Consider the following 72,089-nt stretch of genomic DNA (forward strand, 5'->3'; position numbering starts at 1 on the left):
CTTGCACTTGCTGATAGAGGATTGGTCGGGCAATTCATGGGGCGTTGGCCCTCTACAAAAACCACGGACGATTGGATTCAACGCAACTGGAGGCCCCAGCTGAAGAACAGTGTGATCTGTTATCCGGTAGGGAGAGGTTTCTTCATTTTCGAGTTCACCACCAAAGAAGACCGGGATCTGGTTTTCAGGAATGGACCGTATTTCATGGGAAATCAGGGTCTGTACCTCAATAAATGGACCCCGGACTTCGATCCCTCAGTAGATGTTTCGAAGGAAGTTCCAGTCTGGGTTAGACTCCCCAACCTTCCGATCCACTGCTGGAGCTATCAGTCATTGCAAAAGATTGGGAACGGTCTGGGCAGATTCATTGACAAAGCAGACAATAAAGGCCAATACACTTGTGCAAGAATCTGCGTGGAAGTTGACTTAGAGGCTGGTCTTCCCTAAGCGATTAAAATCACAGTGGGAGAATGGCATCACTATCAAAAGCTGGACTACGAACAACTACCGTTCAAATGCAGAACATGTCATGAACACGGACACTTCCAACGGAATTGCCCCAAATCCCAAGCCGGGACTAAGGAAGACGAGGAAGGATGGAAAGAAATCAAAAGAGGCAAGGCTATCCCAAGACCAACAGAGAAGAAAAATTCTGGTTCAGGGGAGAAGCCGCAGTCCATTCTGAAGAACAATGAAGATCCAAAAGTTGGAACCTCCTCCGGAGGGAACACAGAAACCATCGAGACTCAAGAAGCACCTGAAAACTCAATGAAGGAAGCAAAAGAAATGGGTACTGAAATACTCACCCCCCCAGCCTCAGGAGGCATTGAAGGAAATAAAGATAATGAAGAACACATAAGCCTGGCCTCCGAATCGGATGAAGACTCAGAAGGAAAAACCGATGAGTCAGACAGCTCTCAAGTCACTCCTATCAAGTCAGCCAGGGGTCGAAAATCCAAGAAGAAACTAAGAGAGGAGAAAACCTATAGGGATGTTCTCCAAGGATCCCAAAAAACTCTCAAGGGAATGATGAATACAAGGTCTGGGCGCAAGAAGGGCTCGGCTCCAAAAGGAGCCACACTCCCCCAAGCCAATAAATAATGAAGTACGTCTCCTGGAATTGTAGAGGACTAGGCAGCAAGCTAAAAGAAGATGCCCTCAAAGATATAGTCAGAATGTACTCGCCTGAAATCCTTCTAATCCAGGAGACAAAGTTGGAGGAAAATCTCCTCCTTAATGCTAGCAAATCCTTCTGGCGAAAAGGTATTGGATGTGCTGTCAGTGCAAGAGGAGCCTCCGGTGGAATCGCTACCTTCTGGGACAGCACTATCTATGACCTGATTCAAAAAGATAACTCCTCCCACTGGATATTCACGAAGCTCCTCCATAAAGACTCCGGCCATCAAGTAAGTTTGTTTAACATTTATGCTCTTGTTCTTCCTTCTGAGAAAAAATCCTGCTGGGATTCAATTTCGTCCTATCTCTCGCTGAACAACCCTGAAAACATTATTATAGCTGGTGACATGAATGTTACTCTTGCTGCAAATGAGAAAAGGGGAGGATCCTCGGTCAGGGACCCAGCAAGAGAATGGGTTGAAGATCTCATATTGGGATGGGAACTAGAGGTATCAAGCCCTCATATGGGAAGTTCACATGGTCCAACAAAAGGGTGGGCCCAAATCATATCGCAGCTCGGTTAGACCGATTTCTGGTTCAATCCTCTTTCCTGACTTGTGGTCTCATGGCTTCGTCCAAAATTCTGCCAAACAACACCTCGGATCACAAACCCATTCTTCTTGAGCTTTCCACTGAGGAAAATCTTGGGCCCATTCCCTTCAGGTTCAGCTCATTATGGCTTCAGCATGAGGGGTTCCAAGAGATGGTTTCAGAAGCCTGGAACAGACCGGTTCAAGGTTCCCCCTTCTATGTGTGGGAAGAAAAGCTGAGGGGGCTTAAAAGAAGACTCAAGGAGTGGGCAAAAACGCTGAAATCTCCCTCCTCCAACAGAAAGACGGCCCTGGACAATCTTGCTACCCATCAAATGTCTTTGGAAAATATTGTAGTCACCCAAGACCTTCTTCAAAGAGAAATTGACCTGCAAAAAGAATTTCACAAAGCAAGCAGGGAAGAAGAAGAACTCTGGAGGCAGAAATCCAGAGCTCTCTGGTTACAAGCTGGGGACAAAAATACCAGCTTCTTCCACAAGCAAGCTGAAGCCCGCAAGCAATTCAAATCCGTTAAAGAAATTCACCACCAAAATGTAGTGGTTAAAGACTTCGAAGAAATCAAGCGGGCAGCTCACATTCATTTCAAAGATCTTTACTCAGCCCCGGATGAACCACCATTGGATCCTCAGGTCTATCCGATGAATTTGATCCCTCATTGTGTCCAAGATCCTACCAACGTTATGCTGACGGCTCTGATCAGCGTGAATGAGCTCAGAAATGCCTTGGACAGTATGGAACCGGACAAAGCTCCGGGTCCGGATGGGTTCCCTGTTAGATTCTATCTTTCCTGTTGGGACATAATCAAATCTGACCTTCTGAGAATGGTTAAGAAATCCCAATCTTGTGCAAAGATCGGAGGCGACATCAATTCAGCGTTTCTGGCCTTGATTCCAAAAGAGAAAGGAGCAGCTAATTTCAGCAGATTCCGGCCAATCTCGTTGTGTAACTCCAGTTACAAGCTTATAACCAAAATTATAGCCAACCACCTCAAAAAAATCTTACCTGCCATTATTCCTGAAAATCAAGGTGGTTTCATCAAAGGGAGAAAAATTCTTGACAATATAGTGCTGGTGCAAGAAGCGTTTCATTCAAGCTACCATCGTAAGGAGAAAGGTATGGTGATTAAGCTAGACTTGGCAAATGCGTTTGACAGGTTAAAGCATGAATTCCTGTTTATGGTTATGAAGAAAATGGGCTTTTCTCCAGCTATCATTAACTGGATAAAAGCCTACATTGCCTCTCCTTGGATTGCGCCTTTAGTAAATGGGCGACCTTCAGACTTCTTCCAAGCCTCTAGGGGCCTCAGACAAGGTTGCCCTTTGTCCCCGCTTCTTTACGCGATTCAAGCCTCAGTTCTTAGCTTTCAACTGGACCATAACCTCCAGACTCAAATCCTTCCTGGACTCTGCATGGTTCACCAGGTCAAAGACATAAATCATGCCCAATTTGCTGATGATACGCTATTATTGGGTGGGGCAAGCATAAACTCTGCAAAATCCTTCAAGAAGGAGCTGGACAGCTACAAAGAAGTCTCGGGCAGCAAGATCAACCTTACAAAAAGCATAGTCTATAGCTGGAATTGCTCGGTCAAGGAATTATCTGATATTGCTAGGATTCTCCATATGGAAGGGTCTTGGGCCTGGGACTCCTTCAAATACCTGGGGATCCCTATCTTCAGGACCATTCCCAAAGTTGCCCATTGGATGCCCTTGCTGGACAAGATCAAAAACAGAATTCATGCCTGGGGAGCTTCATGGCTAAATAATGCGGGGAAGATCATTTTGATGAAAGCGGTCCTCTCAAGTCTACCGTTATATCAGCACTCTATCCTCTTGGCCCCTAAAACCTTCATCAACAAGATGGAAGTTCTTCTCAGGCGCTTCCTGTGGGAAGGGGGAAAAACAACGAAAGAAGGCTGCACCTTGTTAAATGGGATACTATTAAAAAGCCTTTTATGGAAGGAGGATTACAAATCCGCGATATGGCTGCTCAAAATCTGGCCTTGGGAACCAAGCTGCTCTGGGACATTGTCTCTGGAAAAATTAGTTGGAGCAAGAAGGTCCCGTGGAGAAAATATTTCCATGGGAAGCGCCTCAGATGCCTGGATCATCCTCCTCGTTCCCCCAAAGGTTCTCCTGTTCTTAATCTCTGCATCAAAGCTTTGGAACATTTTAGTCATAAACTGTATTGGATTCCAGGTAATGGGCGAAAAATAAGAATTTGGGATGATCCTATACTAGGTGACCAACCGTTGAAACAGGTGGAAGAAATCTCCAATATCAGAGCCTGGCTTCAAGATCGCAATCTGAACACTCTCTGGGATATCTCCTCTTGGTCGGAGGATGGTCTCTGGGAAAGCTGGCAATTGGGGGAGGTCCCTCAGTGGCTGGAGGGTGAAGCCTCTGTTCTTTTGGATAAGCTTCAAGGGAAAGCTCCAGTAAAAGCCTCAGCAAAAGACAAACGAGGGTGGGGTTCTGTCTCTGGTTCGTATTCTGCTGCTGAAGGATACAAAAGTATTATGGCCATCCCGAATGTTCCCCCAAATCCGGCTCAATGGCATTTTATTTGGGATTCCCCCTCTCTTCCCAAAATTGATTTCTTCTGCTGGACATTAGCCCACAATAGTATTCTCACTCGAGATAATCTCCGTAGGCGCAGAATGGAAGGACCATCTTGGTGTATTCTTTGCAAGTCAGAGGAAGAAACAGCTGATCACCTGTTCTTAACCTGCCCTTTTGCATCAGAAGTCTGGAAGGGGGTTCTCATGCTAAATTCTGATAATTTCGAGCTCCCCAGGAACATCCAACACCTTTTCCAGTCTTGGAGCAAATTATCTCCGTATGGTCTTTCCAAAAATATCCTCCTCAAAAATTGCTGGCTCTGGATCCCCAAGTTCGTTTGTTGGAAGCTGTGGCTGGAAAGGAATAACAGACTTTTCAGAAACGAAAGCTGCAACCCGATCAAAGTCATCACCAAAGTTAAAGCTCTTTTAGGAGAAACTCTGGAAGCCAGCTCTGCCAAAAACTCTGGGAAAGCCCTGAACAGAGAAGAGGAACTCTGGCTGAATGGTTTGGTCCCAAACCATAAAGATTGTGCTACCATCGCTACCAACGTTCCCTCCAATTGGGAAATCAGGCTGGAGGAGCAAGAGTTCATTAAATGGAGGTCGGCTCTGAATGAGCATTGCCTGTTTTTTGATGGGGCCTCCAAAGGCAACCCCGGTTTCACAGGAGGCGGCGGAGTTCTTTTGTGTCTGGATGGCTCTGAGGTGTTAAGGTTTGCTTGGGGTTTAGGCAAGGAATCCAACAACAGAGCGGAGGCTCTGGCTTTGTGGCAGGGGCTCTCTCAAGCAATCAAAGGCAACGTCCGTTCCATTTCAGTCTTCGGGGACTTCAGGATTATTATCCAGGCTCTGCAATCCAAAAAGAATCCTTCTCAGCTTCACTTATCAACCATCCTCTGGAGAATCAGACTTTTATTGCCCAAATTCCACAAGATCTCCTTCTATCACATCCTCAGGAATTTAAACTCCCAAGCAGATATGGAAGCCAACCAAGGCGTTCTGCGAAGCAAAAGTTCGCTGTCAGTTAACCAGGTCGATTGCTTCTGCAATATCCCCTAAGAGGTGCTCCCTGGATCCTTTGCTGCTGACTTATCGCCCTGAGTTTTTTCTCTGCTGTAAGTGCAACCAAAAGATTAATAAGAAGAGCGCATATCGTGGTGTTCTGGGACTGATGAATCCATCTGCTGCTCTGGAGAGATCCTTTGCCTCTGGGCCCATTTAGCATCTAGCGAACTGCTACAGATCTGAAGGTAAAGCGCTGATGTCTCCGTTGATTTCTGCCGATAGTCTCCAGCAGTGGGATGTTTTCTATCTCCGATTAGCAATGTTTTGTAATAGTTGGAAAAACAGGCCCTCGGTTAGTTTCCAGAAAAGCGTTGTATTCACTCTTTGCCTTAACGCTGGCGCCTTTTAATAAAATTAACCGTTTTTGTCTAAAAAAAAAACATATGGCTTGGATGCTAGCTCCAAACATCTCTTTTCTTTTGCCCTCTTTGTATAGATGGAACTCTCTTTTCAGAAGGTGACAACACATTTCATTCAATTTTAATGAACATTTTTTGTTTATTTTGGTCACTTTCCTCTTTTTTCCTATGGCTAATTGTACTAACCAAGTTTTTCTTTATTTTTCCTTTCTAAAGTTTACACTTTCAATTGTAACAGGGGAAATGTAAATTAAGGTAGATATAGGGTCTATTAATACTGAAACATTTTGTTCAAACATCTTACCTTGGACTTTCGCCATTGTGTACTGGTGGTCTGGATGTATCCCATCCAATGCTCCACTGATTCTTGGAACATTGCAAGGAATATAATAATTGTTGAAGCTTCCTGCAAATTATTTACTATTCCTCTTTTATTTACTGGATTATGCACACAATCTCTCCACAAATTATTTTCACTGCAACCCCAATGTTTAATTAGTGGTCTAGTTGCTTCTGCAAAAAAATTATTTCTAGCTCCAACCCCTTGTCCTTTTTTTGTCTTAAATCTCTTGGCTGGTTCACATTTCTACTATAATTCTCTCCTTGGTTACTTTTAAAAGTGTTTGAAAAAGCTGGTTTCTTGAACCCTTTTTTCTTAGTGTTATAATTCTCATGTTTTCTGGCCATCCAAATTTTTGATTTGTCACCTTTCTTCTGGTTTTGATCAAAACACGGTTTTGTCTTCCTTATAGTCTCATCCATGGTTTTTGGGTTATCAAATTCAATCATTTTCCTATATGAAAAAGGAAAACAACTGATGAACCTTTTTATTTTGGCCTTTCCCTCCTTCAAATAAGATACATATTTCAGTAAACACCTAAACTTATTAACAAACTTATTCATGGTAGCCTGTCCAAATCTTAACTCATTAAACTCTCTAGCTTTTTTATTTGTTCCAATCATAACTCGTGAATCTCTCTAGCATTTTCATCAAAATACCTTTCAGTTAGATATTTGTTTTTGAATTCTTTTGTAAAGAGTTTCCAAGGTAAAAATTTACTTCATGTTCTTATTATATATTTGTTCTCTTCCCACCATAAGGTTGCTTTATCGGTCAATTGGTAAGTTTCCAATCTTACCTTCATATTACTTGGATAATTGTAAACCTCAAATATGTAGACATATTAAGAAGCAACGCCTCTGCTCCTTCCTCAGATTCACCATGAAAATTTGGTGGCCCAATGTTTTTAAACTCTCCTTGTAGTAGAGAAGTAGTCCTCTTCTTCCTAGAAACTGAAGTACTACTTTAGATCTTTTTCCTTCTTCCTCATCAAAGTGATGAGACTTACTTCCACTGGAAGTCATAGAATCACTTATGTTTGTTTATTCACCCCTATTTCTCTTCTTATGAGTTTTTGTTTTTTTCTTGTTAAGTCTTTCTTCTTATATTTTTCTCAACAGATAACCATTAATCTTCACCTATTCTTCTTTAGCTTTGGACAACCTTTCTTGATGGTCTCTTATGCTATCTAAGTCTATTCAAACTACACACTACTTGCAATAACTTATATTCTTGGTTTTCTGCATTACTAGTCCCTCCACCCATCATACCAATCTCAGTATCAGGTTCCCCACCACCTCTAGGTCATCCAATGGAAGCTTATCCATTGTGTTCTTCAACTATACTTCAAACTTCTCTAACAGTTCTTTCATAATCTGATCATGACATACATATAATAACTGTTTTAGTTTAGGACCCATAAAAACCCAATTTTGTAACCTACAACTCTGATACCACTTGTAATATACCTCATTTAATATATATTTTTAATATAATTTAATGTTAATCTCTGTTAATTGATTTATACCCTTTATACTTTTTTTAATTTAATTTCAATCTTTGTTACTTCATTTATACCCTTAAGAACAAGCTATAAAGGTATAAATATTGTACTCAATGGAATGGGTTCTCACATCCTTGAATGCATTGATAAACATATCTCAAATGTATGTCTTTCCATAAATCACACCATCATAGATCATATCACATCCTTGAATGCATTGATAAACATATCTCAAATGTATGTCTTTCCATAAATCACACCATCATAGATCATATTGGTTCATTCTTTAGTTTAAAAAGGATGTGACCACTATACATTTGTTTTAACGTTTATATACGTATGGTTTCGACAACTCGAAATTTCTCTACACAACCTTTGTTTTAAGGTTAATATATGTATGGTTTTGACAACTCGAAATTTCTCTACACAACCTTACTACTTTATAATGGATATCACTTGTTGCATAGCTAAACTTATACCATGCCTTGAAAATGTTTCGCATGTGTTTAACTATTCTATACCTTGCAACAATACATATGTATATATGTACAACCAAACTTTGTTAATCGTTTATGCAATATGTCATTTTATTAATCTTTGTAACCATGATTTCTACTATCAATGTGGTATAAACAATTTGATATCCCTTCGAGAAACTTTATAAACATGATAGTTGATCACTATTACACTTGTTACTTCGAAGTGAGGTCGTCCCTAGCATCAATGACAAATATCTACTCATATAATATCAACGGCTCTAAGGTAATTAAGGTTTTGTGTATACTTAATGACTACCTTTCATCCATCATTTTCATTAGTTATTGTTTTATTTTGGCTTGGCGCTGCCAGGGTTTAGTAAGATTTTCAACTCATTTCTGCTCAGGATTATTAGTTAGTCTTCGTGTGTTTTTAATGTTCAAATATGCTACCAACCATTCTTTCTCTCTGGTTTATCAACCTTTGATTCATATACACCAAATACGTTCTTTTCAACATTTCAACGTTCAATTTTTACTAAGGGATTCTTCATTACTACCGGATTTGAAATCTAAAACAATATTTTCATTTCTTTTTCTATTTTTTTTACTAGTTATTTGAAATCACTGCTACAATATTTCAGTAGTTAACTCTCTTTGTATCTTTCTAGGTTTACATAAGAGTTAATCTGACACCCATTTGATATATGGTGATAGTTTGGTTCGATTAATTGAGCAAAAATCACATGTCGGTGAAGCAGAATAACTGAGGGAACTAAACTACTAAGGTACTGGTAAATATTAAATACTTTTGAGTTAATTTCTCCTCTTCACTTCAAATAGTTACAATTACATAATTTACTAGGGTTTCATAATTTACAGTTCGACTTACATTTCTATATACACGTCCAGATTTGATTATTTTACTTCCAATATTTTTTTTTGTATAATTGTAATTATAGTTTTTTCATTCATAGTTTACTTTTCAACCATAAAACCCTACCCTTCAGGAAATTATTCATGGGAGTTTAAAGGGTTTCTAGTATAAACCCTTTATGGCCATTATTTGTTAGGGATTATTCCTACAAACATACATAGGCCTTGGCCTTGTCCTTTTATAACTAAATGTAAATTTGTTTATATATATATATATATATATATATATATATATATTATTTCAAGTTTATATAATAAACTCTTTTTGGTTTAATGGCTCGACCATACTTCTTACATACCATGTCATGTGTGGAAATTTGTCTTCGTGTAACATTTTTTTGTTTGGTCCTCATACCTGGGTCTTTCTTTCTACAATGCAATCTTTATTTAAACTATTGTCATTTGTATATGCCTTTATTACCTCTCTTTTTCTTTCTCGTAGAAAAATCGTAACTTTTTATTGAAGATGTAAAATGTTAGATTTGTACATGCCTGTAGCATTCCACCTATTAGTCCAAGAAAGGAAAAAATAATATATTGGGTTGATGAGAAAAATATGCAACCCTGTGATAAAAAAAATAAAACATCCTCCCGACGATGTTTTATTTTATTTTAAAAAGAAACAAAACCATTAAGGGTAGATTGTCCACGATTTTAAACATAATAAGAGTGTGTGGCAGTTTAAATAACTACTGCCATATAAGTATCCATGAAGCATACATATGAGATACACCCAAAATAAAACCAGAAAGTCACAATTATGTGAAAGGAAGGTGATGATATGTCTGGACAACCTCATCTAGGAACTCGCTCTGCCATACTCCATAATCCTATCATACACCTTCTTTAGAAGATATGCCTCACTTATTTTAATTGCTAGTCCATTTGTTCTTTTAAAAATATTAGGTTGTTTCATATTCTTTCCTTGTAAGGTATTTACTCTCTTTTCATTCTATTTATATTACTAAAGGATGAATCATCTCTTTGTACTTCATTACTTCTTTTTGTGTTCATAAAAACTTTGAAGACTTGTTATAGATGATATATTTACAGAAGACTATCTTTGTGTATAAATATATGTATATGCATTATTTGCTTCCTATTGGACTTTAACCAAATTTCTTATATTTATATTAATAATTTTTTCTTCCTATGTAGTGGACTTGGAATATTTATAGGGTTTAATTTCTTCAAAAATAATTATGTAAAATTCCTTCCTTGTCTTCTCCTTTGTCTTTTAAACATTTCCGTGTATTATATACTAATTTCACTTTTTTGTTTTCTACATGTAACCTTTCAACACTCCAAGAAGGAGTTGTGTGTCTTCCTTCGATGTTTCTAAACTCTTTGGGTTACTTTTGTAGTTTCATTGAATGTTCAACTACACTTTCTCAGGTTGGAGGTTACAAACCCTTGGTCTCTCATTCTACCTAGTCTTGGTTGCAATGCTTGAAGAAAAATCACCAAAAATTGAATTATGAAATGCTTCTTATATATATGTGTGTGTGTGTGTGTGTGTGTGTATTTCCTTTCTGAACAGAAGTGCTTTTTTAAGGCTATAAGCCTCCCTTATAATTATAACTTTTCATCCCTCCTAGATAGGATACACAACTTCTATATGTTTTATTTAATTTTAACATTTTCTTCTAGGATACACAACTTCTATACGTTTTATTTAATTTTAACATTTTCTTCGAGGTCACATGTGCCTCTCAATTTTTTCTATTCAAAATACAATTTTATAAAAACAATAGTAATCTCTTTTAGACATTGGTCTCTGGTCTATGTTTGTAATTTGAAAAAGAATATCATATATATATATATATATATATATATATATATATAATATTGCTTCCATTATTCATTTATTCTCATAGATTTTTCTATGATTTTTTCATATTTCCATTTATGTTCAATGGACACACACACACATATCTATATATATATATATATAGTTGCCTTGTATGCATACTTTTATCCAGAATCCAAGTAATCTCTTTCTAGAAGCAATGGTATTGTTTGTTCTAGAATTTACCATACAATTGTCTATATCTTTTCCATTGAAATGTTAAACATATACATGTATAATTTATTTACTTCTATTTGAATATACATATATTTATGTTCATAGATACTACCTAAGTTAAATACTAGTTTGAATTTAACTTCTTCAAAATATATATATATATATATATACACACACACACACACACACATATAACATTTATACCCTTGGTTATATGTCTAATCCCAAATTCCAACCTTTGTACAATCATGACTTAAATAACAACACAATAACACATAATTATTTTCTCTATATACCACTGCAAAGGCTTGTAAATATCCTCGGTGCATAAACAAATAATGCTAGAAAAACTAACAACATTTAGTTTTCCTTTTCTTTCAATTCACATTAAAATCATACACAGTTGAACGTTCAGAATACTGACTTGAGAAATATATCTGGAAAATTAACTATTGAGTACTTGACTCCTCCTAACATTTATATTTCCTCCTGAAAATATTCTCTCAAGCTCATGTCTACAGATTTTTGTCTTCTTCTCTCTTCTCTTCAATCTCTCCTTTTTCCACAGTATGAGACAAAAGGAAGGAAAGAAAAATAATATATATATATATATATATGGATTACCCATCTACCACTCTTTTGGTAGTTGGTAACTACCTCCACCTCACCAACAGGTGGCAGGTAGTTACTAGCTCATTAATGAGATTTTGTTTCCCACTCCCAAAGACAACACCCTGTCTTTTAGGGTAACAATTAATTAGCCAATTCCATAATTTCACAATAAATATAATCATCCAGATTAGACACCTAGGAATTATTATTGGGAAATTAATAAACAACAATAAATTTGAAGCCTCATCTCTTTCAACCACATGTACTCCAAAATTATTTTTCCATACCTCCTTATTTATAAAACAAAAACATCATAATTACACAAAACATTCAAGTCAGGGGATGTCACAACTAGCTTGGCTCTGAGACCGAAATTCATTTACATCGGATTCTAATGCCTAGTCTGTGTGATACCTTCATTGTGCATATCGTCTTCCATTTCATTGAGTGAAATATTTTGGAGTTGTAATTTCCTCTTTTCGAGATGAATTTAAATATCTCTTGAGTCATTCTATCTCAGACTCCTACATGTACTAAGAGAAAAAAAAAAAATGAAAAAGAGGGAGGGCTAAGAGGATTGACTGAACCAATATAAGCCTGTGTGCCAGATTAAGCCCTTGAACTTTGACTTGAATTTATTAAGGATAGGGAGTGATGAAGGGTCTAAGGAAGGCTTGAAATATGTTTGAATTCCAAGATATTTAAAATTTGTGCATGATTCTTTCCCAACAATTCCCAATGCTCTTAGAAGTATGATCTTGTAAGTTTTTCCTATGTTCCAGGTGTATAAGTGGCTCTTTCCTTCACTTAACAATCCCCTTGAAACTTTTAGAAAGCTATCCATGAATTTCTTGAATATGATAGCCATGATAATTCAAGATACTCCCAATAAGATAGTATCTTTTGCGAACTTGGCATGGTTGATGCTCTTAAATCCCCTCACAAATCAAATTCTTAGGAGTTTATATGTTATTCATTCATAGTTTAATTTTATGCTCATAGCTTCAACCATAATAATGTAGAGAATTAGGGAGAGAAGACAACCCTGCCACAAACCTCTTGAGGCCTTGAAGATTCCCAAGGGTCTACCATTGACAAGGGGAAGATCCATAGATCCTTAATTCATGCGGCCACCCAAGAGATGAATTTGGAGCACAATCACATTTTTCCCAATATCACAAGGAGGAACAAGTGTCAGACCCTATTAAAAATGCTGGCCATGTCTAGCTTAATGGTCATTCCCTTGTCACCACAGGTCTTGTTTTAATGGAAAACCTCTTGGACCAAAATAGCATTATCCACTATCTACCTATTGACAACAAACCCACGTTTATTGTTTGAGATAATGGTTGGCAGATGTGGCATGATTCTAGAGGTTGTGACTTTGGCAATAATTTTATAGAATATGTTACATGAAGAGACCGGTCTAAAGTGGGAGGAGGAAGAAGGGATTACCTCTTTAGGAATGAGTGTCAATAAGGAGGTATTTACATTCCCGCCCATGTTTCCAAAGTTCTTGACATAATCAACCATTCTACAAAGGTCATATTTGATGACATGGCAACATATTTGATAAAATTTCCCAGTGAAGCCATCTAATCTAGGAGCCTTGTCTAGTTCAAAGGACTGCACTATCTTTTTGACTTTTCCCTCGAAGACAAGCCCCATTAAGGCTGCATTTTTCTGTTCCTTGATTCTATTAGGAATAAGCCTTGTGAATTCCTCAAATCTCTCTTTCTTTAATCCTTTTGATTACTTGTAAAGATCCTCAAAATGAGTCAAAGTAAATGTTTTATTTCCTCTAAGGATGTGATATATGATCCCTCAACATTTATTGAGGTCACTTTCTTCATCTAGTCTCTACTTTTGGCTCACCGTTGATTTTTTTTTGTTCTTGTCCCATGCCTCTAACCAAATACTTTTGGATTTACGCCTCCACATTTTATCCTCCTCCCTACGAGATTTGTGAAGACTTATAAATGCCTCTTTCTTCTTTTCCAGAAGATCTACTGAAACCTCTTCCCTTTCCATATTTTGGTAGATCTCTTCCAGATTTATCGTATGCAAATCCACCATCTACCTCTTTTACTCGTGGCCTTTTTTAGCCCATTATTTTAAATTTGTCTTGAGCGATTTGATCTTTCTTTCCCATATGAAATTTTGGGAGCCCTCAATCCATGTGGACTAAAGCCTAGACACATGCTCGATGAATTCCATATATGATGTCCACAATGGAGTAAATCTAAAGGGGAGGGGGACCAAGTCTTAGGAGGGAATGATATGAATCTTAATGGGTCTATGATACAATCTACTCCATGCCGAATGCGAGGAAGAGATGGTGATTCAGTTCTCCAATAGATCATTGCTTACTAAGAAATTGTCTAATATGTTGTTATGTGTCCTGGCCCCATTCTTTTATTGTTCCAAGTGTACTTTGAGTTGGATGGATTAATATCAATGAGATCCTAGTTCGAAATGAAATCCTCCATGTGTTCTTGAAATTGATCCTTAACAAAAGATCCTCCCTTATTTTCCCATGGGTGCATTGTGGTGTTGAAGTCACCACCAATGATGCATCTTGTGCTTGGAAGGATTTATTTTAAATTCAACCGGGAATCCAACATCAATCGTTATCTAAATAGGCTATTAGCTTGTAGACAGATGGCATTTCATACTTTTTTTATATGGAAGATAGATAAGGCTCATCGCTAGCCAATGGTTTTACTTTTCCTCCTTTATTAGATTGAAGATTGTTGACTGCCATAAAATACATAATCCTTTAAATTCTCCCTTTGATCCAATTGCAAAGGCACTTTTACCTATCCACAATATTCTAATTTTGTTGAGGGCTTATTGTTCCCCCTAAATTGAGTAAACTTCTGATTTCAAACTCCATTTTGTCACTTCACCATCCCTTGCAATTCCAGGAGATGTAAATCATCATTTACTAGCAACTTTTTAGTCCCCACCTAGCTAAGGGCATGCAAATCCTTGTTTCCTTAGGCCTCTTTTATTTGTTGAAGTTGGGGCTTTGATGACTGTTAAGGTTCCTCTTTCTTTATCCCTTTCTGCAATCTCTATCCTTACTTTGTGATTAGTCCTTCTTCCTACTATCCTATTGTTTCGAGGATGTTGAACTTCTTTTTCCATTTCATTTTCAGATCAATCATGAGCCAAAGAAAAATTTCCAAGATTGGCTTTGCTTGTGGTGGGAGATAAGAAATATTCCTCTTTTATGATTATTTCCCTTCACCTTGATCTGCTTGAACTGGAATATATTATAGCTCTAGAATTTCTTCATCAACTTTTCTAGGCGATTCTTTCTCTTCAACATGCATCTCATGCTCCCGATCTCCTCATCTTCCCATTATTTGGATGAGCCTTCATTATCAAGGGGAGTGAATTGGTTATGGGATTAGGGGTGATTTTCACCTGCATGTAGCCCCTAGGTCATGGACTTGGCTTCAAGAGGATAGTGAGAGGGCAAGGGCCATCATCTTTCTTGAGCAACTTGCATGTGTTACTATCCATGTTTGTTTGGTCCTATTCTTCTTTTGAGGGCTTTCCATTGCCCTCCCTCTTCATGGCATTTTTCTCGATCCGCTCCTTATGGGTAGTTCTTCACAAAATGGCCATAATCATGGAATTCTTGCATTTGAAAGGCAGTTCGTCATATTCCACCTACTAGATAAAGGTCTAGTTGTCGAGGGTTAATTTTATTGCTTCAAATAAACCCTTCTCCAATTCAACTTCCATGCAGATTCAAGTGCATGCATACATGGATCCCTTTGGTTCAACTATCTCTACGTATTTTCCAAGTGTGTTCTCAATGTTTCTAGAGGTTTTTTCATTCCAATAATAGATGGGAAGGTGAAATCACTTCATCTAGAATGGAATAATTGTTGGGACACCAATTTATGGATTAAAATTGGGATTCCATCTGTCTAAATACAACCCTTGGGAACCCATGGAGTATGGGACACTTCTAAATATTAAATCTTGGTCTTAATTCCTTTCAAACAAGAATGAGAAGAATCCTCTTTCACAGAAAGAGGTCCTTTTCTCTACCCACCAGTTCAACACTCATGGGGAAGTCGAGATGCACATGAATTGACCAATGATCCCATTTTTAGCCAAACATAATGCCATACTTCAAGATCGATTTAATCAAACTTGGATATTTCAAATAGAGTCAAACTTCTTCACAAAATGAAATGGCTTTTGACAATGGACTTTTGGGGTTGCGTCAACCAAAGCCTAGAAGGCTAGATTGGGTGACAACGAAGGAGGCAAAGGGAAGGGGGGTGGAAGGCCCCCCTATGGACGCGGCCCATGGCTTCTAATTGACCTACACACTCTTTACTCAGACTCAACTCTCATATTGACACAGAACTCATGAATTCACTCTATTTAACCTTCATCTATATCTCAAATTCCAATATTTTTCAACCATGTTGTTGAATACCAAATATCATGAGTACGAAAAACATTAAAATTCTAACATTTTTCAACCATGGAATTAAAACCAAATATCAAAAATAAAAAATAAAAAACGTAAAAAATTCAAAATATTTCAACCATATCATTAAAGACGAAATATGATGACTATGAAAAACACTAAAAATCAATACCTAAATAAAAGAGTGGTTCTATGAAGAGCGTTTTTTCTTTTCTTTTAAGGTTCAAATTATAGCTCACTTGAAATTTGAGCATATGCCAACTTGATCCCTTTCAATGAGGTACTAAAATTGCAATATTGTTTTAATTATGACCTCCAAAATCCTCATTGGTGTAAACAAAATCATGAAAATCACCCTTAAAAAAGAAAAGAAAAACGATGTAACACAAATGTTTAATTTTTATTATTATTAAAAACATGATATTTTTTAACAAATTAAATAATTTAAAATAATATTTTCAATTTATTTTTTAAGTCAATAAAAATTTATTAAAAACAAAAACTTTAAAGAAAAAAAACTAAAACACACTGAATTTTAAAAAAAATATTAAAAAAAGAAGAAGAAAAAAGCAATTTAGAAAACCTATGGAAAAAGTAATGATGATGATGATGGATAACATCCACTAAGACCACTATGGTCTATCGGACCTTAAGGAAGATATTAATTGAAAGTCTTTAAAATTTTATTTCTATGATTGAAAATAAGGGAGAGAAGTGTTTCGAGATCACTATAGTTTTGTTGACTTAACAAGTCAAGAAAGTTGGTAGTGTGACAAAGGTTTTGGAAATGAGAATGGATGTGAGAAAGAGCCAGGAATTCCAAGAGAAAGTTTTTATCTTCAACCCTCTTATTATTGCAAAGGTGTCAGACTCTTTTGTACCAAGGCGTTTTGAAAAGAAAACCAACAATTTTGGAAAGAAAAAACCCATAACTCCAAAAAATAAATATAATAAAAAGAAAATGTAGGAATTTACAGGGTAAGTTCCTCAGACAGAACACCAAAGGACACCGCTCACAACCAGATTGCAGATCAATACACCAGTATTTTTGACGTGGTTAAAACCCTCAAAGAGGGAAACAGTCCACGACTTGAGCCAACGCGGCCACTTCAGGCAATTTATAAACAAAAGAATGAAAATTTACATATGCTTCTCTCATAGATGAATTACCCTATAAATGACCCTCCATGCGCTTTAAACAGAAATCATGGACCAATCGGGTGTCAAGCCACGGATCAAGTGTCGGTAATACCGAGGAGAGAATGAACCGTCGCATCACTACATATCGTGACCGTAAGATTGTAAGTTACAAAATGTACAAGGTAAAGAAACACACTTTACCTAACTCTATACCTAACTCTATACTAGAGCAAGTTGTACTTAACTATTTCCTATGTGTCGGAATATCCTAACATCCCCCCTTAAGAACAACTTGGGATTGGATTGAAGGATTTACAAATATGACACAATAGGAGAAGGAAGGAGGCACTAGAGCCTATCCCCCCTTAGTGACAACTTCCTGAACTCCAACCATAAATCGAAGTTTAGTGAACTTCACCTCTGTGAGAGCCTTTGTGAAGATGTCTGCAACTTGATCATCTGTTGAACAATATTGCACTTCAAGAACATGGTCGTGAATGAGCTTTCTGATGAAGTGCATGTGCAGTTCAATGTGTTTGCTGCGCTGATGTTGGACTGGATCTTTGCATAGTTGAATGGCACTTTGATTATCACACCAAAGTATAGTCGGATGCTGCTGCTGAAAGCCAAACTCTGACAGGATCTGACAAAGCCACAAGGATTCCTTACTAGCTCCTACGGCACCACGATACTCTGCTTCTGCTGATGAAAGAGAAATGGCACCTTGTTTCTTGCAAGACCATGTAATAGGTCCTGAACCAAGAGTGAACACATAACCGGCAGTAGACTTCCGATCATCATGGTCACCAGCCCAATCGGAATCAGTGAAAACAACCAATAGAGGAGATGCTTCGGCACTGTAATGAATCCCAAACTGAACTGTACCTCGAACATAACGAAGTATTCTTTTAGCTGCTTTCCAATGACTTTCACGTGGGTTTTTCATAAACCGAGCAACAAGGCCAACGGCAAAGGAAAGGTCAAGTCGATTATGGGTTAGATACAGAAGTTTTCCTACTAGTTGACGGTATAAGGTAGCATCAACTTCAGGAGAAGTACAAGTGACTGAAAGTTTGACTCCAGACTAGAAGGGAGAAGGGGCTGGCTTACAGTCTTCCATGTGAAAATGGCGTAGAATATCACAGGCATACTTGGACTGGGAAAGGGAAATACCCTCCTTGGATTGCAAGACTTGAAGACTGAGAAAATAATGTAAGTGTCCTAAGTCTGTCATTTCAAATTTCTTTTTAAGGCTGAACTTCACATGGTTTATAAGGTTGGGATCACTACCGGTAAGGATAAGATCATCAACATAAAGAACAAGAATGATAAGAGACTTGCCCACTTTCTTGGTGTAGACAGTATTGTCAGAATGACACCTAGAAAAGCCAGATTCTAAAAGAAAGCTATCCATTTTGGCATACCAAGCTCGAGGAGCTTGCTTGAGACCATAAAGGGATTTCTTAAGCCAACATACAAGGCTGGAATCTGTTTTTATGAAGCCAATGCGTTGTTCCATGTAGATTTCTTCATGCAATTCCCAATGCAAGAAGGCAGATTTAACATCCATCTGATGGACTTCCCATTTGAACAAGGCAGCAAGGGAAAGAACAAGGCGGATAGAGTTCATTTTGGCAACAGGGGAGAAGGTTTCAGTGTATTCAATGCCTTCAACCTGTGAAAAACCTTTAGCAATAAGACGAGCTTTATGTTTATCAACTTTCCCATCTGGTCCATACTTGGTTCTGTAAACCCATTTGCATCTAACAAGTTTTCGTCCCTTTGGTAGAGGAACAAGATCCCATTTATCATTTGCCAATAATGAATGATATTCTTCATTCATAGTTGCTTCCCAATCTGGATGGCCTGAAGTTTCTGCAAAGGTGTCAGGATCATAATTTACTAGAGATTGAGCCAGTAAAGAAGAGGCTCTGTCAAACTGAGAACGTGTGCGTCGCTGATCTGTAGGATTACCGGCAAGATCACCTGCTGCATCTCGAGTAGCACGAACCCATTTTGGAAGTTGAGGAGTTGAAGGAGGATCCTGAGATGGTGGGGGAGGATTGTCATCCTCACTTTCATCATCTGAAGAAGAAATGTTTTCAAAAGTAGAAGAGATAGGGAGAGGTGGCACATCCACCAGACTAGGCTCGCAGGCCGATATATTTTCATCAAATTTTACATCTCTTCTAATGATAACATTTTTAGACTTAAATGGAATAAGTCTATAGCCTTTGACATCTTCAGAATATCCAAAAAAAGTACATTTTTCACTCTTAGGTTCTAAAGCTTTATGCTTTTCATCTGGAATGGGCCCATGCTTCACTTCCAAAAACACGAAGTGACTTACATCTGGTTTGATTGAGCTCCATGCTTCTTCTGGAGTGATATTCTTTAAAGCCTTAGTAGGAGTGCGATTTATTATGTAATTTGCACAGTTAATTGCTTCTGCCCAAAAACTAAGACCAAGTCCTTTAGATTGTAGCATACAATTAGCCATTTCCTTTAAGGTGCGATTCTTCCTTTCAGCTACACCATTTTGTTGTGGAGTATATGGAACAGTATGTTGCATTTGAATTCCATTCTCAGTGCAAAATTTGATGAATGTGTTTTTAACATATTCTCCGCCATTATCAGATCTTAGCTTAAGAATTTGATGTCCAGATTGTTTTTCAACAAAGGCCTTGAAGGCCAAAAATGTGTTAAATACTTCATTCTTGAGTTTTAAGAAGTATACCCAAGTGCGTCTGGAGAAATCATCGATGAAAGTTAAGAAATACTTGTAGCCAGAGAATGAAACAACTGGAAGTGGACCACATAAATCACTATGCACAAGTTGTAAAGGGGCTGAGGCGTGCCAAGAGGCACGTTTTTCAAAACTGTCCCGATGATGTTTTCCATGTACACATCCGGAACAAACACCATCTCTGCAAGATACCATAGGAAGACCTGTCACCATATTTTCTTTAAATAGATGTTGAAGGGAGCGATAGTTTAAGTGACCAAATCGCTCATGCAAAAGTTTTCTCACTTCATCGTTATGAGCAACAAATACTGAGGGAAGATTTGATGACCCAAAGTTGTGAAACTTATACAACCTTCTAGAATCATCAGCAATGCCAGTAGTTAAAATCTGTTTAGGATCTCTTAGGTCCTTGATTACAACATCATGAGGTGAAAATTCAACGATTTTACCTTCACCTGAATGAGTTATCTGATATATAGATAGAAGGTTGCAGGATAAAGTTCGAACACATAATACATCATTAAACTGACCATTGTCTAGATGAATAGTTCTAGTCCCTACAACACTAAGAGATCTATCATCACCAACATATATATTTTTGGTGTTACAATCATTTAAAGAAGAAAACATGGCTTTGTTTTTGGCCATGTGATAAGAAGCTCCAGAATCAATGAGCCACTCATGAGAATGAGAAGAAGAAGATACATTTAATGCATAACCAGACCGAGATGATTGACAACCACATGTAGAAAGTGCCATTCCTGAAGATGAAGTTGAAGTTGAAGAATGCTCCAAATGGATGTTATGTTTCTTCATCGTTGTTTCCAAGGCTTCCATCTTCTTAAAGCATTTGCATTCTAAGTGGCCATCTCGATTACAAAAGTTGCAATGTCTATCAGTCTTCTTCCATTTGTTTTTATTTGTCTTATCATTTTGTTGAAATGATTTTTCATTTTGAGGCTGAGATTGCTTAGGACCCTTGTTTGGTTTAGGACCATTCTTTTTAGGATATGACTTCTTAGGATTCTTTGAATTTGGTTGCTGCTGGGCGGCTAACGCTTTCTTGGAAGAGTTTCCAAGATTAAGAAGACCAAGGTGTAAGAGTTTTTCTTGTTCTCTTATTAAAGAATCACAAAAAGAGTCAAAGGAAGGGGACTTGTTGTCTGTTCCTTGAGAAATGAAGGCTTTTCTTGTAGAATGGAAGGTGGAAACAAACACAGAGTAGGCTGGTCCCAACTTAGTAAGAATGGAATAGATAAGGTTACTATCTTCTTTCTTAACCTTAACACCTTCCAAGAGATATCTAAGGGTCTTGAACTTGGACAAGAAATCTTCAATGCAAGAAAAATTATTAGGGTCCAATGTAAGCAACTCATTTTCAAGTTGATGGGCTCTAAGTTCATTTTTAATCCCAAAAACTTTATTGATTTGTTTCATTGCTTCATCAGGAGTATCAATTTCTGCAATATGGAATCTAAGATCTGGAGAAATAGACATCCCTATCAATCCACGTGCTTGATCTTGCCTATTTTCCCATTTAGCAGCCTTATCTTCATCCTTCGGTTTCTTTTCTTGGCCTGAGGCTATTCTGTAGAGACCTTTACTTCTAAGTAAATCCTCAATGTAGGACAACCATTGGAAGTAGTTGGTGCTGTCAAGGGTAACTTGGCATTGACTTTCCATTTCAACGGAAACTGAAGCTAAAGATGTTGAAACTAAGTGTTCCAATGGATAGATCTCGAAAAATTAGGCTGGTTTAGGTTGGTTTAAAACTAAGTGTTCCAATGGATAGAGAGAGAGAGAGAGAGATAGAGAGGGGTTGATGCTTTGGGTTGCGTGCTTGCTTTGAGAAGGCTCTTTTTCCCTACAAAACAAAAAACACAAAACCCAACACGAACATGCAAAGAAAACGAACCTTACGGCTCGAAGTTAGCTTTAGCCGAAAAACTAAATATTTTGAAAAATGAACCTTGCGGCTCAAAGTTGGCTTTAGCCGGAAACTAAATATTTTCCTCAATGTTTCTGATTTTCCGAGATCACCCTAAGGCGCAGGGAAAAGAGCATACGCATGAGAAAAATCCTTCCTTTCTGTTTCTGATTTGCCCAGATCGCACAGAGTCGCAGGGCAAAGAGCATACGCAGAAATGAAAGGTATAGATCCGGTAATAAAAAAAGCTAAATAAACCAAAACCGAAATAAACAGAGAGAAAATAACTGTGAACTGCAAATAAGCACTGTATACCTCCAGACCTTAAAAATGACGCAGCTAGGGTTACCAGAAACCTTTTCGCGTGAAACGAAAGGGGTTCCTCACTGGAACAGATGCTCCCAATACAACAGAGCAGTCCTCTCGGTCCGAAAGCAGTCAAAAACAGTAGATATAGGAAACGACAGTCGGATGCAGTTCTACCTGCTTCAGATTTGGATCACCAACGGACGCGGCCCTCAAATAGATCTGATACCATGTAGGAATTTACAGGGTAAGTTCCTCAGACAGAACACCAAAGGACACCGCTCACAACTAGATCGCAGATCAATACACCAGTATTTTTGACGTGGTTAAAACCCTCAAAGAGGGAAACAGTCCACTGCCTGAGCCAACGTGGCCACTTCAGGCAATTTATTAATAAAAGAATGCAAATTTACATATGCTTCTCTCATAGATGGATTACCCTACAAATGACCTTCCATGCGCTTTAAATAGAAATCATGGACCAATCGGGTGTCAAGCCACGGATCAAGTGTCTGTAATACCGAGGAGAGAATGAACCGTCGGATCACTACATATCGTGACGGTCGGATTGTAAGTTACAAAATGTACAAGGTAAAGAAACACACTTTACCTAACTCTATACTAGACCAAGTTGTACTTAACTATTTCCTATGTGTCGGAATATCCTAACATAAAAAACATTTTATATATATATATATATATATATAACAAAAAAATGACTATCTATGTTTCCACAACTATTCATCATATTGGTTGTCAGTTTTCTAGAATTTAACCGTGGCCAATATAAAATCTATACACAGTTAAATCCAAAAAAATTGACAAGAAATATAACAAAAAATTAAACAAACACATAAACAAAAACAAAAAACAAAAACAAAACAAAACAAAACATATTTAAATAAAAAAAATTACAATATAGAAAATAACTTTAAAGAATAAAAAAAATTATTAAAAAAATAATCCTTGATGGGGCAATGAAAAGTGAGATAATGGAAGTTGTGGGAAGCCCACCACCTCGTCACCTCTCCCAGCATTAAAGAGGGGGATTGGCATGGTCATTTCCCCACAATGCACTTGCACATGCCACCAACCTAAACATTCAAGCACATTAAGATGACATACTTCGCATACATTGCACGTTCTTACCTACCCCACTACCATTCTGACCTTTGTTGTTATAAAAATGGTTATTCCTTGCCAAATGTGGGAGATTTCCATTATCGTACTGGATTTTCTAGCTACTTTGTGAGTGAAAGCCCAGCCCCCTAGCCTAGACCCTTACAGCATCTACCCTTTGGCAAATCTTAGAACCTAGTTTACGGGAGCAGTTAAGGGGAAGACATTTTCGAAATTCATGGCATCCAAAGGAGTGGAGAGTTACAATCAAAACAACTTAGAGCCTTGTGGGCCACTAATAACGTGGTAAATTCTCTTATGTCCACTCTCTACAAATTTTTCAGTTTGTTTCTATCTTCATGGTGGAATTCTATGTTTGGTGTAGAGGGTGTCCCGGTGGTGCTGAGAATTCTTGGGGTGTGTTGGCTTATTTTGGTTCAAAATCCTATCCATAGTTCCCCCCTGGAGTTATTCTCTTAGTTGTTGTTATATCATCCTACCCCTTGGTTAGTCTGGTCATAGTTTCTAATTTTATTCATAGCCTTGTGCTAGTTTGGTGTTACTCGGTTCACTAGTCCTCACTTACCTTAGGGGTTTACCAACTCTATTTCATGTCTCCTCCCAAACTCCATGCCACGATAAAGGATGCATTCTAGCCAGGAGTCTGGGGGTTGTGGCCCTTTGGGAAAGCCCCCAGCCCTGAATCAAGCCTAGTATGCTGCTACTATTTTCCATTTTCTATCTCGCTTGAGATTCTAGCAGAAATTGGATAATTAGAAGCTTTAACCACCAGTGACTATAAGCCTATTTATACTCTAAAATCCAAACATAAGTTGCTAGTTAGGTCCCTGACTTTGGTCACACCAGGGGATGATGTAGTCCATACCTTAATTTCATCATCCTTCATTGACAAATCAAGACATTCCTAGGGTAGGTGCTCAAATAAAATATGAGGACCTCAATGAGATAATTGCATCCCTTAATGGAATCGAAAGAGTGTAACTTCACCAGTGATCTTGTTTGGTTAGACTCAATGCTCACTTGGCACATATGAAAGGTCACCTTCAGTGGTCAAAAAAATCCAACAGAATTGTGTGCACATGACCTAGCCCTAGTAATGTCCTCTGATAAATGATGCTTGCCAATGTCTCTTGGCTTATGTTTTGGCTTCATAAACTTTCTTTTATTTTCATAATTAGATGGAAGGCCAACTACGCCTGGTAGATGATAAGTAGTAATTTTCATAATCCTTCTATATATTTGTCTAAATGTAGTATAACTATCACTAAACTTATGTTTTTGAGTATTTATATGGATAGAAAACTATGCAGTCACCTTCATTGTTGCTGGTCTGGTTTCCCTTATGGCAGACCATGACGATCAGTAGGAAAAGCATTGAACTTTATATGCCATTGTTTATGATTCAATAGAATATCTTAATTAACAAAAAAAATTATAAAAGAAAGAAAGAAGAAAAAACAAACATAAACGGAAATGGCATGGGGCAGTCATTGCCTTCCCAAGCCGTTTTAATTTTTTTGTTCTTTTTTTCTAATTTTTCTAATTTCCTTTTTTTGTATTTGAGTTTTTTAAGTGTTTCTCTCTCTCTCTTAAAGTTTTTTTGGGGTATATTTTAGATTTTTGAAAGTAAATTTTTTTAGATTGATTTTCCCTTAAAAAAAATTAAAAAGGCGTTTTTTTTAATTTTTAGAGTAAAAAGATATTTTTTTTTAATTGATTTTTTCTTCTTCAAGAAATATTTACAATTTTGCTCTCAATATTTTTTAATATAAATTATTAAAAAAATAACAAATTACAAATTAAACAAAATTTAGGTAATGCCACTTTTAGATTTATAACTTCCTTTCTATTTTTATTTGTATTTTCAATGGTACTAATGGTTAAGGATGTAATGTCAATTAATTGGTTATTTTAACCCAAAAATTAAATAAAATAAAAATTAGGCAAATTTGAAAAATACTTAAAAACAAACATTTGAAAAAGAAAAAAGAATAGACATGTAGACAAACTTTAGATGCCGATTTTTAGGGTTTTTCATAGTCATGATTTTTGGTCTTTAAAGGCATGTTGAAAAAATGTTTGAATTTTAACCCTAAAAGAGACGGTGATATTTCAACACCACTTTTGCATTTCAACATGTTTCTTCATGTCTTTTGTAGTCATGATATTTGGTCTTTAATGCCATGATTGAAAAATGTTTGAATTTTAACCCTTAAAAAAGGAAGTGATGTTGCATCACCACTTTTACATTTCAACGTGGTTTTTCATGTCTTTCATAATCATGATATTTGGTTTTTAATGCCATAGTTGAAAATTGTTGGAATTTTAATCTTGAAATGGAAAAAGCGTGATTTTGCATCACTAATTTTCAAAATCAACATGAAAATCATGATTTGATGTGACCTCCAAAAAAATGAGAACTTGGTAAAGTTTTCATTAAGATTGTAATTTTGTTCTAAATGTGAGGTCCATAATATAGATGCTAATCTTGTTTCTTGCATGGAGATTCGCTAGAAGAAATTTACATTGAACAACCCCTTGGATATATTTAAAATGGGCCTAGTCTTCTTTACCACCTTAAGATATCTCTCCATTGCCTTAAGCAAGCTACTTGCATGGTATGCTAAAATGGATAAATTTCTTCTTGACACCAACTTCTCTAGATCTAATTTTGTCCACAATGTCTACACCAGGAAAGTTGTTGACCGTCTCCTTTTTTTTAAATAAGGCACTTTATATTATCATGACAAAAGTTTACATAGTTAGAAACTATCAACCTCTACTTTGCCCAAAGAGAAACTAGACTAGAGGTTTAACTTCAAAATCTTAAGGTCACAGAGAGCTTTTCCGACCATTCATTTATCAAACAAAAGAGCGACACAGTGATTGACTGAAGTGATACATAAGTTAACCATATGTTAACTAACAAAAGAAAAAAAACAAAAAGATGGGGATTCATAATATCCAATAATTAGAGGTGTCTTATTTAGGGACTTGCTAGTGAGCATCTTAGTTCTTGCAAAAGGGTTGTTGTTGCATTTGTTGAGGAGAATTTTAATTTTATTATCTAAGTTACCCAACTTCTCCTCCAACTCTGCCAGCTTGTGGGCATTTTCTTGCTAAGTCTGGTTGTTGTTGATAAGGATGTGCCTGAGAATTATTTTGGTATGCCAAGATACGTTGACCGCTTTCATGTATCTTGAATATTTGGAGCGATTAGATGTGACTATATTGGGAATCCAAAGCATGGTTTAGGCTTGGACATGGTTATATGGTGTACATCAACATTCTTGGAGGATTTCCACTTCAATCCTTTCTATCTCTTGTCTCATAAGATCCCATATGATATTCTTATACTGAGTCATTGAATATCTAGCTTGAGCATGAGCTAATAGTTAAGAACCCATTGAAATCCGACTGGTGCTTGGTGAAGAGGCATATGGATGGCCTCTTCCTCTTTGAGGGGAGAAAATTTGATCCTTATTCATTCTAATATTGATGTTGGGAGTGAAGAACTGGTTGAGATAGGGGTAAAGGGGGATTATAGTCAGGGGATGAAGATGGTGAGAATTGATAAATATAGACAGAGGGGTAACATAAGAATAATAAGGTTTGAGACAAAGTATGGGACAAATTGTCAAAGAGGAATTAACAATAGAGAATTAACTACAGGTGCATGGCGCTAGTTGATTGAGAAAGGCTATAAACAGTTTGGGATGGCTAGGATTCCAAAAAAATCGAGATTCGATGATGAAATACAAAGAACCTTAGTGCCAAAAATTGAAAGAATGAACCAATAACACATAAGGAAATACTGAAATCAACGAATTGAAATGCAAAGACTCTTACCAACCACTCTAAAGAGTTTGTAACCAAGTTAAGCACAAGTGTCGAGGAGCAGATTGGTTAGAATTTTATAGCTAGAAGAGAGAACACTCTCAAGAGGATTTGCATGGTCTTGATAAACAAGTTGACGAATATAGGGATGCACAATTTTTCCAATTCCAAGGGTATTCATCATGTTGATAATCTAACCTTATTGGAAATTTAATGGAGTTGTATTGCAATTATTGGAGGTGGAAATATGGAGTTGCATCAATCTGTCAAACCTGTGGCCAAAATTTTTCATAAGTACTAAATTCCAAGAGGATTGAGCAACATTATTCCAATCATAATTAAGTTCCATCATTCTATTGACAGTGCTGGAAATCCATCAACCAAGGGGGTCTCCCCAATGTGAAGTCCCAATTAGACCTCACACCATTTGGAATAGGAGCCCCATTATGAGTATCAGCCTAGTTGCCATGTATTCTTATAGATTTTCCTTGGCTCTAACTGTCAACAAGAAAGAGGAATGAAATGTGCCTTTGAAAAACAAGTGAGTGTGCTTGGGAGTGTTCAGTTGTAAGTGTTTCAAGATTCTTTTACTGTGGAGGGAGAAAAGAAAGTGAGCCTCTGAGAGAGAGGTAATAATTCCACCCTAGTAGAGACATGCACAACCAAGAAGGATATGTATAACATCCAGCGGAATAGTCCACAAATATGTGATAGTAATCACAACCAATCAACAAGAAAGATTTGTCTAATATCCCATGAAATAGTCTGCGAGGATGTGACAACAATAACACCATTACAACACATTCTCAATATGATAAGTACCAAAATAAACGAAATAGTTCAACTAATTTAGCACAGAGGAAAGCAAACATGAATTACAAACATCCACATAATAGTCTTACAAATATTCATAATCCATGCATGAAGAACATGTTAGCCATGAGGCTTCTAATATTAAGTAAAAGTTCCAAGGCACATGTATAAAATGAACACCACTAGCCCCAATAGTGGAGCATTGGAACCACTCCTTGCTCCCCCAAAGAACTAGCTTGTCTCTCTAATGCCTTATGGTAGGAGCCAAGGTTTAAATTCCTTTGCTCGTACAATTAGGGTGTATATATAACCAATGGAGTGATGATTCACCTCCTTGTGGCTCTTTGACTACCCTCATGATTGTTTGACTTCCTATGACTTTTAGACTTTTCTTGACTCTTCATATTTTGTATGTGTCCTTTATACTTCCACTCTAAAATACATTTTGAATATATAATTATATAATCCACCATAATAATGTGGCATATGATGACTCATGACAAGACACAAATGACACTATTTTCATGGACTGCATGATGACATGGCAATGTCAAGCCATTCTTTATTGTTGCTTGCTTTGTGTATTCTAAAATATGGGTCATGATCTTCTTCTTTGTCCTCCAAATGGATTAGAGATGAAGAGTCTTCATTGGAACTTGATCTCTAGTTGTTGTCTCAATTTGATGTCCATTTACTTTCTCTTAATTGATCAACTTTTCTTTGCAGCTAAGAAAGTGTCTTCTAGAATGACCTCCTTGTCCTTCTCCTTCTTCATCATATTACCATAACATGATAGAGTACCTGCGTCTGCAATCCACTCATCACAAGACAACATCTGTCTGATAAGCCCCTAGTCTTAAATGTTGCATGATGATCCAATGACCTCGCTAGAAGTGGGTGATAGGCTGAGGGAGAGGCTTAGTGATTACATAGTTGTGCACCTCAGGAAGTCAAGGGTGAATCTTGAGACTTGATATTGTGCAATTCATAATTCGGGTTGGACTGGTCAAGCATATTGCACAATTTTGGGAGTCAGTGAACCAGGCTGATGGGTTTTTCATTGTTTCAACCAACTGCACAGTTCTAGAAGGCATAGGAGGCCAAGTGATTGCACAATTGCACAATTTAGGAGCTCAAGGGCTAGGTTTGAAGTTTGAGACTATGCAATGCACAGCTAAAGCCTGGTTGGAGGGCATGATTGCGTAGTTTTGGAGCCCAAGGCTAGGGCTTGAGCATTGCAATTGAAAAATGTGTAGTAATGGAAGAAAAATAGGCCAGGTGATTGCGCAGTTTCATAGTTTAAGAGCTCAAGACTGAGGCTTGAGGACTCAGACTACACAATGCACAGTGTTGGCTTGCCTAGAGGGAAAAATTGTGCAATTCTGGGACTCAGGGGCTGGGCTTGAGCACTGAGGTTACAAAATGCGTATTCTGGGAGGAAGAAACTACACATTGTGTAGTGCCAAGAGATAAGGTTGATGCTTGAGGACTTAGACTATGTAGTGCATAGTTCAAAAGGGTTGGATGATGCTGAGTGGCCTAGTCGGGAGTTTTTCCAATTTTGACTAAGTGTTGGATCAGTGAGAGGAATTTGAATTAAAGAAATACTTGAACACAATCACACACTTATGTTACTTGATGACACAACACAAAACACTTAGAACACATGAACAAGAACAAAATTGTGACAACCCATTCCAAGTGTGACATTAAATATACACTCTACAATGACAATAATGACACTTGTGCAACAGTGCATGAAACTTTGGAAAAGAGTGTAGAACATGTCTATATGATAAGAAAAACTCATTATCACAAATATTTCCCCTTGAAACATACCAAAGCTCCACTTTACACAATAAGCGACAAATCCCACGCCAAAAGAAGATACTTGCTATATAAAAATAAAAGTGCGAACGACACTTGAGATATGTAAATGATGGTGAAAACAACACATGTCAGGGCAAAGATAACATGAAAACGACACTAATTAAAGGAAAGAAAGTGAAAGAGACAAATAAAAACATGAAAATGACACTAGTGAAACAAAGGTATGTGAAGTGACAGTTTTCAAAACTCATCGAAATAGAAGTACAAACACAGCTAGAAGTGAGAAAATGTCGATGTCAGTGCACATTGACAGTTGACATGGTATGGACAACACACAAGCACAGTCTTGATGGACCATGTTATGATTATTCAAGCTTGCATAAAAGAATGTGATTGTGCACTTATTACAGATTGAGCATGTGTGAGAAAGTAACTTTGACACTTCCAATCCAAAAGGGAGCTCAAAGACTTAACAGAGCTAGAAGTGACTTCGGAAAGCTTGATCGCAATATTCATGGTAGGCTCCAAAATTCAAGTATAGGGAAAATTTTAGAGGGTGCTTTTCATAGCGAAAATACTTGGTGACACATTGTTGAGGCAAATTAATTACCTATCATTTAATTGTCAACCTGGGGGTTTCGTAAAACTTGTAAAGCATGCATGCATAGTATGTGCTAGAAATTAACTTTCAATTTAGATCAATCTAACTACAAAACCAAATAATGACAAACCAAATTCACCTATGTTAATTCAACAATCAATTCAAAATAAATTATAGTACAGCTCTCACACATTGCAGGTGGCCAATCCCAAAGCATGAGAGATGGAAAGTTGAGAGGCTCCAAATGTATGCATAACAAAATCAAAGTGACTATCACTTATGAGCATGGTGCCAAATCCAAATTTTATATTCAAAACATGAGAATTTCCCCAACTTCACACATGCCTATGAAAGGAGGAGGCTCTCCTATTTATACAAAAACATAAGAAGCTACCTCATTAATGGCGGTCCATTATTCTCTCCCTAGATCCCTAGAAAATCTCATAGAGTTACAACTCAAATAGGTAATGATGAGACACATCTAGAGTTACAACTCAAATAGATAATGATGAGACACATATCCTCTTTGACCTTTATCCAAATCTTCTTCCATATCTTGAAGGGAATTCGAATTCGAGCATTGGAGGCCACATAAGGGTGCCTTGGAAGCTTCCAAATGACCTACACATGTCATGAAACTCAAGCCACTTCTAAGTATTAGCAAGTGTATGTTATTTTTCTAAGTTTTAACCATTTAATTCACTTATAATACTAGAAATCATTAACTTTTGGAAAACACAAATGGAACCCATATAATTATGAAAATGGAGGCTAATGAAAGATTATATGGCTATGGAGTTGTGACATGTGAGTGAAATGGTGGCAATAAAGGTGAAAGTGGATGATATTTTGAATACATTTTGGAGACTCTACATACCCCCCAACTGATGTTATTGCATGTCCTCATGCAATCTACTACATTGCTTAATCATGATTTGCTTTTGAATGAGCTTGGCTTATATCAATTGTGCTTAAACTTTGCACTTGGCAATTTCATTTCTTTTTGCAAAGTATTCCTTGTCATACATTTAATTGCAACATATTTGGTTGGTTCTTGTGTGACAACCAAATCTTGATTGATATTGGTTCTTGTGTATCAATACCTTGTTTATTTTTGTTGCAGCAATATTCATTGAACATATTTAAGAATGCATCCTTAAATTAGCCATTTAATATGCTCATCATTTAGTCTTTATTTGCAAATCACATAAATTTTGAACCATAATGCAATCATAGTGATTAGGACAAGTATGTTAGATGAAATGAAGTGATATGGATGTGATAATAATTGGATGTCCCTCCCCCTTCCCCCCACCACCCCCCCCCCCCCCCCCCCCCCCCCCCACAACTAAAGGTGTTTATGGTTTTTCCTTTTCTTCAAATGAGAAAGGAAATATGGTGAAGTATTTTCCAAAAATTATATTTTTCAGTCTTCAAGGAATTATATGATTAAAAGCTAGAAAAGAACATACATTTACTTACCTAGGAAGTGGACAAACTGTGCATATGTACAGAAGTTGTAGCTGTTGTTGGATCATGGAATAGAATGTAGAATTGCATATGCTTCTTGGTTGCATAAATGGTTGATGAGGTTGTGAAAGTGGATTCTTTATTGCTGCTGCTAAATCTGTTGTATCTGCTGCAAAATTTTGAAATGATATAGTCTTCACCTTCTACAAAACCCGATTGTACAATTCTAGTCATGTGAATGAAAGTGTTGTTGTCGAGTATGAAGAGAAGTCATTGGATTACCAGCCATTGATGAATGTCGTTAACCAATGCGAGGCAAACTCGCCATTAATGTCAATGAGTGCCAAGGTACCTAAGTACCTCCTGAAAAGTGCGAATAGATAAGCTGATGTTGAACCACTTGCAAGATCCAACGATCAAGGGACATTGATGTATTCCCATGATTGTCAGTGAGAGAACTTGTCATTGATGCATACAAGCCTCAAGGTACTAATAAGGACTCTAGCCCTGAACCTAGATAATGTGTTGATGTCAATAGGCCAAGACTTGTTAGAAGGGAGGCCTTAATGAATCCTCCATCATCTAACGTGAGTATGAAATGATGATTTTGGAAGGACTATGAATGAAAATTTTTGCAATGGATCAAGGTTTATTTAATGGAAAGGAAAATGACAAGAGGGTAAACAAGTGAACGGAAAGAAAAAGGACAAATCAACATGTAAGTGAGCTGAATGTCTCTATGAATGGAAATTACGAAAAATATGGATGGAAAATGTAAACAGAAAATGTGAAGGAAACATGTGACTCTTTGCAAGGAAAATGGTGATGTCAATGCTTAGCGAAAATGCTTGGATAACTTGTGAGTTTGGAGAGGAAAAATGATGGCATTTATGGATGATAGAAATGGATTCAATTGGTTCATGTTTCTTGAAATTGGTCGTAGAAAACCAATCATGCATAAATTGGCTTCCTTCAATTCTCTGATTGCCCTGGAACCTGAAAACAAACATGGCACTAACATTGCAATAAAACGTAAGTGTGTTCAAAGAGAAGTGATCAATTTCTTTTTGATACATATGAAAAATTTGCATAATTAACAGGTTCATGACGTGTCTTCATTTCAAATGGTTAGTCCAATTTCACAATTGCGATAATAAATCCAATTTCTAAAAGAAAACAAATATCCTCAATTGATGTTTGAATCATAGCATTTCATAAAGATAAAGAAATAGTATTCGCAATTGCTTAATGATTCTTGCAAAACAATCCTCAATTCATCAATCTATCTTGCAGATAAAGCACCTTCATAGTTCTTCTTTCCTGCATCATGCTTGAAAACATAATCGTTAGACAAAACCAATAAATTTTGATCATGATTTTCTGATTAGAATGCATTGTTGACAAGTAGATCATTGAGTTAAATACATAGTTGAAGAATTGTTTTCTAGCTACATAATTGTGGTTCAGCTGCAAAATTTGCAATTTCTGTAGCTAAAATCCTGAATAGATAGTTAAGTACACACAAATATGCATTTTTTTTGTTATGAACAAATAATCAATCCAATCTTCAAATTGATCAATACCTCTTCCAGAAAAGTTAGCATGTAATTTATTTATTTATTTATTTTTTATTTCTTGCTTCGACGTGTGTGTTTGAGTGGACCATCACAATAACTTTTTCTAAATTTGCTCCAGTCACTAAATGAATTTCACATCAAATTTTTTTATGGAAATTTTCTTAAAAAAAAATAAAATAGAAAACACACAATCTAAAAATTAATGAAATATTTAAAAAACTAAAAAAATAAAATAGATATACATTACAAGAAAAATATATCTACAAACTAAAATATATATACAAGCAAATTTAAAAAAAAAAAAAAAAAAAAAAAAAATCCTATAACATAAATGTACAATCTAAAACATAACATACATAACAAAAAAAACATAACATAGAATATAGACTGGGAGTTTGAAGACGAGGGTGAAACCGAGAGACACGATGGCTAGGGTTTCTGAACTCCTCAGTGCCGCCATCACACTGCAGATCAGCGATGGGGGCGTGATAGCAGGAAGTCCCTACAGGAAATCGTTTGCTGGATTAACCGAATCGAACACACTGTCAAGGATTTGGCTTTGCAACAAACTAGACAACAAATCCCCTGTAGTTGATCGGTCCCCTGCGGCAGATCGATCTTCACTCAGGTCATGGGCGTGCTCTCCTTACCTGTTTCAGGGTTTTTCTCACTGTGTGCCATTTGGATCTATTGTAACAGGACATGGCATGGACGATGCAGCCCACCATCGACCAGATCTGCAAACAAAAACCCATTTCTACCTTGATTTCGATCTTTTAACTGTGCTTAAAGACAAGGAAGAAGCGATCTGGCCGGAAATGGCTGTGCGAACAAGGGCCGAACAGAATGTTGCACCCCTACTTCCCATTGGAATAATGAGGGACGACCCAGATCTGATACCTGAGATCTTTACGACGAATGGACAGTAGAAGGGACAACTGTGCACTACTGGGTATGAATCAAGTAGATCTTATGATATTATTGTTGAATGGCTTGGATCTGCTAAATCACACTCTGGATCTACTACGACTGTACCTGAAAAAATTCTGATAGGAGGTGGATAGCCCTTTTACACAGCGGGAAGACATATAAACCCTAGATCTGCCATCGATCCGCCAGATTTGGAACTCAATCCAGTAATTCGGGGCCTGGATAAGGTTGATTCGTCAGATCTAAAGAAAATCTTTATCAAATCGATAGAAGGCAGACATTGTTGTGTATAGATCAGGAAAGGGATGAGCGTTCTGGAGTTACAAAAGGAGATCTAGATCAAATTGGGAACTCGAGTAACATATCAAAATCTGTTATTTTTAGGAATCTGCTTGCAGGACCAACACACACTCCAGCACTATGGAGTTTTTAAAGATTCAACCATTATCCTCAATCTGAGACTGCGAGGCAGGTGCAAGGGAGCCAGCACAAAAACTACAGGCTCTTTTTCGATGCAGTCAAAGGAAAGGAACCATTGAAACACAGACCAACACCCATAACAGAGCTTCCAGGCCCCTACATTGTGGAACAGAAGCCGGAATCACCCATGCTTACTGTATCTCTGCCGGAGGTAACGAATCTATACACAGATTTAATCCACAATGTTGTTATATGTATATTTAATGGTTATTGGCCAAACGCAGATGCACTGCATCAATGGATTATCACATCATGGTCATCTAAATGTGAAATATATCTATGCCCTAAGGGTTTTTTCATAGTTAGATTTAGCACAGAACTAGAACGAGACAACATCATTAATCAGGGGCCTTGGTTTTGGGGCAGTGCTAGTCTCTTTATCACCCCCTGGTTCCTAGACTTTGATGCCAATACCATGGTAGTTTCAACGATGCCAGTTTGGGTAAGGCTGCATAACCTCCCACTGCATTTTTGGCACCAAAAAGCTTTAACAGCCATTGGGAACTCCTTAGGAAAACATCTTAAAACAGATGAAGACAGAGCTATCTGGGGAATCTTCACATATGCTAGAATATGTGTAGAGGTGGAACTAAGTTAAGGACTACCATATCACATCACATTGAATTTTAACAATTCACTGTGGACACAACCACTTGACTACGAGAACACGACATTCAGATGTTGCGGCTGCTTGCAGACAGGGCACCTACAATATGCCTGTCCATTGGCTAGTAAGGAGCCAAAAGGGAACAAGAAACAACAGAAAAAACCCAAAGGTTGGCAGCATACCGAACCACTGGAGGAGGAGGCACTGAAGACAGAACCCACAGACATGCAAAGGGGACAGGAAAAAATACAGGAAGAGAGCACCAGGGGGCCCAATTTGGGGCCAAATAACTTGGTACGGCAACAAGAATTACAGCTGGAAATAAGCGGCGCCAAACGAGCACATAGTTCCAAAGGATCAAAATTTGATAAAGAACAACCAATGTACACAGAGGAAAACCAACTTGCTATAATTGTTCCCACTCCCAACACTGGAGTTTGGCGAAAAGTGGAGAAGAAAAAAGGCAGGAAAATATATGCCTGCTGGCACAATATTTCTTTTCTTGTTAATTTTGTATTCTTATGCGTCCTGATTTTCAAGAACATCTCATATGCATATGCTCTAAGCATCTACAAAATGTAATTTTCTTCATATGAATAAAATTATGACTTTTTTCCTACATGAAAAAAAAAACAAAAAAAACATAACATTATACATTAAACATTAAAACACATTAAAAAAATGTAACATATAACATTCTTAAAAAAAAATACAACATAACAAAAAATACAACACAACAACGTAATCAAAAGAAAATGAAATTTCCATGAAAATCGTTTTATCGAAGTCATAGTGGAAAATTTTCACTCCGGGTTAAAACTAACGCGGAAGTGATTGGCATAAAGTCTGATAGGGCCAATGGCTCTCTTGCCTCCACCTTCTGGTTGATTAATGGGAACAAGAGTGGTCTTAGATCTCTGTCCACTCTCCAACTTGCTTTCTAACTTAATGGATCCGAATGAAACCGAGCTCGAAGGAATCTGGACACTGCTAAATCCCTCAACGAACTTCTTCGCAGAAGCCATAGATGTAGAACAGCTGGCTTCAGCTATAGCAGGAGCCACTGCTGGAGGGATATAAGGTACCCTAGAAGGCTCTTGAGTACTGATATTAAGATCCCTCATTTGAGAAGCTAGAATAGTTGCAGGAATATTAGACATATGTTCTTGAGGCGGAGGACCTCGGGGTTGATCCATTCTCGACAATCTCGATCCTCGCTATACTTGACAACAAAACCATGATGTGTATCAAGAGTTGAGCCACCAACATCTGAGTATCTCCATGGCGGATCTACCTCTTGTAGATCAGGAAAATCAGATCAGGGCCACCACAACTGTTGTCTGTGTATTAATTGCAAACTGTTTTTTCTCACGCAATTTGCCAAGTAAGGCTCCAGAGAACCCCGAATATCTCCCAATCGGTTACGAATTTGAGAAAATCGTTCCTGGGTTTTATAACTTCCACCGATCCGAGAAAAAATCATGTTTTATTTTTCTAAGATTAGCTTTAATTTGGCCAGAAAATGTGTTTCAAAAATGATGCTTTTAAGTTATTACACATTCCCTTTGCTTCAGGTAACTGCTTCTAATGCTGGTGGGTTCTATCAAATACAAGAAAATTTGCATTCATATGATGCAGTATGTATGTGCTTTATCACTCATGGCCCCAGTTCTTCATTTGGGGTAACATTTGTAATGGGAAAAACAATTTGCCGGTGTTATGTGACCATACGCAGCGATGGAAGATGCTTGCATGTATTTTTCTGGACAGAAGATTCCGGTGGGCTTAGAGATTGCGATATCATTGTGTCTTGGGAGCCTGACTCGAGTGAGAGTGTGGGAAAGAAATGGATCATAATGCTTAGAAACAAATCAGACGTTTTTGAACTTTGCAATCGAGTGCTATCTAGAGGGCTTCCATTTTTTGGTTTTTTGTTTTTGTTTTTAACACAATTTTTTTCAAAATTACTTGACGAAACATGAGTTTAACTGTAAAAATATACACTCATGTTTTTACCAGTCATGTTGGCCCCCTGGACGGTAGCAAAATTAAAGTTTTTTTGGTATGGATCTCCCACGGCCTCATGCTAAAACAACGAAATCCTTTGCCCTCTAAAATGGAGTTTGGTAACCAGATATGCAACAAATTAGATCAAATTCAAAGCAAGAATTATTTTTTATTATTATTTTTATTTTTTTTAACGATGAATTTTGGATTTTGATTTCCAAGCTAACGCATTTTTTTTTCTTTGCAGTTCGCATGAGAGCCAGTTATCAATTTGTCAATTTCTCATTTCTCTAAAAAAAAATTGATAATTTTTATTAAAAAAATTACATTTTCCTTGTTCAAAAACATGAAGAATTTTTTTTTTAGTAAAAATCTAACATGAATTTTTTTTTTAATTATTTAAAATCAAAACATGAATTTTTTTTTGAAAATATTTGTGATGTTAATGAAAAAAATGCAAGAAAACAAATAAAATCTAAATATTTTAAAGTCTAAAAATTAAAAAAAATGCAATCAAGAACTTAAAAAATGTAATCAAGCTTGATTTTATTTCCTAGTTTATCCTACTTGAAAGAATATATATATATATATATATATATATATATATATATATATATATATATATATATATATATATATATTAAGTATATGAATGTTTCCAATGGAGCCATTTACGGATTAAACTTTCTAAAATGTTCATATCCAAATTTGTGAAATGTACCTGATTGTGCATGAGGACATGAAAAATCGTTTTAACCTTTAGATTTTCCGCAAAGATCTCTTGAAGAACAAATGATTGTCGTGGCATGATCGCTTTTCGATACCATTCCTCAATGTAGTCCTTGTGCTCCAAAGAATGTTTGATCTGCATTCTAGATCCTTTTTCCATAAATGGTTAATATAAAAAAAAAAAAAAATATATATATATATATATATATATATATATATATATATATATATATATATATATATATATATATTTTTATTTTTATAAAAATGATATGCAGCTAAATGATTCATGCATCTACATGCTTTAATCATGCATCTAGAAAAAAACTGAAAAATGAACTCTAGATTGAAAGCTAGTTCCTATGCACACTTCCCCAGCAATGGCACCAAAATGTTGAGGCAAATTAATTACCTATCATTTAATTGTCAACCCGGGGGTTTCGTAAAACTTGCAAAGCATGTGTGCACTGTATATGCTAGAAATTAACTTTCAATTTAGATCAATCTAACTACAAAACCAAATAATGACAAACCAAATTCACCTATTCTAATTCAACAATCAATTCAAAAGAAATTATAGTACAGTTATAGTACAATGCGCGGAATTGAAATATTAATCTTTCACACTTGCAGGAATTGAAAAGCACACCACTCTTTCATAAATGAAAGCAAAAACAATCATTCTTAACCTCTCACACAGGAAAAGATATGAAAGCAAATAAAAACAAATGCTCTTAACTTCTAGGTAGAAAGAAAATAAAAACAATCACTCTTAACCTCTCACACAGGAAAATATATGAAAGCAAGTAAAAACAAATGCTCTTAACTTCTAGGTAGAAAGAAAATAGAAACAATCACTCTTAACCTCTCACACAGGAAAATATATGAAAGAAATAAATCTTAATCTATGAAAGCAATAAATCTTAATTTATGAAAAACAATAAATCCTAATCTATGAAAAATAATAAATCTCACACATTGCAGGTGGCCAATCCCAAAGCATGAGAGATGGAAAGTTGAGAGGCTCCAAATGCAAGCATAACCAAATCAAATTGAACATCACTTATGAGCATGGTGCCAAATCCAAATTCTATATTCAAAACAGGAGCATTTCCCCAACTTTACACATGCCTTTGAAAGGAGGAGGCTCTCCTATTTATACAAAAACATAAGAAGCTACCTCATTAATGGAGGTTCATTATTCTCTCCCTAGATCCCTAGAAAATTTCATAGAGTTACAACTCAAATAGGTAATTATGAGACACATATAGAGTTATAACTCAAATATGTAATGATGAGACATGTATCCTCTTTGACCTTATCCAAATCTTCTTCTATATCTTGAAGGGAATTAAATTTTGAGCATTGGAGGCCACATAAGGGTGCCTTGGAAGCTTCCAAATGATCTACACATGTCATGAAACTCAAGCCACTTTTAAGTATTAGCAAGTAAATGTCATTTTTCTAACTTTTAACCATTTGATTCACTTATAATACTAGAAATCATTAACTTTTGAAAAACACAAATGGAACCCATATAATTATGAAAATGGAGGCTAATGAAAAATTATATGGCTATGGAGTTGTGACATGTGAGTGAAATGGTGGCGATAAAGGTGAAAGTGGATGATATTTCAAATACATTTTGGAGACTCTACACACATTGATAGAACTCCAGCTTCTCTGCCTTAGTCAATTCTTTTGCGCAGGTCTAGTTCTTAAGAGAGTATTGATCCATCGTTCATATTACCATGGCTTCCCCACTTACCCTGTTTATAAAAATAGTCCCCTTCGTTCCTTTACTCGGTTAAAAACAAACATAAGGTCAACGATCAAACAATGTTTCGCATCAGGATAGGTTAATAAAGTTCGCGATATTTAGATTTTCGGAGTATATTTTTTCATCTTTGGTGTTGTTCTGCTACCAGAAGGCCTGGACAGTACCCCGATAGAGTCACTTCAGGAACATAAACATTTCTCTGCTGCCAACGAGCCTGGACAATACCCTGGTGGAGTTTCTTAATTCAACTCTTTGTGCAGGAAGGATTTTTCTTCTTTTTCCTTTATTTATTTATTTATATAGGTCTGTGCATTGACACATATTTATTTCATGGGCGGAAGAGGGATCTCGACTTATTGAGATCAAGAGAGGTTGTCCCTTCAGAGAAGCATATATAACACCTCTGATATTGGTTTGCTCATTTATATTTCCCCCTTATCCTTCTCTACTTGATTTGATCAACCTGAAAACAATGAAGCATTAAAACGCGAGTGTAGGCATGAGGTTTCCTGAATAGACATGGAGATCATTGTTCGACGCAAGGCTTTCCTAACACAAGGATCGTATTTTCCATTGGAACATCATAGAACAAAAGGTGTAACCAAGACAATGAAGAAGGATGGAGATTTATTAAAATGTTGCAGTGTCACAAAGTCCTTTTCTATTTTTCCACATTGCCTTTCGAGCCAATGGGAACATCCTTCATGCAAAGTCTTATCAATAGAACAGATAGAAAAATACACGACACAACAATAAGAAAAGCCAAAGAACAAACAAAAACAGGCCAAACCAATGTAAGATGCAAAACAAAAGTAAGAAAAGACGAGAAAGACTAAAGAGAACAAGTGCAGAATGAGTGGACGAGAGAGGAAACTAAATGCAGCTAGTCCTACTCCTAACCTAAACAAGTGGAAGGTCGGGGTCACGTATAATGAAATTTTCAGTGAAGCTACCATAATTGTTCTCGACCTGCAATCACAAAGACATGATCAACTAAAACTGATATGAAGTAATGTGAAAGAGAAAATATAAGAGCTTGAAGAACTTGCACAACAAAAAGAAGGTCTTTCCTATGGGTAGAAAGGTGTGTCACAACCACTACTTTTATCTAGTTCACATTCTTAACTTTTCAACAGAAACCATAATCAAGAAAACCTCGAAGGCTTATTTTTAATGCACCTTCTTTTGTTTCAACCTGCTTAGAAAGCACGAGGAAAGGTTGAAACTTGTTACCAAGTAAGATTGCTCCAACAATTCGGCAATTGGATCATGAAATTCGAAACAATCCTCTTGAAAATCCTGAAAACTTTGAAATAATGAAACATCAATTAAAAGTGTGGGATCGGGATGAGAACCTTGTGAGTGAAAATAGATATGGTCATATTCAGAAGGCTTGGAAAGATAGTTAGTACCTGACATAACCATCAACAAAGGCTAAATTGCCTCAGTTGCTTGACAAGTATTTGAATGGTGAGATAAACCATAAAGATTAATCAATGTGAAACAAATGTCATCAAATATACTAGTGGGCAAATGATAAAATGAATGACAGTTGATATTATGATCTGATGGACTGATTAAAGAATCATATTCCCAGTTAGTAGTTAATGAATATAAACCAAGTTGAACAACTCTGCAAATGCTCCGCATAATAGAATCATCGTCCTTGCGTGATGAATGTAACAAGTTATTTATTTGTAATTGGTAACACACTACACTAGCATCGTAATCATCGAAAGAAGTGAAAATAAATGCCAGTACAAAAAACACATGAAACCAGTCAAAATACAGTGAATGAAAAATATTTTGGTTCGCAAAATAACTCATGCATTCATTCACACTCGAGTATTTTAGGTGAGATGAAGAACAAGATTCACGATATGATATTCAAAAGGAAAATCGGGAGCTTCTCATCATGAAATAAATCTGGGGTATACGATTTCTTCAACCAAATATGATGGCTAAGGTGATTAAATTCATAGTTCCATGATTGTATGAGAGAAACATATTCCAAACCTAAGTTAAGTACAAGAGCCTTGGATGGAGATGAATCATGTGAAATAAAATCTTGAATCTAGTTAGAAACTGAATCTCGAAAGTTCAAAAGGTTACATCTGAAATACCAAACTTCTTTCAAAAATAAATTTACATCGAGTGAAACCATGCAAAGAGAAGGATTGTGCGAGAGAAACCAGATCTGAATTATTTTGGGGTGCTTACCAAAGTCGCAAGATCCTGACATAACCATCAATGAAATTTGAAGTGCCTTGACTTCCCGAAAAGTCCCAAAACTTTCAAGGATTATAGAATCACATCGTGGAGATTGAACAAGATCATGAATGGTGTGAGGATCGTTGCTACCATTGATTTCAATAAGACCACTGCTCACCATATGGAAGCCATCTCTGTCACTATCTTGGCCGAATTTTCAACTTCAACAACCAGATTCCTCAAGTTGAAAGATTCATCTGATTGCAAATTTGAAAATGTATGAATCAAAGAAATTTGATGAGAAATTTGTTTTGGAGAGTTGTCTTCATGCAAGATAATAAATGATGAGGGATGGAAAGAGTACTCAATGATTTGATTTTTTTCATTTTCATCATGGATAATCTCACCACCTTGTGTCAATGGAGAAGTTAACTATCAGATGAAGAAATTGAAGAGCATGGAGTATCTTCGTCACAAGTAGATGCATCGAAAACATTAGAGCACAAGGGATAGTGAGATGAAGAGGAAGTTTTGATAAGGACATATTCTTTGATTGAAACAGATTCTAGATATAAATTAAATTCTTCATGAGAAATTGAAAGATTAGATGATTCACATGGGCATTCGTGATCGCATACATCAATAAATTCATTATCATCAGAATGATTTTTTCCCAAGGCTAAAGATTGATTCAAAGAATTTATTGATTTTGATTCACTGCCGAAATTAGCAAATTGAAAATCATCCAAGAATGGAAGTGCATCATCTTTAGATGGAGGATTTTGAAAAAGAGGGGAAATATTAAAATCATATTCACCTTATTGCTCCTCTATTTGTGTAATGTGATTGCCTTTCATCTGATCGCAATTTCAACCAGACACTCAAAAATTAATAGAGTGTGAAAAACTAGTTGGTGGATTCGATTGATTGGGTTGATCATGGTACAAAGAGTCATGGCACATAAATTACAGAGGATAACAGAAATCCAAATCAGATTCGAGACTAGAGTTATGAATAGTAACATCATCTTGCAGAATGGAGGAGTTAGTCTTCACCATGGAATTCATGAGCCATTCTAAGATTTCCTACATTGAATATGAGTCATGAAAATCAGAATAAGAATTAGAATAGGGATTAGGAATTTGATTAGAATATCTCCCAACTTTATTATCATCACAAGGAGGCACCCACATCAGAATTGAAAAGGGAGGAGGACAACAAAAAAAGGAATGATAGATTCCTCCTTTAAAATTAGAGGTGCCTCATGATTTACAAGATTTGCGAAAGTAGAAACATCAGGAGGTTTAGATTCACCATGTAGAGAGGTGAACCAAATGCTCAAACTTTTTCTTAAAGAAATCCCAATCCATGTCTTCTTTAGGAAATTCATAACAAAGGTGAAGGAATCGATCAGATAAATCCTCAACTGATTCATTAGGTTTCATTCTTAGTTGATTGATTCTACTAAGAACATATCAATAATAATACCTATCGAAGGCTTGATAAATCTCCTTGATGAAATGATGAAAATAATGGATGGAAGAAGATGGTAAGGTATGATACCATCAATTAATACAACCTTCATGGGTGAGGAAGAAATCCATACAAGAAAAATCTTCATCATTGATTTCGTAATGTTCACAAAATTTAAGAAAATTAGAAACGTGCTCGGTTATGGATGTTCCATCCTCACCATTAAACTTCAATTGAGACAAGTGATAAAGAGGCTCATTGAGGATTAGAATTTTACACGGGGATAAGTTGGAAAAACACTCTAGGAGTATGATTTGAGGATGAGCCATTCATGATAAGAGATTCAAAATAGAATCAACATGCACAACTTGTAATCTTCCCTCCTTCTAGTGCCATTTTGTTGATGGTGTAGGAAATCCATAAACCAAGGGGGTCTCCCTGATGTGAAGTCCCAATTAGACCTCACACCATTTGGAATAAGAGCCACATCCAGAGTATCAGCCCGATTTCCATGTATTCTTATATATTTTCCTTGGCTCTAACTGTCAGTAAGAGAGAGGAATGCAAATGTGCCTTCGAAAAGCAAGTGAGTGTGCCTGGTGAGTGTTTGGTTGTAAGTGTGTCAAGGTTATTCTACTACGGAGGGAGAAAATAAAGTGAGCCTCTAAGAGAGAGGTAATATTACCACCCTAATAGAGACACACACAACCAAGAAGGATTTTTCTAACATCCAACGGAATAGTCCACAAAGATGCAACAATCATTACAACCAATCAATAAGAAAGATCTATCAAATATACAATGGAATAGTCCACGAGGATGTGACAACAATAACACCATTACAGGACATTCCCAATATTATAACTACTAGAATAACCAAAATAGTTCAACTACTTTAGCACAGTTGAAAGTAAACAAGAATTACAAACATCCATAGAATAGTCTTACAAATATTCATAATCCATGCATGAAGAACATGTTGGCCATGAGGCTTTTGATATTAAGTAAGATTTCCAAGACATGTGTATACAACAAACACGACTAACCCCAATAGTGGAGCGTTGGAGCCACTCTTTGCTCCCCAAAAGAACTAGCTTGTCTCTCTAATCCCTTGCAGGAGGAGCCAAGGTGAAAATTCCTTTGCTCATACAATGAGGGTGTGTATATAACCAATGGGGTGACACTTCACCTCCTTGTGATGTTTTGACTACCCTCATGACTATTTGACATCCTATGACTTTTCTTCTTTTCATGACTCTTCATATTTTGTATGTGTCCTTTGTACTTCCACTTTACAATACATTTTGAATAGATAATTACATAATCCACCATAATGATGTGGCATATCACGACTCATGAAAATACACTACATGAAACTGCTGACATGGAATGCATGATGACATGGCAATGTCAAGCCATTCTTTGCTGATTCTTTTTTTGTGTCTTCTAAAAGATGGGTCACTGTGATCTTCTTCTTTGTCCTCCAAATATAAAGACTCTTTAGTGGAACTTGATCTCTAGTTTCTATCTCAATTTGATGCCCCTTTGCTTTATCTTAATTAATCAACTTGTCTTTGTAGCTAATAAAGTTTCTTTTGGCATGGCCTCCTTCTCCATCTCCTTCTCCATCATCTTTCCATAGCAAGATAGAATACCTACATCTGCAATCTATTCATGACAAGAAGAAATCAGTTTGATAAGGCCCTAGTCTTAGATGTTGCATGATGATCTAGTGACTAAGCCAAAAGAGGGTGATAGATTGAGGGAGAGGCTCAGTGATTGCACAGTTGCATAGCTCAAGCAGTCATGGGTGAACCTTGAGCCTTGAGACTACATAATGTGTAATTCAAGCTAGACTGGTCAAGCATATTGCACAGTTTTGGGAGTTAGTGAGCCACGATGATGGGTTTTGCATTGTTTCAACCAAATGCGTAGTTCTGGAAGGTAGAGGAGGCTAGGTGACTACACATTTGTGCATATCAAGAGCTCAAGGGATGGGCTTGAGGTGTGAGACTACGCAATGCAAAGTTCAAGCCTAGATGGAGGGCATGATTGAGCAGTTTTGAAGGCCAAGGCCTAGGCTTGAGCACTAAAATTGTGAAATGCATAGTACTGGAAGGACAGTTGCCTAGTGATTTCACAGTTGCTCATTTTAGGAGCTCAATAATAAGGCTTGAGGACTGGGACTACACAATGCGCAGTATTGGCTTGCGTGGAGAGAACATTTACACAGTTCTGGGACTCAGAGATTGGGCTTGAGCACTGAGGTGTTGAAATATGCATTTCTATGAGGAATAGACTGTGAATTATGTAGTTCTAAGAGAAAGGGTTGTTGCTCAAGGATTGAGACTACACAGTGTGTAGTTCAGGAAGGTTGGATGAGGCTGAGTGGCCTGGTTGGGAGTTTTTCCAATTTTGACTAAGTGTTGTATCAATGACAGGAATTTGAATAAAAGAAATAATTCAACATGATCACACACTTAGTTCACTTGATAACACAACACAAAACACTCAGAACACATTAACAACATAATTTCCTCAATCCAACAACATTGTGACAACCCATTCCAAGTGCGACATTAAAGATACACTTTGCAATGACAATGACAACACTTATGCGACAATGCGTGAAACTTTGGAAATGAGTGTGAAACATGTCTACATGATAAGAACATCTCATTATCACAAATATTTCCCCTTGAAACAAACCAAAGTTCCACTTTACACGATAGGCGGCAATTCCCACACCAAAAGACAACACTTACAATATAAAAATAAAAGTGCAAACGACACTTGCGATACGCGAATGATGGTGAAAACAACACATGCCAAGGCAAAGATAACATGAAAACGACACTAATTAAAGGGAAAGAAAGTGAAAGTGACAACACAAAACATGAAAATGACACTCATGAAAAAAAGGTGCGCGAAGCGACAGTTTGCAAACTCATCGAAATAGAAGTACAAACGCAGCTAGAACTGAGAAATTGTTGATGTTAGTGCGCACTAATTGTTGATATGGATTGGAAACCACACATGCACAGTCTTGATGGTCTGTGTTATGTTTTTTCTAGATTGCGTAAAAGAATGCGCTCATGCACTTGTTACAGACTGAGCATGTGTGAGCATGTGACTTTGAAACTTCCAATCCAAAAGGGAGCTCAAAGACTTAACAAATCTAGAAGTGACAATGGAAAGTTCGTTCACAAGATCCATGGTAGGCTCCCAAATTTAAGTATAGGAAAAATTTTGGATGGTGTTTGTCATAGCAACAACACATTCCTACATTAATCCCTACCTCTGCCATTATCCAACATAAATTTGAACTATGCGGCTAGGTATCAAATCGATACATTACATGTTATCTAAAGTTAGATCTTATATCTAGCCGCACTTGTGAGGTGAATTGCTTATCGATTCTCTACCAGATGTCTGGCATTATATTAGGGTGAATCAGATTCATATTAGAAAGGCGAGAGGGGAGGTTCCACCTCTAAGCACCCACCATGATGGGACCATATCCTAATACTTAGTCTCTATGTTGATGACTTTATACTCACTAATAGAGATCCCAAACTTTTAATCCATGTGAAATATATTATTAAGAAGAAAAATGACATGATAGACTTAGGACATTTACATTATTTTTTTGGCCTCCAAGTGTTGGAAACCAATGAAGGTGTTCCCCTTTCTCCATCCCTTTATGTGCATGACCTATTTCACCCATTTAACATTGAAGATGGTAAACGAATCTCATCTCCCTTTTAGTCAAACTTTCTAACACTTATACCACGACTAAAGTAGATGCCACTTTATACCATCAATTAGTTGACATCCTTTTGTATTTAAATTATACCCATATTACTTTAATTTTTCTCTTGGTATTTTTGCCTCATATATGTAAATACTGCATGAGGGACATTCGTAAGTAGTAATTGGTATATCTTAGGATACAATTTATTTTGGTATGCAATACGATTTAGAGGGACTTATTTGTTGGTCAATTTAATTGATTTTAATTGATCTAGTAGCCCCAATGATTAGAATTCTATCATAAGTTATGTTTTAAGTATTGGTTTTAGAACAATATTGGTTTTACACATATCACTTGGGCTTATATGAAGTATATGCCCTTGCTCCTTCTTCCTTAGAGGTAAATTATAAAGCATGAATTAGTTCAATTCAAGGAGCCATGTGAACTCAGACCAACATCATGCAATAAAATTATAGAGCCACATATGCACTTTATTAAGATTACATCCTCAAGGTTCTTTACTATCAAATATATGATCAATTTGTAGCCATTTTCATGATTACCCTTACAAAAATCAAGTTATCAAAGTTGCTAATTATATTAGGCTTTTCGAAAGTTATCATTAAGTGAGAGTACGCTATAATGCCTATGTTCTTATCATATTGTGTCACTTTTGTAAATCCTCCAATTCTATCCCATGTTGTTCTTAAGGAGGGATATGTGGATATAATAGAAACTTAGGAGTTAATTTAGTTCAACTTGGTATGATGTGTCTTTAGGTAGAGTGTTTTTTTTAAGTGGGTTTTCATAACTAACTAATTTTATAGTCATGATTATGTTCTAGACATAGTGATTTGATAGTTCATCTTCTCCTCAATATTAATAATACTTGTTGCATAAATTAACACCTTATTGGTCCATGATCTATATTTAAAGATAATGAGGGGTCATTTACTAATGATTGATAGTGAGATATACTCATCTAACTTATTTTCCTTTTTCATTAGTATATTTCCTCAATTGGCTAAGTTGGATAAGGTCATGGAATGTTTATCTCTTTGAAAATTTTAACCATGCATACAATGGTATATTGATATCTGATATATTTGTGGAAATGATTTCATTAAAGTGTTTAAATAATATGGATATACATTATTTCTCACAAAAATTCTAAACAATTTCCAACTTTAATATGATGTGTCATCATATGATTTGCTATTTTTGACATGACTACCTTCATGGGACATTGATTATTTTCTTGTTGTTATAGTCTTACGCATTTTCCCTCTATTCTCTTTTACTTTCCCATTCAAATTCTAATGTGGAACATGAAACCTTTGTCAGATTATTCATGCCTTTATATATACTCTTCACCACATTCTACATTTCACACAACCATTGCCTAATATGAAGGGTGAACCTTTCCCTAATTTCCAACTCTACACTACCTTTTAACCACCTTTGCTTCATTTCCTTGATGCTAAATATGGAAGTGTTGTCACACTCCTCATTTCTTCCTCTTTTAAGCATTACATGAACCTATTAATTTCCAAAGATGAAAAAAGCTTCAAGGGATATAATGATTTTTGAGCTTGATTCCTAACAATTGCCCTCCTCAAGCTAAAAAAGAAAATGGAAAAGAACATTTGTTGTGATGTTGAATCACTTGAACCTAAGAATTCTCTTGCATTAAACACCCATGATTAAAATTTATGGGAATCTTACTCATAAGGTCTACAAGTGATAACATTTTCCTTTCTTCTTGTTTCATCACTTCCACATGTTATACCTTCCACATTCAAATTGATTTCACCATCTAACATTGCCTTTTCTTTAACATTAACACTTCCGACTCAATATCCTTCTCCTTTTGTGACCTTATAATCTACCTTGTAGTATTCCATAACTCTAATTCAGAATGAATTAATACCACAAGCTTTCCAAGTTCAATATAATATAACTTAATATTATAATATGTTTCAACTCAACAATATCTAATTTTGGAAAATTTCCTATCCATTTTATTAGTCCAATAGGTTTTACTATCTATAATTGTTTGAGCAAAACAAGGTTTTCTTCTTCAATATTTTTGATCCCGTTAGGGCTTACCACCTCATGTCCAAGATAGGATACTACCTCACTCTCAATAGATCTTAGGACCTCCCCATCCTTCCTCCAAAATTCATTCATCATTGTTCGTTGCTCAAACTTTGCATGATCTCCACAAATGAAAATATTATCCCTACTTTTACTCTTCTTATCTTGAAAGTTATGGACTATATTATTGTTCACTAACTCAACATTTGAGTCATTCTTTACTATAAAACATTTTTTCTGATCTGTCACCAGTTTGACATGTTCCTTAGACAAAAACTACAAACCAACTAGTTGTTCCTTATCATCTCTAGATTGCATGTATTTAACACTTGCATCAACTACTTTAAACAATTCTTACATAATTTCTCATTAAGGTTTCCATCTCCTATTGTGATTGTTTATAATAATTCCGTCACAGTTCTTATCTGGTGTCACCAAGCTTGAACATAGAGTGAGGTGGAATTAATGTATTGGGTGATTTCTAATAAACCATTGGTGCTTGCTACAACTAATAAACCATTAGTGCTTGTTATGGCTAATAAACCATTGTCCTTGCCTCCAGCTGAAAAACCGCTTGTATAAGAACCATTGGCGCTTTCTAGGACTAATAAACCATCATGCTTGTCCCTAGCTAACAAACCACCTGAAAGTGACATTGTTCCTACAACCCAATGGGTGAACTATCAGACAAATTTATAATTATCAAACTTTAGACCTGGGACAAGGGTGGCAAGTTATGAGACTGAACTACATGACTGCCTATGGTTGGGAGGAAAATGTGAAGCCCTTATCTAGTCACCCGTGGGATTTTATTTACACGGATAAGTAACTTGACCCAACATTACTTTTACACATTGATTTTTCATGTAATTATCTTGTTGTGTATATATATATATATATATATCTATCTATCTATATATATATATATATATATATATATATATATATATATATATATATATATATATATATATATATATATATATATATAGATAGATAGATAGATAGATAGATAGATAGATAGATATATATATATATATATATACACACACACACATATATCCCGATTAGTTTTAATTCTACATCAGGTCGTCAACCAAATGGTTACATTTATATATTTATATTAAACCACCGGCATCCCAGACTGAGGGTACCAATCAGGTTGTTGTGGTATATTTGTTGTGCATATATATAACCCCATCAACACAGGACAAGGGTTTCTATAGAGCATGGGTCATATACATATCCATCATTGTCGATCAATACCTAGTCTATGAGGGTGATGATTGATTATATTAATTAACTGTATTCGTCATCGACAGTAGAACCTGTTAGCCTAGAAAAAATCCTTGACTAGCTGTGTTATTCCCACTTTTGTCATCATGACCATTGTTGGCCCCAACACACTAAATCGCTAACCCATCATCGACTATGTGCAAAGTTGATTTAGGTGAAGTTGCTTGGGACCCATTTTGATAGGGCAATGGTGGGTCCCTCTCAATGAATTTTTTGAAATTCCAATAGGGGATTTGATGATTGTTTTAAATTTATATTTGATTATACATAGGTATTTTGTGGCATGATGACTTGCCCATAATCAAGTTCATGCATGGTGTAACCATTAACATATGGAAAGTTGTGAAAATTGTTACTTTTGTTTTCTTGTAACTACACCTAATAGGTGGCAAATAAATTGGATTATATATATGTTCCATAAATGTTTCCTCGTCGACCCAAATAGAAGCTCAATTGCGAAGTATAGTTGTATTGACATATATCTGTATATCCTCGTCAGCCTAGACAAATGCTTGACCAATTTTGTTAAGTTTATAATTCTCCACACACACACATATAATGTTGACAACACTAACCCATTTTCAGCCCCAATTTAGTTTTCCATGGTTGTGTTATGCCCACATTGGTCATGTTGATTCAGCGTTAGTCTCGACACACTAATCACTAATCCCTAATCCCACGTCAACAATATGCAAAGTGAATTTTAGTGAAGTTGTGGGGGACCTGACCTGATGGGCGCTTTGACACTATCAAATCCCTCAACTTCTAGAAAAGGAAAAAATGTGGCCCACGTTTAACTTCTTTCATGAACATGGCATCACCAATAAAGTTCCATTATGGCACCTCCTGACAACTGTGGTCAGTCTTTCTTCTCATTTCTTTCCTTCAACCTCGACCATATGTTAACCTCATCATTATCAACTAGCCTTTCGTATTTCTTTGAGTGGATTAAAAAAATAATTTTATTTTGAACTTTCCAACAACTCCATGCATAACTAACCATATAATGGAATACATGTAACTTGACGAAAATGCCATTTAGTTTTGAAGTGTTGAATTTACTTTTCAATTGTTTTATTCAACATTTCTCGTTTTAAATTTAAACACACATACACACACATATAATGTCTAATTGTGAAACATCGTCATGAAGATTGTGCATGGTCAAACTATTATGAAATATTGTTAATATCACCCTTCCACAACCCCTATTATTACAAAAGAGTGGTAGGTAGTGTTACAAAGTGGTATCAGAGCACAGGTTCAACAATTTGACTAAAAGGGCCTTGAAAAATAATGATTTGCAGATAAAACTTAAATATGTCATAGAAAATGCTCTCATGATTATTATATTAATGAATGCTTTGTTAGCATGTTGACATGTTATATCAAATTTTATTAACAATTGCATGTGTAATAACACACACACACAGAGGACATGTCCCACCTAGAAAGTAAAAGGTGAGCAACAAGATGATGCAATACAATATGGACAAATCCACGTATGAATAAGAGGAGGAATCTGTGGGGAAGAGGGTAGAGGAAAACTCTCTTGATTGGATGAACACCCTTAGAAGTTTGAAGGCCAAGTTAAGAAGTTGCAAGGAAGATAACGAAATAATCACCAAAGCTTAGGAGAAGCAAGTAGAAGTGAAAATGATGATATTGTAGAGCATGTCATCATGAATCCCTTCTCTAGTCGCTTAACTACGAGGTGTTAATTTATGACTTAACTACGTGACTGCCTATGGTTGGGAGGAAAACGTGAAGCCCTTCTCTAGTCGCTTGCAAGATTTTATTTACACAGATGAATAACTTAACCTAATATTACTTATGCACATTAAATTTTCATGTAATTACCTTATTGTGTGAAATGCATTGATAATGACAATGTCTTTAACCCTGAAACATTGATTTGTGTTGACCAACCATATTTTACTATTAGAATTCTCTAATACTATTATAAATTTCTAATTTAAATGAAAACCATTTGTATGGAATATCATTATGTGTGCAAGTTTCACGAGAAAGGGTGTATGCATAATTGAGTCATGCATACCCAAATTGAAATGGTATTTTTTATTTATGGATTATAGTTTTTACCACTTATTTTAATGTTATCCACTTAACTGGCATGAATGTCATAAGTTATAACCCCAGAAAAGTTTGATATCGATATAATTAAACCGGTTCCTAGACTTCTTAGGCGATTTAATGGCTCATAAAATTTGATCCTACTGACATGTGTTTATGTTTGCTCGACACAAGACAAAAGTTTCGATGTTTACCCTTTTGTGCATCTGCTTGTATACATACTCTTTGTCTTAGACACAGGCCAAATGCAGTGTAGTTACATTTTTATCTATATAAATGTATACCCTCTTCGGCATACAGGTTTTGAACATGATGTGTGTATATTCTACCATGTATCAATGTTTGTGTTTATTTTATATATCATCAATAACCCAGACATAGGCCATCGACTAACTGAGTTATGTTTATATTAAATCAGCATTGAGTTGTTGATTGGTTGATTACATTAATGTGGTCATATATATATACATCAGTATTAATTCAGCGTTGGGCCATCAACTGTTGGTTACATTTATATAGTTATATATATTTATATTAAACCATTATCATTTGAGACCGAGGGTACTGATCGACTTATTGTGGTATATTGTTACGAATATATATATATATAACCCCATTGACATAGGACATGGGTTACTATAGAGAGTGGGTCATATATGTATCCATCATTGCCAACCCATGTCGAGGATATGAGGGTGGTGATTGATTTATATTCATTAAATTCATTCTTCGTCGGCACTAAAACCCATCGGCTAGACAAAGGTCTTGACTGGATATGTTATGCCCACTTTTGTCATTGTGATCATCATTGGCCTTGACACACTAAATCACTAACCCACCGTCAGCTATGTGCAAAGTAGATTTAAGTGAAGTTTCTTGGGACTTGATCTGACAAGGTGATGATGGGTCTCTCTCAATAATTTTTTTTGAAATTGCAGTAGAGGAATCAACAATTGTTTTAAGTTTATATTTGATTATACATAGGTATTTTTGCAGCACAATTACCCACCTATAATCAAAGATAATGCATGTTGTAACTGTTAACATATGGTAAGTTGTTATAGTTTACTTTGTTTTATTGTAATTATACATAACATATGACGTATGAATTGGATTGTATATTTGTTCCATAAATATGATGTCATCGACCCACACATGAGCTCGATGACTAGGTAGTTATATTGACATATATCTTTATATAATCGTCCGCTCATAAAAATTCTTGACCATTTATGTTAGGTTTACTGACCTAGATCCATATTAACTCTGGATCTATCAAGCGTTGAGAGGGATCAAATCTCTCGAGGTGTAAACCTCTTTTTTGAGTGAAAAACTTGAGGAAAGGTTTTCACCTTGAGAGTTTTTATCCCTCTCAGCGCTTGATAGATCCGAGGTTAAGATAGATCTAGGCTAGTTTTAGTCGTGCACAATCATAAAAATTTGTTGAACATCTAATTATTTTAATAATTTTAAATATGTTAAATATGTCTAAGATTAATTTGGTCAATTTAATTTTCAATTTGCTTAATTACCTCAGTTTGTTGAGATGAGAGAGACTATTAGTAACTTGAATGATGAAAAATTATGAAATATAATTTTTGAATGAAAAGTGACAATGTGAATGATAGAAAATGAAATTAATAAAAATGTAGTTAATTACAAACAATCTTCATTGTGATCAAACTCAAATTGTTTTCGTCTACTCTTCTTATTGTCACTCCTATTAGTTTTGCCATCTTTTCATATCAAACATATGAAAAGGGAACTTGAAATCATAGATCATTCAAATATTTAACTCAAACTATTGTTGTAAACATCATACCTTGTCTCTCTTGCTCTCCAGTATTAATATTAGCTTTCTCCAAAGTCAATCATTGTGACTTATGTAGTGTTAAACCATAAATAATTTCCAATGGTAGTTGTTTTCTATTACCTCATTTGACTGCAAAGTGATTAACAATGTTGAATGATGGAAATGGAAATAATAAGAAAGAAGTCAATTACAAATAGCTTACAGTTTTAGAAAGCAAGTATTTCGAATAACTGAACATTTTATTTAGGATGGAAATTCAAGTATTTTATTTATGGTTGAATTGCTATAACATAAAATTCAATGCACATCATCAATAAATTTTATGTGCTTACACTGAAATCAATGTACAATATTAATCTAATTACTTTTAAATTAATTTACATCATACATCTAGTTGCATCAAATATGTTAGCACTCCATAATTTCCGAGGTTGCGAAAGAAAACACAAAGGTAACCACAAAACCACTTTGGAGCTTAGGATCTAGCCTTCCTAAACTCAGAGAGGGATCTCTCTATCAGATTTAACATTGTTGTATTTAGATATTAGGTTAGTTATAAGAGTTCGGGGTTTGATTTTAAAATTGATCTGGTTGTTTAAATTCCTGAAACTTCCATTGGGCTATGGAGTCTACAAACTTAACGTGGATCTATCTCAGATTTTCAAAGGAGTTTCACAGGGCAAGGTAGCTAAACGAACTGGATCCTCTAGATTTAAACGAAATGTAAGAGAAGAAATATATAGGTTCAATTAAGAAAAAGAGCAGTTAAGAATTCTTTAACTTAATATCAGGAGAAAACATTTAAATTATCCACAACTAGAATTAGAGAGTAACTTTCAACAAATTGTGTGCATCAACTTTCTATAAAATAATTCATATTTAAGAACACATAAGTATGGAAACAAAGAAATAAACAAATAGACAGTGAGAGAAGCACTTCACCAAATAGTCCAACACATGAATCCTGTGAAGAATGTCCTTTTTATTATTGATCAACCCATCATATGGAAATAATACAATAGATTTCTAGAATGCAAAAATCAACCATTCATACTTGAAAAAGAGAAGTATTTATAAGTTTATTTACAAAAAATCCTATCTTAACTGACTAGAATAAATTTAAGGAGTTCTTAATCAAAATCTATCTAATTGTTACAATAATTTAGGAAAATTGAAACTTCTTGATGTGTTGGCACTGTCTTTGTGGAAATTCCAAACATCAGACCCTCAAATTTCTGCTACGTTGTTGTGCCTGTTTTAGAAACAAAATCATCTTCTTACTCCAGTAACTCACACAATTTATCCCAACGTTGTTTACTAGGGATAGACATCTTGAGTAACTTCCTGTAGACCTCATCCACTTCAGTGTATTTGGCAAAAGTTGGTTTGGAAATAAAGATGTGCTTGATTTCATATTGGATGCCTAAATCATATGTCAATGCTTCTAAAAATGCTTTCCCTGTTATGTTGTCTTTCACTCGTGCAAACTTAGTACCATCTTTAGTAATGGTCATTAATTTCTTGTTATAATCTGACCATATGATCAGCTTGTCATTTATCACTAGTAAATTGGGAAGTCCCTTTTTGTCGACTTCCAATTTGCTGAAGAACCTCTGTACACCTATGTCCAGAACTTGACATTTTTCTTCCAGTTGCCTGATCAAATTTATTTTGGTCAACACCTTTTTTACCTCTAGTATGGTTTCAGTCCTGTCCTCAATCTGCAGTTCTTGTAGCCCCTACTTGTTTTGGAATTGAGGAACTTAATGAGCTTTGTAGCTTCACTTGGTTTGTCACCCAGTTACTCTCTAATTTTTTCAATAACTTCATTAGATTTCTCAATTAATTCCTTTTTCTCAAATATGATCTGTATAGATGGATAAATTTCTATCATGTCTTCATTTATCCTTTTCCAAATGTTCTCCTTAACCTGGGCTAGGGTATTACCCATGGCAGTTTCCTTTTCTATTTGTTGCATTCTCTAGGTAAGCCTCTGGGATTTCTGCAGCTCTGTTAGGAGAGAATTTTCATATCTGGTGTTCTATTCATGTAGGATCTTTACATCCTCTCGCAGCTTTTTTATGTCTTCTCCTTGTATCGACATAATTTCCATTTATTGGGCCAGTTTGATAGAATCATCTGTAGTTGAAGTAGAGGGTTTGTAGGGGTGGATGCTCCTGTTGTTGTCGTTGATGTAGAAATGCATGTTTGAAGTATTGATGAAATAGTCACTCCATCAAGAGGTACCATAGTGAGTTGAGAACTCTACTCTTTCTCCTTGATGAGTTTGTCCATTTCTACCTCCATCTCTTTAATATGTGCACTCTGTTCCACCAGTAGCTTTAACATTTCCTCTTTTTGTATTTTTGTTTCTCCTAATTCCTTTGCTGAGACTTCTGTTACTAGAGAAGAATCATCTTCTCTTTTCCTTTTCTCAGTTTTCTCTCTAGGGGTAGGAGTCTCTAAAGCAGTTCTGGACAACACATGCTCCTCGGCCTCCTCCAATATATTCTCTACCGAATCCTATCGATTCATATATTTCTCAATTTCTGGTCTTTGGGTATGTACATAAGAGTTGTCTTTTGCTCCACCCTTAGCTTAGAAATTTCCCCAAAGGGTTCATAAGACCATGTGAAGCTGAGGGGAAAATTCATCTATTTTAGAAGGAGGTCTGCTTCCTCTCCTCGTACTCTACTATTACAGATAAATGGCCCTATCTATGTTTTGATTTTGAACTGTGACTTCTTCTTGGCTACCACAAAGTGAATGTTATCTGATTACATTATTTTCCTAATGTATTCTAAGGAAAATATCCTCATAGGAAGGTATTTTGGTAGTTTATAGGGTGGCAGCTCAGAGCCATAAACCCTGATCTATGTATAATTTTGGTATAAATACCAATCACCTGTTTTCACCTTCTCACTAAGATGCAACACCTTTTGAATGTATTCACTAATCTTGGGAATTTGTTGGTTGCTCAACAAACAAGTTGTTGGATATATGAACTGGTCAAAAAAGTCTTTAAACATGTACTCTTGTGAATGATTTCTTATAATTGAAGTCCAAAAGATTATAGACTGAGGCTCACATTGATGATTGAGTTTCTGGACTGCAAAAGGAAACTTGTTTGTCTAGAATAAAAGAAACATATGTGTGAGAATAGAAGACTATTTGTACATTCCTTCAATTAGATACTGAAGGAATTGTTCATGTATGATATCTGCAAGAAAGTGACCATAGTAAAAAATGACTAAATATCCTTCTTTTATCGAAAGTATGGATAGAAAACCTAAAATAGGCTCATCTACCCATTCATCTGAGAACTATCCAAGTGGACAAGACAAGGTAGAGGCGATATGTCTGGTCCTTTGGGGGGAAATAGAAGAGGGATATGGGGGGTTTTTCTTAGGCAATTGAGAATCTTCTAGTAGGAAGACTTCAAAAATTCTTTCTCTCTGGGGAAAAGTAAGTTTTTGGTAAATCTCTTTGAGAGCGTCAATTGAGAAGGGGCTGAGGGATTTAGTGTGTGGGATCTAGAGCATCTAGTTTATACTCTTAGGGGTAATGGTGAAAAGGACTTCACCATTAGGGGATATGACGGCTCTTTTGCTTGAGAGATAAGAGGCCTGGAATTTGAGGAAAAATTCTGGGAAATAATAGGATTGAGGAAAAATGAATAGGGGTAATCTTGATTGCCAAAGCCCAATTTCATTTCAATGGTCTAGATGGTTTTCTCAAAACCAATAGTGTAATTCAAAGAGGTCGAATTCACACTGTGTTTTGGAAATCTTGTAGTCTCTAGTGGCTAAGGGAATGTGGTCTAAATCCACAGAGGGGGAAAGCATATGGTTTATCACAGTGGCATCAATTTTCCTTTTAAGGGGCATTGTGATAGGAGGGTTGAGAATTGCAAAGGATAATAGCACTAATTTCCCAGGAAAAATAACTTGCAGGTTATTACTTTGTCAGCAATGGATTGTGGATGAGGGAAAACAAAGCTCGGATAAATACTGTTGAGGGAATGTGAGAATTAAGAAAGAAAATGATCAATGGGGAGTGCAGGGATTTATAAATTTGCAATGGAGCGGGACCATTAGATGAAATGACTGTTTAGGGGAGTAATTACTCTACAACAGAAAGAAGCGGCAATGGGAGGAAGTGCAAACAGGAATTTCGTAATGGTCAATAAACGTGGAGCCAAGGGATAGGTGGAAAAGGACGCGGGACCGTTGGCAGGAATGGGCGTAAGGGCTAAGCGGTTTTCAGAGGGGAGTATGAGCGATAAGTGGAAAGTGGGGGGGTGTGAAATAGTGTGAAAGGGACACATTGCGGCGGACCGGTGGGGAAACCGCTTTTTCGGACCCCCCCTCCCCTTGCCGATAAAGGGAGACATGGCAGGGGGGAAGGCGCAAGATTCGCTTGATGAATAAGATGATGTGATTAGGAGTGGGGATATGTGCACCATTTAAACACTAATGCCAAAATGTCTCATCAGCCATATAACTTTACAATAAAGTCCAAACTTTGGACAAATAATACCACAGATTGGGTCTTTAATGTTCTGCAAGCAACTTTGATTCCAACAACTTTGATTCTTTCAGTTTTTTATTTTTCTTTTTTGGCTAATAAATTAGGCTCGACTTTAAGGGAATTAGCTTTCATTTCCTCTAAGGTAGTAGGGTCTCTTTCTCTTAGATGATATGCCATATTGACATCTAATCCTTCAGGGAAATGTATGAGGGCCAAGCCCGGGGGAGGTTTAATAGCAGGTGGAATTGCATTATAAACTTTATTAAACCTATCACAATATTCTTCCACAGTCTCAATAGGTCCTATCTATAGTTTTTTATATTCATTCAGAATCTGAAGAGGATTACTTTTGGTTTCCCACCTATTGAAGAAACACTGATGAAAGGCAACAAGGTCAGCTATACTAGCTGCTGCTAAATTTTTAAACCATTTCTTGCCTTTCCACCCAAACTCTGGGCAAAAACTCTCATCTTTACATCACTTTCATCCACTTCCTAAAGATCAAAGAAATCATTCATTTTATCTATATGTTGTTGTGCATTGATAGCACTAGTGGCATCAAATTGAGGAATTCTGGTTTGATAATCTTGGTGCATAGGATGCAATTGCCAGGTAAAACTGAGGGAGCAGAACAAGCAACCATGTTGGGTTGAATAATGCGTGATATTATGGGAGGTATAGATATAAGATTTTTTAGATAGGTTGGGTCACTATCTGTGATACTACTAGAGAAGTAGTGGAGATTACAGAAGGGGTGGGACTAATTGATGTAGGATGAACATATTGGGAAGAAAGAGATGATGCTACAATAGTGAGGGCTAAAAGTTCAACAAATTGTTGAATATAGGCTTGATGTACAACTTGATCAAGTGCTGATACAAGATCCTGTAATTTGTCAAAATTTTGGAGGGTTTGTTGATCAAAATCAAGTTCAACATATAGTTCTACATATTTATAGGGATGGAGAACATATTTATCAATTATTGTTTGATCGACAAAACTTTCGGATTTGGTCCTAAATAGAATATGTTCAAATCGTAAGTCAAACTGAATATCTTGAATGGTAACAAACTTTTCTAGAAGAGAATTTTCTCTCGAAAGGGGACTATTACTTCCTTGATTTTAAGTTAAACTTCTTTTCCTTACTAACTTTTCAAGATCATCTAAAATTTTGGGAGGTTCTGGATCAGAATGATATCTGGTGTAAATTATTTTTGGAGCCAGATCTTAAATGTGAGAGACACAACTTACAACCCCTAATCCTTTATTTCTAAAATTTGGATCATTACTCTTCCTAAAATAAATTTTTATGAACTAGGGAAGTTAATTTTGTAAAAATGAAATAAAGGATTTTTCGTCCCCAATATGGTCTCCAGAATGTTAGCACTCTGTATTTTTCGAGGTTATGAAAGAAGACACAGAGGTAACCACAAAACCACTTTGGATCTTAGGATCTGGCCTTCCTAAACTCAGAGAGGGATCTCTCTATCAAATTTAACTTTGTTGTATTTAGATATTAGGCTAGTTATCAAAGTTTGGACTTTGATTTTAAAATTGATTTGGTTGATTAAATGCCTAAAACTTCCATTGGGCTATGGAGTCTACAAACTTAACATGGATCTGTCTTAGATTTTCAAAGGAGTTTCACAGGGCAAGGTAGTTGAACTAACTCGATCCTCTAGATTTAAATGAAATGTAAGAGAAGAAATATATAGGTTCAATTAAACAAAAGATAAGTTAAGAATTATTTAACTTAATATCAAGAGAAAACATTTAAATTATCCATAGCCAGAATCAGAGTGTATCTTTCAACAAATTATGTTCATCAACTTTCTGAAAAAAAAAATCAGATTTAAGAACACATAAGTATGGAAACAAATAAATAAACACATAGACAGTGAGAGAAGCACATGACCAAATAGCCCAACACATGAATCCTGTGAAAAATGTCCTTTTTATTACTGATCAGCCCATCAAATGGAAATAGTACAATAGCTTTCTGGAATGCAAAAATCAACCATTCATACTTCAAAAGGAGAAGTATTTATAAGTTTATTTACAAAAAGTCCTTTCATAACTGACTAGGATAAATTTAAGGAATTCCTAAAAAGAATCTATCTAACTGTTACAATAGGATAAATTTAAGGAATTCCTAAACAGAATCTATCTAACTGTTACAATAATTTAGGAAAATTGAAACTTCTTGAAGTGTTGGCACTGTCTTTGTGGAAATTCTGAACATCTAGCCCTCAAATCTCTATTGCATTGTTGTGGTTATTTTGGAAACAAAATCATCTTCTTACTCCAGTAACTTGCACAATTTATGCCAACATTGTTCACTAGGGATAGACATCTTGAGTAACTTCTTGTAGACCTCGTCCACTTCAATATATTTGGAAAAAGTTGGTTTGGAAATAAAGATGTGATTGATTTCATACTAGATGTCTAAATCATATGTCAATGCTTCTAAAAATGCTTTCCCTGTTATGCTGCTTTTCACTCCTGCAAACTTAGTACCATATCTAGCAATGGTCATCAATTTTTGGCTATAATCTGACCATGTGTTGAGCTTGTCATTTATCACTAGTAACCTGGGATGTCCCTTTTTGTAGAGGACTTCCAATTTGCTAAAGAACCTTTGTACACCTATGTCTAGAACTTGAAATTTTTCTTCTAGCTGTCTGATCAAATTTCTGTTGGTCAGCACCTTTTTTCCCTCTAGTACGGTCTCAGTCTTGTCCTCAATCTCCAGTTCTTCTAGCTCCTACTTGTTTTTGGAATTGAGGAACTTAATGAGATCTGTAGCTTCACTTGGTTTATCACCCAGCTGCTCTTTGATTTGTTCAATAGCTTCATTAGATTTCTCAATTAATTCCTTCTACTCAAATATGATTTGTATAGATGGCCAAATTTCTATCATGGCTTCATTTATCCTTTTCCAAATGTTCTCCTTAACCTGGGCTAGGGTATTACCCATGGTAGTTTCTTTTTTTATCTGTTGCATTATCTCGGTAAGCCTATGGGATTTCTGCAGCTCTGTTAGGAGAGAATTTTTATATTTGATGTTCTATTCCTGTAGGACCTTTACATCCTCTCGCAACTTTTTTATTTCTTCTCCTTGTATCGACATATTTTCCATTGATTGGGCCAGTTTGATAGAATCATCTGTAGTTGAAGTAGAGGGTGTTGTAGGGGTGGATGCTCCTGCTGTTGTAGCTGATGTAGAAATGCATGTTTGAAGTATTGATGCAATAGGCACTGCATCAAGAGGTACCATAGTGAGGTGAGAATTCTGCTCTTTCTCCTTGATGAGTTTGTCCATTTCTGCCTCCATCTCTTTAATCTGTGCACTCTATTCCACCAATAGCTTCAGCATTTCCTCTTTTTGTATTTCTATTTCTCCTAATTCCTTTGCTGAGACTTCTGTTACTGGAGAATAATCATCTTCTCTTTGTCTTTTCTCAATTTTCTCTCTAGGGGTAGGAGTCTCTTAAGAGGTTTTGGATAGCACCTTCTCCTCAGCCTTCTGCAATGTATTCTCTACCCAATCCTATCAATTCATATATTTCTCAATTTCTAGTCTTTGGGTATGTACATAAGGGGTTGTCTTCTGCTCCACCCTTAGCTTAGAAATTACCCCAAAGGGGTCATAAGACCATGTGAAGCTGTTAGGCCCCTATACTACTAGTGTAACCCCTTATTGTTATTAGTACAACCCACTTATTATATGGATGTACCCATGTAGTGCCCATATTATTACTCTTGTGCCCCATAGAAGCCCACTATTGTTATTATTGTGCCCTTACATTATTATTGTTATGTCGGCTCTGATTATGTTATAACCCCTTAGACTCCTATATATAGAAAGGAGTTATTTTCATTTGTATCATCCAAGAATTGTTCATTTATGTAATGTAAAGGAGGTTTCCCCCTCGAAGAGGCTAAATTCTAAGGCGTGGATATCTCTTTTCTATCTTTTTGTGAGCTGGTTTCATAACATTTGGTATCAGAGCTTTGGATTCTAGGGTTTCGCTGCTCCAAACAGGTCATCGTGGCATTTTCGCTATAACTTTTTTTCTGTGACGTTTCAGAAGTCACAAAAAAAACCCATTTTAGAAGAAATCACGTTGAACCTTGGGTCCAAATTTCAGATCTTTTCGCATGACATTTTCGGAGATATGATCTGAGGAAGTTGGTCTTTTTTCAGACTCCTGAATTACATTCCAAACAGGTGACCTGGGGAAAATCGTCATAACTTTCTTTCTGAGCATCGGATTGAAATTTCGCAAGAAGTTATAGAAAGAGGATGGACTGTAGTTTTCTTTTATATATCTTTTAGAGTTAAATCTTGAAACAATGACACGTGGAACGTCATACAAGTTTTCTCTATTGAACTAGTCTACAACCAAGTCACTGCGGGAGATTGTGCATAACTCTTTCTTGGAGAATCCGATTTTGATCAAACTAGTGGCATTGGAAAGAGGACACAGAAGGCTACTACAGGTTGCAATTTCAGAACTTAAAGATCCAAAAGTACAGAGGTACAGTCGTTTCAAGGTTGAGCTCCTAAAATCAAGAAAAAGAAAGATGAGGAAGTTTGATGGCAAGGATCCGGTAAATTGGATACTTCAGATGGAGCAATATTTTGATCTACATGGTGTACAACTATTACAAAAGGTATGTATTGCATCTTTATATTTAGAACCAGATCAATTTTTATGGTACAAAGGGCTTTGTTCTCGTAAACAACTTGTTACGTGGTCAATTTTCACGGAGGAAATGATAGCACATTATGAGGATACAAAGAGCAACACCTTCTTTAGAGCAACACCACAACAATTGGAAAGAGTAAAAGGGCTTTGTGACATAGTGGAAAGAAAAATTATGGAAACCAGGAAGCGTACCCCTCACAACTATAAAGATGGAAGTGTTGTTTCTCCTAGCCTTCCACAACCTACAAGGGTTACACCACAACAATTGGAAGAAAAAAGAGAAAAAGGGCTTTGTTACAATTGTGATAGCAAATGCACTAAAGGTCATAAGTGTGCTGAGAAGAAATTATTTTACATAGAATATGAAGAGGAGGAAGAAAAAGATCAAAAAACATCAAAAGAAGAAGATATACACCAGGACCCCACCCCAGAGAAAGAAGAAATGAATCAGACCATATCTTGTAAAGCATTGGCAAGAATTACCACTCCTCAAACTCTCAAGATAGAAGGACATATCAAGAAGAAAAAGGTGCAAGAAGTGAAAGATCACATCGATAAAGAAGAAATGAATCCAACCATATCTTGTAATTCATTGTTCGAAATTACCACTCCTCAAACTATCAAGATAGAAGGACATATCAAGAAGAAAAATGTTCAAGAAGTGAAAGATCAGATCAAGCATCAAGAAATGAATCCAACCATATATTGTAAAGGATTGGAAGAAATTACCACTCCTCAACCTCTAGAGATAGAAGGACGTATCAAGAAGAAAAAGGTTCAAGCAGTGAAAGATCACATCGAGCATCAACAACAAGTTCTCCAACTTTTAAAGGATAACGCCACTTCGGTGCAAAATCAAACGAAACAATAGGTAGATCAACATCGTAGTGAAAAATGTTTTGATGTAGGTGATTGGTTATTTTTACCGCTACATCTCAAGCAAGCTATTTATGAGAAGGAAATGTTGGCAATACTACATGCACTTAAAAAATGGCAACCTTACCGAATGGGAAGACTCTTCAAGGATGAGGATGTGGAAGCATTGTTTTGTGCTATTTATATTATCCAACCAGATTGGATAAACGAAGCAAGGGATGAATGGAATAAGGACGAAGAAGTATGGCCACTTATTCAAAAGTTGCAAAAGATCCCAATTCAAACAATATTGCCAGAAATTGAAGAGGAAGGAAAAATCATATTGGAACCTAGAGCAGTCACAGAAACAAGAACCCGACAGCTACGAAATCGATCAATTTCAGAGTATCTCATCAAGTGGAAGAACTTACCCGCTAAATATTCCATATGGGAGGACAAGAATTTTATACAGAAGCATCAAGAACTACTCAAGTATTGAGGACAACACTTTTTGAAGGAGAGGGGCATGTTAGGCCCCTATACTACTAGTGTAACCCCTTATTGTTATTAGTACAACCCACTTATTATATGGATGTACCCATGTAGTGCCCATATTATTACTCTTGTGCCCCATAGAAGCCCACTATTGTTATTATTGTGCCCTTACATTATTATTGTTATGTCGGCTCTGATTATGTTATAACCCCTTAGACTCCTATATATAGAAAGGAGTTATTTTCATTTGTATCATCCAAGACTTGTTCATTTATGTAATGTAAAGGAGGTTTCCCCCTCGAAGAGGCTAAATTCTAAGGCGTGGATCTCTCTTTTCTATCTTTTTGTGAGCTGGTTTCATAACAGAAGCTGAGGGGAAAATTCATATGTTTTAGAAGGAGGTATGCTTCCTCTCCCATTTCTCTACTATTACAAATAAATGGCCCTATCTGTGTTTTGATTCTGAACTGTGACTTCTTCTTGGCTACCACAAAGTGAATGTTATCTGATTGGGTTATTTTCCTAATGTATTATAAGGCAAATATCCTCATAGGAAGGTATTTTGGTAGTTTATAGGGTGTCATCTCGAAGCCATAAACCCTGATCTTTGTATAATTTTGGTATAAATACCAATCACCTGCTCACTAAGATGCAACACCTTTTGAATGCCTTCCCTGATCCTGGGAATTTGTTGGCTGCTCAGCAAAAAAGTTGCTAGATATATGAACTAATCAATAAAGTCTTTAAACATGTACTCCTGTGAATTCTTTATGATAATTGAAGTCCAAAAGATTATAGACTGAGGCTCACCCTACTAACTGAGTTTTTGGACTGCAAAAGGAAACCTATTTTTCTGGAAGAAAATAAACATATGCATCAAAATAGAAGAGTATCTAAACATCTAACTAAAGGAATTGTTCATGTATGATATCTGCAAGAAAGTGACCCTAGTAAAAAATAATTGAATGTCCTTCTTCCATGGAAAGGATGGATAGAAAACCTAAAATAGGCTCATCTACCCATTCATATGAGAAATATCCAAGTAGAGAAGACAAGACAGAGATGATATGTCTGGTCCTTTGGGGGGGAATATAAGAGGTATAAGGGGGGTTTTCTTAGGCAATTGAGAATCTTATGGCAGGGAGACTTCAAAAATTCTGGCTCTCTGGGGAAAAGTAAGAATTTGGTAAATCTCTTTGAGACCGTCAATTGAGAAGGGGTGAGGGATTCAATGTGTTGGATCTACAGCATCTGGTTTATAATCTCAGGGGTAATGGTGAAAGGATTTCACCATTAATGGATATGACGGCTCTTTTTCTTGAGAGTTAAGAGGTCAGGAAATTGAGGTAAAATTTTGGGAAATAATAGGATTAAGGAAAAATGAATAGGGGTAATCTGGATTGCCAAAGCCCAATATCATTTGACTAGTCTATATGGTTATCTCGAAACCAACAGTTTAATTAAAAGAGGTCGGATTCACACTATGTTTTGAAAATTTTGTAGTCTTTGTCAGCTAAGGGAATGTGGTCTAAATCCACGGAGGGAGACAACATAGGGTTTATCACAGTGGCATCAGTTTTTGTTTTGGGGGTCCTTGTGATAGGAGGGTTAAGAATTGCAAAGGATGACAATGCTAATTTCCTGGGAAAATCAACTTGCAAGTTATTACTTTGTCAGCAATGGATTGTGGATGAGGGAAAACAAAGCTCGGATTAATACTGTTGAGGGAATGTGATAATTAGGAAAGAAAATGATCGAGGGGGTGTGCAGGGATTTATAAATTTCCAATGGAGTGGGACCATTAGATGAAACAGATGTTTATGGGAGTAATTACTCTTCAATGGAAAGAAGCGGCAGTGTGAGGAAGTGGTAACGAGAATTTTGTAACAATCACTCGATGTGGAGCCAAGGGATAGGTGGAAAAGGGCGTGGGACCATTGACAAGAATGGGCATAAGGGCTAAGCAATTTTCGGAGGGGGGTATGAGCGGTAAGTGGAAAGTTGGGGGGGTGCAAAATAGTGTGTGAGGGACACGTAGCAGTGAGGCCCGATGGGGAAACCGCTTTTTCGTACCCCCTCCCTCGTTGATAAAGGGAGACATGGCGAGGGGGGGCAAAAATGCGCGGGATCCATCCAATGAATAAGATGATGTGATCGGGAGTGGGGATATGTGCGCCATTTAAACACCAACGACAAAATGTCTCATCAACCATATAATTTTACAATAAAGTCCAGACTTTGGACAAATAATAGCACATATTGACACTTTAACGATCTACAAGAAACTTTGATTCCACCAACTTCAATCCTCTGCCTAAAGTAACCTAACTAAAACCAATTAGGTTGCCTTTAGGAGTGCAAACCATTATTTATTTTTGCAATTTAAAGGACTAAAAAACCTATTCAATATGTAAAACTAATCTAACAATTGCATTAATCTAGATTACACTATTGGATTAATTTCTTCATCTAACTTACCTAATCTAATCTTAGCCAAGATTACACTATTTGGCTAAGTTATTCATTCTAACCTAATTGACATAAATTGAAAATTGCTTGAACATGATTAAGCAGTATGTTTCAAACAAGAAAAAGGATTGTGGCATGTTGAACAAGTTGCACACAACCTTATGAATTTATTCTTCAAAAATTATTGTACTATCAGTGGCACTTCAACTAGCATCACTTTCACATTTTTTCCTTTTATGTGGGGTTCTTTTATCATCATTTTTTCTTTTTCTATTCCATTTTTTATATATATACCCTCTTTTCATTTTTTATTTTTATTTATATATCTTTTTTTTGGAAATCATTTTCAATATACAATATTATTTACAATTTGAAATGTTGAAAGAAAACATTCAATCATCATTTGATCCTTTGAATCATAGGACCCTAACAAAATAAAAAATCAACATCTACACTGAAAATCAATGCATCTAATGCAAACAATCAAATAGGATTAGAAATCAACTGTAATGGCCCTGGTGAAATTTCATGTAATAAAGGAAAAATAAGACCATGGTTAAGGGACACTTATTCCAAGCTAAATGTTAGGAAAATATATCCTAGTGGGCATCATTGGATGTGTGTTTTGGCTAAGGAAAATTTGCAAAGGCTAAGGCAAAGGCATTAAAAGGAAAAAAGGCATTTTTGGCACATTTATTTATGAAAATAAAGGAAATTAGGAGAAAATTAAGGTGAAAGGTCACAGGTTGCATGTGAGGAGGAAATTGAAGGAAAATAATGGAAAATGAAGAAATTAGAGGCCTCATGCATAAAAAGGCTTATGAGGACCAGTTCATGGCTTTTGTTAATCCAACCTTTTGTCAGTTCAAGTTTGGATCTCTCTCATTATTTTCTCTCTCTCTCACTCTCGGTCACTTAGAGTTTTCTTGGAGCACTCTAGTTTGGAGCAAAAGAAAGGAAAGCATGAATCAAGCAGCTTCGACAGGAATACTTGCAGGTAACCTTTTGCATGTGTGATTTCCTAGCTGGTTTGGACATGCATGGCTTTACATTTTGGTATATGGTTCTCTTATTGTCGGTGGCATGGTTTTTCCAAGTTATGATAGTGGATTTTAGCCTAGCCTAGCCTTTTTTTGGATGCCATGGTATGTTGGGATGTTATTTCAGTTTTTGAGATTTGGTTTGTTGGATGGATTTCGGAATCTGGGGCGAAGGTGGTCTCAAGGTTCATTCCCAAAGGCTTGGAATCCCTTGACCGGTTTTGGCAGGATACACGGTAAAGCCTGAGGGAGAAGTCTTGGTTTAGGGCCTACTTATTTGGGTTTGGATTGCAGTAAAACCTGAGAGACAAGGAGATGGAAAATTCCTCAAGGATAGTGATGAATTCTGGATGGAATTCCAAGTTATGTTAGGTTGTGATAGGAGCACCGGTTTTGTTGTGATCACAGTTTGATGAGGGTGGAGGTAGTTTAACCTCTGGATTCCCTTAGTTGTTCTTGAATTGGTTGTTCAATGAGATCCCACATTCATGCTTGGAATATGGCACGAGGTGACTAGCTGAAAGAGAGATTTGGTTCAGCTATGTCTATGGTCAGGTGGTACGTGGAAGTCCCGAACCTAGTCAGATTTGCCTATGATTAATAAAAGCTATGTTCTCTTACTTTTGCAATGATTTATATGTGGATTTATTGGTTGTCATGTCTCTGATATTTATATGGTTTTATGCCGGTTATAAGCATGGTTGAATGACCAGTTTATGTCATGGTTATTTCATATATTCACTTGTAATTGTTAAATGGATGGATGCAAGACCTAATTGATGATGTAGTAGTTCAATGGAGAAGGAGGTGATCCTTTTGGTTATGTTTCGTAAGTTCTTTCAGTCATTTATGTTATGTCTTGTATCCTAGACTTATAGGTTGCATTGATGCCAAGTGTTTGACAGAATGTCAGTCCTGGTTGAGGATGCTCAGGCTTAGTCCTAAGGGTATTTTTGTTTGATTAGCATTATTATCACGTTTTTAATGAATTCTAGAAGTTACAACAAGTTCCGAGCAGAGGCCAGGATTCTAGGCTAGAAAACTGGCTTAAATCCAGGGGTCACTAGAACAAAACTAGTAATTTTGGTCCACAATCGCTGGCAGGCAGGCCTGTGAGATCGACTTTGGGTTTTTGTTCTCTCCCTTGCCCATAGCATGAGAGTGACTATGGCATAAGAGCTGCAGAATAGCAGTAGGACCTAGGGACACGCTATATGAGTGACTAACTTGTCTCTTGAGGGTTTTGTTGATGATGTTGGATGACTGTATGTGATGTTCTGTTGATTCCACTTCCTTAAGGTGGAATAGAATGTCGAATATTATCATAGTAGCATCTCTCTTCATGTTTACCCTAGTTGGCATGGTTACTTTGGGTAGACCTGGGAAGGGGTGTAGAAATTTGAATAATATAACACTTATTCACAGAGATTATCTTGATTATACACTATTTGTGGAATGCATGCATAATACATAACCTCCTCTACCATTTATCATCAATTTGCAGAATTAAAAAAACAATCGCATGCGCACATTGAAACATCAATCACACATATCAACACAGTATGTAATGGGGAAAGCATACAGCTGAAAACCCCCAACTATCTGTATATTATAATGATAGAGAACATGTAACAATACATAGTACAATACTCCTCACAAGTACTCAGTACTATCTCCACATGCTACACACAAACTAGCTCAGATCTAAACAAGTCACGGGTTCAAATCTCCTCCACTGTTTGCCTGCCTCTACTGCGCAATCCAAGTTGAGAATAGATCAGATCCAAGTTTGAATTCTCTTGGCTTGTACTGTGCAATCCTCATTGGCAATCTCAATCAATGATTGTGCAAATATCATGCATAGCTATAGTCACAACTTATAGTAGTCTCACCCTTTCACCCACCTCTAACACTTGTCTCCACTAAATTGTCCATGCACTGAGTTAACTTATGTATTCTTTAGTTGATTTATGAGTTAATAATTAGTGAATTAATTAATAATTAATTCACATCACTCATCACTAGTGTATTTGGCAGTTAGACTAAATACAACTAGTTCAACTAAGTCAAACTGAACACAACTCCATCAACTCCTCAATCAACTCCACCAAACTCAATCACTTGAGTTCTAACTAAAGTCCATCATGCAATAGCTCAACTAACCCATAGGAAAAGCGTATTTCCTTCTGGCAGTTGCATGTGCCACATCCGTAGCTCGAACTAAAGTGCTGCAAGAGGATAAGATAATGTTTATAGTCCAAATATTATTAAGAGCTAATAATATTCGACTGTTCTATTTTTTGACTGGCAGTCTAAAAATAGACTCCGCCCATATGTCTAAAAATAGAGGTCCATCTATTTTCACCAACATGACCAATCATCCATAAATAGCATCCTGCAACTCATAGACCATGATCCGTATGTCTAAAAATAGACATAGTCTAAAAATAGACTTTGTGCCAAAAATGGCCTGCGAGCCCACTTAGTGAAGGCGACTTCTTTTCACTAAGCTCCATCATCTTGTTGCATTTTCAACACTCCCTCTCAACAAGATATGGATTATCTGCAACCCCTATCCTGCCTCTGTGGTATTTGAATTTGGTCCTGGTGAGCACCTTCGTCAAGATATCAGCATCCTGATCCTCCGTGGGAATGTATGAAAGCAACATGATTCTCCGCTGCACACAATCTCTGATATGATGGTACCTGATGTCGATGTGCTTGGATCTATCATGAAATACTGGATTATCCAAGAGTTTAATGCAACTTTGGTTATCACTATAAATCACAGTAGGCTCCAAGTGTGACCCGAACAACCCGACCAGGATCTTCCTCATCCATATAGCCTTGCATGCAGCCAAATTTGCTGCCATATACTCGGCCTCTGCTGAACTGAGTGCCACGGATCTCTACTTCCTGTTGTACCAAGAAACTGTTGTCAACCCGATACTGAAGATCCCTCCAGATGTGCTCTTTCTGTCCGTTGGGCTCCCTGCCCAATCTGCATCCGTGAAGCCACATAGCTTCACCTCATCCTCCTGTCTGTACCACAATCCATATCCTGATGTGGCTATGAGATAACGCAATACATGCTTGCCTGCCTTCCAGAAGAGCTTGGTTGGCTTAACCATAGCTTGTGAAATCTGGTTAATAGCATAGCATATATCGGGTCGTGTATTGACCAGATACATAAGCGACCCCACCAACTATCGACAAACAATGGCATCCACTACCTCCGTTGAAGTAGCATCCTCCTTCCTCCA

The sequence above is a fragment of the Pinus tabuliformis genome, chromosome 6 (assembly GCF_031772625.1).
Source record: "Pinus tabuliformis cultivar Carrire ecotype Pingquan chromosome 6, CPIR1, whole genome shotgun sequence".
Classification (NCBI taxonomy): domain Eukaryota; kingdom Viridiplantae; phylum Streptophyta; class Pinopsida; order Pinales; family Pinaceae; genus Pinus; species Pinus tabuliformis.